We start from the raw sequence: 72,089 nt of genomic DNA, 5'->3' as shown, positions 1-72,089 counted from the left end.
TGATCAAAACAAGAGCTGAAAATTGGGAAGATTAAAAAAAATAAATAATTTGGACTATATAAAACATACATTACAAAGTAACGTGGCAAGAATGATCCCAAACATATTAACAATGACAATACATGGCAAACTAGGTAAATTACTCTATTAAAAGTGGAAAGTCAGGGCGCCTGGGTGGCTCAGTCGGTTAACTGTCCACCTCTGGCTCAGGTCATGATCTTGTGGTTTGTGGTTTCAAGTCCTGTACAGGGCTCTGTGCTGATAGCTCAGAGTCTGGAGCCTGCTTTGGATTCATTGTCTCCCTCTCTCTCTGCCCCTCCCCTGCTCACACTCTGTCTCTCTCTCAAAAATAAATAAACATCAAAAGTAGAAAGTCATATTGCATTATTAAATCCAGCTATAAGTTGTCTGTCCCAGACACACACCAAACCAAATGACTCCGAATAAAAATACATAGATGTTAAATGCTTTTAAAAATTAAAGTGTAGGGGCGCCTGGGTGGCTCGGTCGGTTAATCATCCGACTTCAGCTCAGGTCATGATCTCACAGTCCGTGAGTTCGAGCCCCGCATCGGGCTCTGTGCTCACCGCTCAGAGCATGGAGCCTGTTTCAGATTCTGTGTCTCCCTCTCTCTCTGTCCCTCCCCTGTTCATGCTCTGTCTCTCTCTGTCTCAAAAATAAATAAATGTTAAAATTAAAAAAAAAAAAGAAGCATATTTTAAAAAAAAATTAAAGTGTAATTCTAAAAAGAGATTATGGATTCATAAATATCCTAGAACCAGAAAGGATAACTACCCAAAGGGAAAAGAAAGGCGGCCAGATGCTCTGAACACAAACGTCACCTCCCTCCCAGCTTAAGCTGGCTCCACCATTGGCAAGGGGAAGCCAGGAAATTTTTATGGATAAGAATGGATTTTATTAAAAAAAAAGAAAAGAGGGGCGCCTGGGTGGCTCAGTTGGTTAAGCGTCCGACTTCAGCTCAGGTCACGATCTCACGTCCGTGAGTTCGAGCCCCGCGTCGGGCTCTGGGCTGATGATGGCCCAGAGCCTGGAGCCTGCTTCCGATTCTGTGTCTCCCTCTCTCTCTGACCCTCCCCCGTTCATGCTCTGTCTCTGTCTCAAAAATAAATAAACGTTAAAAAAAATTTTTTTTAAATAAAAAAAAAGAAAAAAAAGAAAAGAAAAAGAAAAACAAGTACAATCTTGCAGCTGTGTAATTGTGAAAATAGATCTGAATAAAAGATTCCAAAGGCAAAAAAAAAAAGTGTACCCAAAAACTAATATATCAATTATACCTCAATTAAAAATTAATTAAAACATTTAAAAACAAAAGTAAAAAGTAATAGTAATCAGACATATTATAATTAAAGGTCAAAATATCAAGTGAGCAGTGTATTTAGGATGCTTCATGTGATATAGCACATAGTCAAGATATATCATGAAATTAGGTAAAGTCTTAAAATATATAAAATCTGATAGAAATGCAAAAATAAATCTATAATCACAGTAGGAAATTATAACATTCCTCCCTCAATTCATGACAAATAAAGTACACAAAAATAAGTAAGGATATAGAAATTTTGAATAAAAGAACTTTGTTTTGAACAAACAAGTTTTGAACAAATTGATATGCAGAAAAGGACTACAGCATGATCTGCTTACCAAGTCATGCTGACCAGAATCTTAACAATGATCTTAAAATTCTTATAATTCTTCTCCCAGTGTATTTCTGGCATTGAGGGCTGTTCCAAATCAATCAGTCATATCACTGTTGGACAAATATTATAAAGCTCCACAGTGTGAGGTCTTGATGATGGCACCTCCTGCAAGTTAACAAGCACATTAGGAAAGAGGAAAGGCTTGGGTTTGAAGGAATGCAATAAAACAGCAGCAGATGGTAAAGCCATCGTTTGACACAGAAAATTGGGAAACCAATCCATTTAAAGTAGGAAGTACAGCACGTACCCTGTATTTATTACTGAGCTTAAAATGTATAACTATAAAATGGTATGACCTTTTAAAGTCGTGGGCTCATTGAAAGCTCTGACATTTGTAACACAGCATCTGTTACAAGCCATTCATTCTTCTTTTCCTTACTACTGCACGCACAAATAACTGTATTATCTTGCTCAGCAAATCTGATTTGGCCCAAAGGAGAGTGAGTTAAAGTGATCGCAATCCATTCTGCAAAATAATTTCTAAAGGAAAAAGTCTGATTTGACCAGTGAAATCCTTGTAATAAAGAAAAAAACTAAAAATAGAACTAGACACGTCAAAATTGCTAGTCTTTCTTCCTTGGCCTCAACAATTCACCTTCCACAATTGTCCTCTACAAAATTATGAGAGCGGCTGAGTCCTACCCAAACATCTCTTAAGAAGAAAGCAGAGCCCCTTCCACACGGTCACACTGAGCTAGTACCTGCGCCTGGATACGGGCCACGACCTTAGGTGCGTCCACCGCCCGCCGCCGCCTCTGGACCATGGACCCCCGCAAAGCGAGCAAGCTTCGGGCCTTCGTGAAAATGTGTAAGCAGGATCCGAGCGTTCTGCACACCGAGGAAATGCGCTTCCTACGGGAGGGGGGGGAGGGGGGGGGGGGGGGGGGGGCAGAATACCACCTGCTACTCATAAAACTAAATCAGAAGACGATATCAAGGAAGAAAAAACAGATAGTAAGAAGACGGAGGAAAACATAAAGATAGACAAACCATCAAGTGAGGAAAGTGATCTAGAAATTGACAATGAAGGTGTGATTGAACCAGATACTGATGCCCCTCAAGAAATGGGAGATGGAAATGTAGAGATAACCGAGGAAATGATGGATCAGGCAAATGATAAAAAAAAAAAAAAAAAAAAGTGGCTGCCATTGATGCCCTAAATGATGGTGAACTACAAAAAGCCATTGACTTGTTCACAGATGCCATCAAGCTGAATCCTCGCTTGGCCATTCTGTATGCCAAGAGAGCCAGTGTCTTCATCAAATTACAGAAGCTAAATGCTGCCATCCGAGGCTGTGACAGAGCTATTGAAATAAATCCTGATTCAGTTCAGCCTTACAAGTGGCGAGGGAAAGCACACTGACTTCTGGGCCATAGGGAAGAAGCAGCACATGATCTTGACTTTGCTTGTAAACTGGATTATGATGAAGATGCTAGTGCAATGTTGAAAGAAGTTCAACCAAGGACCCAGAAAATTGCTGAACATCGGAGAAAGTATAAGCGAAAACATGAAGAGCGAGAGATCAAGAAAGAACAGAAAGGGTTGAGAAGGCTCGGGAAGAACATGAGAGAGCCCAGAGGGAGGAAGGAGCCAGAGACAATCAGGAGCTCAGTATGGCTCTTTTCTAGGTGGCTTTCCTGGGGGAATGCCTGGTAATTTTCCTGGAGGCATGCCTGGAATGGCGGGGAGAATGCCTGGAATGGCAGGAATGCCTGGGTTCAATGAAATTCTTAGTGACCCAGAGGTTCTCACAGCCATGCAGGATCCAGAAGTTATGGTGGCCTTCCAGGATGTGGCCCAGAACCCAGCAAATATGTCAAAATATCAGAGTAACCCAAAGGTTATGAATCTCATCAGTAAATTGTCAGCCAAATTTGGAGGTCAAGCATAATGCCCTTCTGACAAATAAAGCCCTTGCTGAAGGAAAAGAAACCTCGATCACCTATCGGATGTCACAATAATACAAACCACTGTACCTCTGACCTCATGAAGAAAGCTGGCGTGCTGTGAAGATAATCCCTACTCCTCTGCCCCACATGCAACTGAGACATTTTACAGTGGTTTGCTCTTAAGGTTTTCATTCAGATGATGTTTTCCTATTAGAAATTATAAACTTTAAACACTTTTTAAACCTTAAAAATCTTTAAAAACATATTACAAGGGTGTGTTAATCCCTTAAAGAAAGGAGAGAGAAAAGCAGAGATGATGGTGACTCTAAAAGATTTCACACAAAACTATCAATTTGTTCTACCAAATATTGTCCCCAAGATCATAAAAGAAACTTGTGTATCTGCATGCCAACAGTATGACTATTAAAACATTTGAGTGAGGTAAGAGTAGAAAATTTTTGGATTGAAAGGAAGACTCTCAAGCATTGACAAGTGATAACATACATCTACATTACCCCAGGATGCGTTTACGCTGATGGATATAGCACATCTTTGATAATCATTTATAAAGATTTGTTTTTAAATTATGCAACATAAGAGGTTACTGTATTAGTAACCTATAATGAAATACCACAAATTGAGTGGCTTAAACAACAGAAATTTGTGGTCTCAAAGTCTGGTGGCTGGAAGTTCAGTTCAAGATATCAGTAGGGTTGTTGCCACCTGAAGCCTGTAAGGAAGAATGTGTTCCATGCCTGTCTCCTAGCTTCTGGTGATTTCCTGGCAATCTTTGGTGTCCATTGGCTTGTACCACATCACTCCAATGTCTGCCTTAATGTTCACATGATGTCACTGTGTGCATGTCTATCTGTATGTCTAAAATTTCCCTTTTCATAAGGATACCAGTCATATTGGATTAAAACCTACCATAACAACATCGTTCTAACTTAATTACCTCTGTAAATACACTATCTCCACATAAGGTCACAGTCAGAGGTACTTGGGGCTAGGACTCCAATGTAGCTTTTTTGGGAATGACACAATTCAACCCATAAAAGTACCTTAAGGCAAGTAATAAATACACCTTTATTAGCATAATCATACAATGACTCTGACAGTGAGAAACAGTAGCAATCAATAACTACTCGTTAGTTTACTAATTCCAAAAGACCATTCTCTATAATCTGAACTTTTCCCTGCTTTCAGTGTATCCATAAATGAGGCACTAACATAAACATCCTGTTTCTCCCTAGCCTCAAATACAGGTATCCTGCTTCTAATAAGTCTGGAAGAAAGATCCTACTCTTCCTTGGCCTTCTATTTACATATACACATGCATGCATACATACACACACATGCACAAGAATACTTGGTAGCCTATTGTCTGAACACAAATAATCTCTTTTTAAAAAAAAATTTAAGTATACAAAAAATATGATGTTTGTGCTGCGTAGGGAAATAGTTGACTGGTCTTCCCCTAAAATAAACTGATACAGCAAAAGTACAGGTCAGGATAAACTAAACATGAAAATAAATAAATTTCAAAACATGTCATTTCATAGTACAATAGAATAAGAGATCATTATTTATAGATAATAAATCCTATATCCTAAGCAATTATTTTGCTTTACAATGTTACTTCTAAAAATATGGTGAACTGTAAAGCTACTGGCTCTTCTTCTTTCACAGAGACACTGAGTTAACAATACATGTACCAAAGAACTCTAGAGACCAAGAGAAAAGATAACGCACCCAGGCCATTGTAAAACCAAGAAGAGATTCCAGTGAAAGGAGCAGGAAAACCTGTACCATCTGGCACACCATTCCCTCACCCTATATAGCATAGAGCATTTAGGAGGAAACTCCATGCCAGAGCTCCTTCCTCAGCATAGAAATAAGAAGTAGACTATACATCCAAAATTCTGTCTTGTATAAAGGCTTCTGTCTTGGTGTCTGTCTTAGCTAACTATGAGTGCTGAAAGGAGAAGGCCAGAGTTCAGAAGCTGCTGAAAATATTCAAGCTACAGTTCCACAGGAATATGCCAGGGAGAGGAAGAGATCAGAAAAAGTTTCAAACATCCTAAAACATCTAACCAGGATGATTGGCAAAGGCCTTCCCCTGCACAAAGCCAGCATATAAAGACTGAGAGAGGTGGTTGTTTTTTCAAATGCCCAAATCTAGTAAGAAATTACAAGGCCTACAAAGAAACAGAAAATCATAGCCCAATCAAAGGTACAAAATAATATGCCAGAAACCAATCCTAAAGAAATGCAGATCAAGAGTTGCCTGACAGAATTTTAAATATCAAAAAAGATGTTCAATCAACTAAAAAAGAACACATATAACTAAATAAAATCAAGAAAATAATGCATGAACAAAATAAGAATATAAACAAAGAAACAAACTATAAAAAAAGAACCCAACACAAATTCTAGAGCTGAAAAATACAATAACTGAACTGAAAATTTCATTAGAGGACTTCAACAGCATACTTGATCAGGTGAAAGAATCAGAGACAACAAAGAAACCATTTCAGATCAATTCCAAGAAACAAAAAGAATAAAGAATGAAAACAAAAGTGAAGAGAGCCTTAAAAAAAGGAGGAGGTGGGGGAAGAGAGCCTTACAAACTTATAGAACACTAACAGGCAGATAAATATATACATTATGGAAATCTCTGAAAGAGAAAAAAGAAAGAAAGAAATAGTGTATGTGAAAAAATAATGACCCAAATTTTCCCAATTCTGAGGAAAGAAGTGGACATACAAATTTTTAAATCCCAAAAAACTGTAACTAGAATAAATACAAAAAGAAGCACACAAAGACATACTATAATCAAATTGTCTAAAATAAAAGACAAAGAAAGAATCTTGTAAGATGCAAGAAAAAATCAATTCATCATATGCAGGAAAGTTTCCATAAGATTACCAGCAGATTCCTCAGTAGAATATAAGCAGGATAGAAGGCAGGAAAATGATATTCAAAGTGCTGGAAGAAAAAAAGCTGTCTATCAAAATATTATATCCTGCAAAACTGTCATTTAAAAAGGAAGGTGGATTAACTAAATTTATTGTGGTAATCATTTCCCAATATATACAAATATTGGATCATGATGCTGTACACCTGAAACTAATAAAATATTATATGTCAAACACATGTCAGTTTTAAAGAAAGAAGATATTAAGATATTTCTAGATAAACAAAAGCTTAGGGAATTCATTACAAACAAACCTGCTTGATGAAGAAATGCTAAAGGGAGCTATTCAAGTTGAAACATAAGGACAGTAGACAGCAACACACAGCCATGTGAAAATACAAGATTTTCCAGTAAAGGTAAATATGTGTACTAATACAGTAGCCTGACATATTGTCATTTTTGAGCATAGAATTTAAAGGATGAGAAAATTTTTTTAATGTTTATTTATTTTTGGGAGAGACAGAGACAGAATGCAAGTGGGTTAGGGGCAGAGAAAGAGAGGCACAGAATCCAAAGCAGGCTCCAGGCTCCAAGCTGTCAGCACAAAGCCCAACATGGGGCTCGAACCCACGAGCTGTGAGATCATGACCTGAGGTGAAGTTGGACGCTCAACTGACTGAGCCACCCAGGCGCCCCGGATGAAAACATTTTTTTAAACCATAAACTATGTCAATGAGTATATAATATATAAAGATGTAATTTGTGACAATAACATAAAACGGGGGTGGAGCATTAAAGGTTGTTGGTAAGCAACTGAAGTTAGCAGTAAAATAGAAGTCATAACTTTAAGATGTTTTATATCATTGGAATAGTGACCACAAAAAAAATCTATAAAATATACACAAAAGGAAATGAGAAAGGAATCAAATCACACCACTACCAAAGTCAATAAAACACAGGAAGACAGGAAGGAAGAGAAAAAATAGGTACAAGATATACAGAAAACAATTAACAAAATTAGCAATGGTAAATTTTTCCTTATCAGTAAAATTTTCCTTATCCTGTAAGTGGATTAAATTCCCATCAAATGACATAAATTGGCTGAATTGATTTTTTTTAAAGGATCCAATTATATACTGATTACAGGAGACTCATTTTAGATATAAGGAAACATAAGCTGAAAGTGAAAGGATTAAAAAATATCCCATGCAAATGGCAGTCAAAAGAAAGCAGGAGTGGCTATACTAACATCAGCCAAAATAGACATTAAATCAAAAGCTATTACAAAAGATCAAGAACGACACTACACTAAAGTTGACCAAGAAGATAGAACATTCTAAATATTTATGCACCAAACTTCAGAGCTCCTAAATGTGTAAAGTAAAGCTAGATTGAAAGGAGAATACATAGCAATATGATAACGGGAGACTTCATTACCCCACTTTCAATAATGTATAGAACAGACAGAAAATCAATAAGGAAACATTGGACTTAAACTACATGTTGGACCAGATGGATCTAGGACACATACAGGACATTCCATCCAACAGCAGCAGAATACACATTCTTCTCAAGTGAACACAAATCCTTCCCCAGGACAGACCACAGTAGGCCACAGAACAAGTCTTAACAAATTCAAGAATATTGAAATCATACAAGTATCCTTCTAATCATAATTAAACTAGAAACCAGTAGCTCAAGAAAAACTGGAGAATCCACAAATATGGAAATTCTTAAACAAAGGGTCAAATAAGAAATTACAAGAAAATTAAAAATTCCTTTACACAAATGAAAAAGCAAAACATGAGATGCAGTGAAAGCAGTGCTAAGAGTACAGTTTATAAATGTAAATGCATGCATTTAAAAAGAAATAGCTCAAATCAACAACCTAGTTTAACACCTCAAGAAACTAGAAAAAGAAGGGGCACTAGATGGCTTAGTCAGCTGAGCATCCAACTCTTGATTTCAGCTCAGGTCATAATCTCACGGTTTATGAAGTTTGTGAGTTCAAGCCCCACTTCAGGCTCTGCACTAATAGAACAAATAAATAACAAAATAAATAAACAAATAAATAATCTTTAAAAAAGAAACTAGAAAAAGAAGAACATACTAAACACAAAATTAGCAGAAGGAAGAATAGTTTAGAGCATAGATAAAAAAATAATAGAAAAACAAAGGAAAAAATCAACAAAAGAGATGGTTTTTAAAAATAATCAACAAAATTGACAGACCATTAGGTAGATTAACTAAGAAAAAGAGAGAAGACTCAAATGATTAAAATCATAAAGGAAAGAGGAACATTACCAAGGATGCCACAGAACTAAAAAGGATTGTAAGAGAATACTATGAACAATTGTACTCTAAGAAATTTAACAAACCTAGAACAAATTAATAAATCCCTAGAAACACAATCCACAAAACTGAATCATGAAGAAACAGAAAATGTGAACAGACAAATAATGAGTAAGAAGACTGAATTGGTAATTAAAAACTCCCAACAAAGAAAAGTCAAAGACCAAATGAGTTTACTGGAAGATTCTACCTAACATTTAAGAATTAACACCACTTTTATTCAACACAGTACTGAAAGTCCTAACCAGAGCAATTAGGCAAGAAAAAGAAATAAAAGGCATCCAAATCAGAAAGGAAGAAGTAAAACTGTCACTTGCATTTGCAGAGGACACGATATTATATATAGAAAACCCTAAAGATTACACCAAAAAGCTGTTCAAACTAATAAATGAATTCGGTAAAGTTTTTTTAAGTTTTATTTATTTTTTAGAGAGAGACAGAGAGAGTGAGTGGGGGAGGGGCAGAGAGAGAGGGAGAAAGAGAGAATCCCAAGCAGGCTCTGTGCTGTCAGCACGGAGACCGATGCAGGGCTCAAACTCACACACCGTGAGATCATGACCTGAGCCAAAACTGAGAGTCGGACTCTTAACCGACTGCGCCACCCAGTTGCCCCAATTTGGTAGTTTTGAATACTACATTAATATACAAAAAATCTGTGGCATTTCTATACACTAGTAACAAATTATCAGAAGGAAAAAATGAGGGAAAAAAATCCCATTTATGATTGTATCAAGAAGAATAAAATATCTAGAAATAAATTTAACCAAGGAGATAAAAGACTTCTACACTGAAAACTATATAACATTAAGGAAAAAAATCGAAGACACAAACAAATGAAAAGGTATTCTGTGCTCATGAATTGGAAAATTGATATTATTAAAATGTCCATACTACCCAAAGCAATCTACAGATTAAATGCAATCCTTATTAAAATTCCAATGGCATTTTTCACAGATCTAGAACAATCTTAAAATCTGTAAAAAACCATAAAAGATCCCAAACAGCCAAAGCAACCTTGAGAAAGAACAATGCTGAAAGCATTATAGTCACTGATTTCAAATCACATTTCAAAGCCATAGTAATCAAAATATTATGGTATTGGCACAAAAATAGACACATAGATCAACAGAACAGAATAGAGAGCCCAGAAATAAACCCATGTATATATGGTCAATTAATTTATGATAAAAGCCAAGAATACACAATGGAAAAAGAAGTCTCTTTAATAAATGGTATTGGGAAAATTGGACAGTCAAATGCAAAAGAATGAAACTGGACCACTTTCTCAAACCATACACAAAAAGTAACTCAAAATGTATTAAGGACTTCAATGTAAAACCTGAAATCATAAAAGTCATAGAAGAAAATATATGCAGTTGGTAAGCTCCTTGACACTGGTCTTGGCAATGATTTTTTTTTTTTATTTGACACCCAAAGCAAAAGCAAAAATAAGCAAGTGAGACTACATCAAACTAAAAAGCTCCTGCACAGCAAAGGAACCCATCAATTAAATCAAAAGTCAAGATACCAAGTGGGAGGAAATATTTGCAAGTCACATGTTTGATAAGGAGTTAATATCCAGAGGGTCACCTGGGTGGCTCAGTTGGTTAACCATCTGACTTTGGCTCAGGTCATGATCTCAAGGTTCAAGAATTAAAGCCCTGCATCGGGCTCTGTGCTGACAGCTTGGAGCCTGGATCCTGCTTCGGAGTCTGTCTCCATCTCTCTATTCCCCTCCCCTGTGCGCTCTCTCGCTCACTCGCTCTGTCTCTCTCTCTCTCTCAAAAATAAATAAACATTTAAAAATTTTTAAGCGAGTTACTATCCAGAATATATCAAAAACTCATACAACTCAATAGCAAAAAAACAAACAAACCCAACTGAAAATTGGGCAGAGGATCTGAATAGACATTTTTTCATTATAGATATACAGATGGCCAACAGGTACATGAAAAGATGCTTAACACCACTAATCATCAAGGAAATGCAAATCAAAACTAAAATGAATATCACCTCACACCTATTAGAATGGCTAGTATCCAAAAGACAAGAGATAACAAGTATTGGTGAAGATGTAGAAAAAAAGGGAATCCTTGTGCACTGCTGGTGGGAGTTTGTTGGGAAATTGGTACAGTCACTATGGAAAACAGTATGAAGTTTCTTCAAAAATTTAAAACAGAAGTATCATATGATCCTGCAATTCCACTTATGGGTATTTGTCTGAAGAGAATGAAAACATTAACTCAAAGGTTGTCTGCACCCTCATTGTTCACTGTAGCATTATTTACAATAGCCAAAACATGGAAGCAGCCTAAGTATCCACCGAGGGTTGAATGAATAAAGAAAACATGATCTAGGGGTACCCAGGGGGCTCAGTTGGTTAAGCATCTGACTTCAGCTAAGGTCATGATCTTGCAGTTCAGGGGTTCAAGCCCCACGTGGGGAATCTCTCCTGACAGCTCAGAGCCTGCTGGGCTGGAGCCTGCTTCGGATTCTGCATCTCCCTCTCTCTATTCCCCTTCCCTGCTTGCTCTCTCTCTATCTCTCTCTCACTCTTTCTCTTTCTCTCTCAAAAATAAATTTTTTGATGGGTATTGAGGAAGGCACCTTTTGGGATGAGCACTGGATGTTGTATGGAAACCAATTTGACAGTAAATTTCATATATTGAAAAAAAAAAAGAGACCAGTACCCTTCCAACAAAGTTAGCAACATTCACATAACTAAAATATACCAAAAAATGTTTTTTAAAAATGCCAAAAAAATTAAAAAAGAAAAAAAAAAGAAAACATGATCTATATACACAGAGTGGAATATTATTAAGTCATAAAAAAGAAGGAAAACTTGCCATTTATAACAACATGAATTAAAAGTTGAGGCATTATGTTAACTGAAATAAGTCAGAGAGAAAGACAAATACCATATGATGTCACTTATATTCAGAATCTAAAACCAAAAAAGTGAGCTCACAGATACAGAGAACAGACTGGTGATTGCTAGAGGTAGAGGGAGGGAAAGGAATACGTGAAGGAAGTCAAATGGTACAAACTTCCAGTTATAAAATAAATAAATACCACAAATGTACAGCATGGTGACAATAGTTAAAAATACTTTATTGTGTATTTGAGAGTTGCTAAGAAACTAAATCTTAAAAGTTTTCATCACAATAAAAATCTTTGTAACTGTGTTGTGAGGATGTTAACTAGAATGATTGTGGTGATCATTTTGCAATATATACATACATTGAATCATTATGTGATATGCCTGAAACTAATAGAATGCCATCTGGCAATTATATCTCAATTACAGAAAATTCTATAGTTATTCTTACCTAATTCATGACAGTCCTGAGCTAGTTTCTGGGATGAAGCCTCTACATTAAGAAACTTAAAGGCAAATAAGAAAAGAGAGGGGTAAACAAGTAATTATAAAATGGTAGAGTCAGTTCTAAATTAAAAAAACATATGGAAAAGTAACACAATAGAGGGAGTAGTATAGTATTTGTGAAGGCAATACAATAAAAGATGACTCATTCTGCTGGGAGTGTCAGAGAAGGCATCACAGAGGTCTGCCTCAATAAGAGTACGCCAGGGGAACAATGGGGAACATTACAGCAGAAGGAACAGGAAAACACCCAGAGATTTTGAAGAGCAGGAAACTACAATTCAGTGTTCCTGGGACACATGTGGATAGGAGTGGTTGGTAAGAAAGAACACTGTGCAGGAGATATATCACAGAGGACCTTATTATCCTAAGTTCGAGTTTTAATCCACAGTTGAAACAGAATTGCAAAAGGGTTTTAAGCAAGAGAGTTTTGCATTTTAGGACAATAACTCTGGTGGCAATAGGAAAGGTGAATTGAGATGGAAGAAGTTGAGAGTGAAAACTGTTGTGGTTGTCTCCAAAATAGATGATGCAAGTGTGAAATTGGGCCATGGGAAAGGAGACAATGGGATGGTTTACAGAGATATTTATGAGGCAAGAGTTGATGGTTGTGGAAAAAGAGACAGAAAGGAAAATTAAGGATCAGGGTGCCTAGGTGGTTCAGTTGGTTGAGCATCCAACTCTTGACAACAGTTCAGGTTGTGATATCTCAGTTTGTGAGTTTGAACCCAGCCTCGGGCTCAGCACTGAGCGTGAGCCTCATTGAGATTTTCTCTCTCCCTCTCTCTCTCTCTCTCTCTCTCTCTCTCTCTGCCCCAACCCCTGCTCACTCTCTCCCTCTCAAAATAAAGAAACATTTTTTAAAAAGATGAACTTCAATTTTCTCTAAAAAAAAAAAAAAGAAGAAAATGGCTCAAAAGGGAAAAAGGCACAAATGTGAAAGAAACCTGCTAAAGAAGGAATAGATTATCTTGTCCCATCCCCAAAAGAACTTTTTCTTTTCCCTAAAATCATTGAAACAAATTTCTACACTTTATATAAAGACACTTAATTATAAAGATGAAAAACCGGGGCGCCTGGGTGGCGCAGTCGGTTAAGCGTCAGGCTTCAGCCAGGTCACGATTTCGCGGTCCGTGAGTTCGAGCCCCGCGTCAGGGTATGGGCTGATGGCTCAGAGCCTGGAGCCTGTTTCCGATTCTGTGTCTCCCTCTCTCTCTGCCCCTCCCCCGTTCATGCTCTGTCTCTCTCTGTCCCAAAAATAAATAAAAACGTTGAAAAAAAATTAAAAAAAAAGATGAAAAACCTAGAACATTAAAATCTAATCAGATATAGCTGTACTAAGTTTTTACTGATTTTTAAATAAGCACAGTTAGATAAAACTAAGTCTTCCACATCTACGATTATATGTGCCCAGAAGAAGCATACAGGTTTCATTTTTCTTGAGCAATTAGGAAAGTTTTCCATTTTTAAATGGGAAGAAAAATCTAATTTGAGAACATTTTCTTTCCTCAAGTTGCAGTCAAGTACATAATTGTTTTTTTAAATGATGACAGAAAAGTCAATCACATTATCTTCATAGTAACCATTTCTCAGGCTTACAACACAACCACATCCCAACTGGATGTTCACAGTCTCTGAAAGGATGCTGCCCTCTTAAGCATCTACCTTCCTTCCAAAGAAACTTATGCCACTTTTATGTAATTGAGGCAAGAGGATTTTCCTATTGAAGTATCAAGATAATTACCAAATCTCAGCTTTAATTGTCCCAGTGAAGAACTGGTCTGAAAAAAAAAGCTCTTAAAAATTCAGAAAGTGATTTCATGTACATTTTGTAACTTCAAGAGGGGGACTTTGCAATCCAAGTATCAGTTTCTGCAACCCCTAAAACAGCTGTGGAAGAACACTAGGAGGAACAATACAACGAAAACAATAGAGGCATGGTTTCTTGTCAGAGAGCAATCGGGAATAAATGGAATATGTCCCATACTTCATTTAATTGGGTATAGAAAAGAACATAGACAAGACTTATTATGCAGGCACAAGTAAAGAGAAATAATATTTTAATATTAATTAAAATATTAAAAGTTGATTGGACAAGGTGGAGAAACTTTGCAGGCAAGCAGAAACACTGCTAGCTTAGTGAATGAGGACATTGCTTTTCTTAGTCTAGCTTAATGTTTGATGATATCTGTGCTCTCCCCCACATCTTTTCAGTTTAGCCTTTTGCAGCCCTGAAAAGGGCCTAGATTCCCTACAGGCTTACAATTTCTAGACACCATGTGATCCTCAGAATTTTTTTTTTCCACTCTCCAGCATCCATAGGTATCCTTGCCAACAATTCCTCCACTTCCTTTAGGAAATACTTTTTCACAGGGTGCAGTCTTGGTGGAACTGTAATCAAGGAGCCCTGCCCTCAACCATTGGTGAAATTCAAAGTCCCTTAAGAGTCTCTCGGAGCGATGAGATACTTCCTCTACCGACCCTCCAATGGCCTCAGAGTGGGGTCTTCCAGATTCCCTATCCTAGTTCTTCAATTTCCCACACATTTACTTTAGTTCTAGCACCACATTTCTGAGCCTGTTTCTCCACACTTTCCATCAGTCCCAGGGACTCTCTGAGATCCTTCCCAACCAAAAAATCTCTTTTGCTTAAGGTGACTATAAGTGGTTTCTTCTACTTGCAACTCAAATACAGTGACAGGTTCATAACACTGAAAATACTGTTTATCATTTTTAAACTTTTCTAATCAATCTAAACTAAACCCAGAACACAATTTTGGTTATAGAAGAGACTCTTAATGGTAATAACCTGAAACGCATAGAAGGTAGTGTTGCAAGACATTATTACCACACTTCCAAAGATCTCCATAAAATACATCTTCCTCAACAGCAAAGGATTCAAGCAGATTGAAGAGTATCAGGAAACCCAATGATGCTGGAGGTTCCCAATTAGATGAAACTTGTTTACCTTCCCAGCATTAAATTATATCTCACTAAATCTCTCAATATCAGATAAACTTAAATTATCCTTTAGCCTCCTAGGCAGAGTTCCTACACTTAACTTAATTTCCCTTAGCCTTTCCCTAGCAGCTTTTACTTGTCTTCCCTGGGCATGTCAAGGGATGGTTTCAATAGGCAGGGCAGAGCATCCCTGAGAAACCCAGAAGAGTTTTATCAATTGGCAACAGCATATACCCTGTTTCAATTAACTCACACTCCTTATATATTAGTAATAATTCACTCTGAGCAGGTGCACTGTGTTTTTATTACACAGTATTTCCATCACTGCGCAGCTGCGTGTCCTTAGATGCGCCAGACTGAAATCAGCTTTCTCCTACCAGCAGGCTTCACCATGTCTCACTCTAGGTGAAAGGTAGAAATCAGGAGTAAAAAAAGAGTACAAATGGGATGCCTGGGTGGCTCAAACAGTTAAGCATCCAACTTCAGCCCAGGTCATGATCTCGCAGTTTGTGAATTTGAGCCCCACGTTGGGCTCTGTGCTGACAGCTCAGAGCCTGGAGTCTCTTTGAATTCTGTCTCCCTCTCTCTCTTCTCCTCTCCTGCTCTCACTCTATCTCTCTGTCTTTCTCTCAAAAATAAATAAATATTAAAAAAAATTTTTAAGTACAAATGTTAATATCCTTCTTTCACATTAAAAGGAATCAAATGTCTAACTAAAATTTAAAAGAATAAGAAATAGCAGTGAAAAAATTAAACAAAATAAACCATTTGAAGAACTAAAGTTATTATAACACTTAAAGAATGAGAAGGGAAATGAAGAAGAGATAAAGTAAATAAATTATGTCTTTTTATTTGGAGTTAAAGCTATATTAGTTTTCTATTTCTGCATGACAACGCCTTACAAATTTATCAGTTTAAAACCACACAAAATTATTATCTCACTGTTTTCTGTGGATCAGGAGTCTGGGCACAGGTCAGCTGGCTCCTCTGCCCTGGATCTCACTAAGCTGAACTCAAGGTGTCAGCCAGGGCTACAATCACATCTGAGGCATAGAGCCCTTTTCCAAACTCACTAATTGTTAGCAGAATTCATAATCTTGCAGTGTGACTGAAGTCTTCGATTTCTTGCTGCTGTCAGCCAGGGACCGTTCTCCACTCCTAGGTCCTAGCCAGTTGGCTCTCTCTTCTCTCAAAATATGACAGCTTTCTTCTTCAAGTCTGGTAGGGGAATTTTTTTTCATTTTTTTGGAAAGGCCTGGTCCCTTTTTTAAGGGCTCATCTGAATAGGTCAGGTCCACCCAGGATAATCTTTGCATTAACTAAAAGTCAACAGATTAATAATCTAATCATTAGAGTGATAGCCCATAATATTCACAGGACTCACAAACTCTCAAGAAGAAGGGACTATCCAGGGCATGCCTGCCATGGAGAAAGAATCTTTGGAGCCAATTTAGAATTCTGCCTACCACAACAGTCACGATCTAAAGTGGGTAAATCAAAATACAGAGGAACAAGCATACTAATCAAACTTATATTTAGACGTTTTACAGCTAAAAAAAAAAAACAGAGTTAAAGATAGGTTGCTTTTGAGAAATGGATCTGGGCAGGAAGGAAAATTGTTGCTTTTTATCAAATGCTTTTATGTGCTATTTGATTTTTTTAATCCTGTACATACATTATCCCAATTAAAGCAAAGGAAAAGGAAAAGCAAGTTCATTAACAAATTATATGGTTTATTTTTACTTCATGTGTCATCTAAAGCTGTGAACATCCCTAACTTCTTGATATAACTCTCTCCTGTTTTTCCTATCTTTCATACTAGTTGTTTCTTTTCATTTTATTTATTTTGCATGACACAAAAAAATAATGCTATTGTTGAAAATTAGAAACCACAGATAGGAGCAGTGGAAAAATCTCACATCACAGGCTCATTTTCCTATACTCCTCTTAGGTGTTCAAGTTAGTCTGCATTGACTTATTGTCTTAATCCTCCATTTACTCTCCCTGGATGACTTCATCCATTTCTGTGGCTTCAACTATCTTCTCTGTGCTGGTGATTCTCAAATATATACTTAAAGCCTTGACTTCCCTCTTGAGTTCCACACACATATTTTTAATTTTCCTAAATGTCTCTAACTACATAATGCACAAACATCTCAAATCCAGTTAAGTCCAAAATGTAATTTATTATTTGCTACTGCCAAGCCTTCTCTTTCTCATAGTTTCTCTACCAGTTGATAGTATAACCATTCACTCATTCTTTCAAACTATAAATTTTGAAGTCATCTGTCACAACTGTCACATCTGTCACAACTGAAGTCATCTGTCACAACTGTCATGAACTGCCATTCATGGTCACCAAGTCCTCTTGACTATACATCAGACTAATTCCACATCTGACACTATCTCACTATCACTGACACCACCACTTGGTCAATACTCATTTCTCTTATTTCCATCTACCAATCTCCTACCTTGCAATCTATCTTCCATGCCCCCAGAGGACATCTTCCTAAAACTAAAGTTTATCATACCACTCACTGGTTGGAAACTTTCTTTCTCCCTAATTTCCTCCAAATTAAAGCCCAACCCCAAGGCACCTGGGTGCCTCAGTCAATTAAGCGTCCAACTCTTGATTTTGGCTCAGGTTATAATCTCATGGTTCATGAGATCAAGCCCCACATTGGACTCTACACTGACAGCACAGAGCCTGCTTGGGATTCTCTCTCTGCCCCTTCCCTGCTCTTTCTTTCTCAAAATAAATAAATAAACATTGAAAAAATAAAAATAAAGCCCAGTCCAATTCTCATCCTCATCTCTATTAGCTCCTCATCCCTCCCCTGATGCTCCTTCTCACCTTGCTCCCATGCAAACACAATCTATCTTCTAGCCATATTGAATTTCTCACCATTTTATAAATATGTCATGTTCCTTTATAATTACTCAATTCTACACATGTAATCCCCTCTGCCTAAAATGTTCCAGCCTCCTATCCAGCCACTCTTGTTCCTCCCCTGTCCTTCTCCCTCTCACCTTCTTGCACACTGCTTCCTATAGCAAACTTCTCACCATTTTATGAACACACCTGCCCTTTAATAATCTTGTGTCTCTTCACATGCTTTTCTCTTTACATGGGATGTATTTATCCAACTCCTCATTTTTCAAGACCGAACTTGAATTCCTCCTCCTCTACCAGAGATTTCCTCACCTCCTCACAAAAAAACTCATTCCCTTAATTCACAACATACAATTTGTAATATGATTACTGTATTTCTCATTATTATTTCACTTATTATCTTCCTCATGCAACCAAGATCACCTTCAGGACAGGTAAACTCTATTACTTGTATCTATATCATTAGTACCATATACAATTCCTGGCACATACATAATTTTATATAACAAAATTAATTTGCACATATATGGTCCGTTAATTTATGAAAAAGGAGACACTATGGTGCAGATCCATCTGGAAAAGTGAATCTTTTCCTTACCGCACACCATATACAAAAATTGATTCCAGATGAATTATAAAGCTAAATGTGACTTAAAACATAAAGCTTCCAGGGGTGCCTTCATGGCTCAGTCACTTAAGCATCAGATTCCTGATTTCAGCTCAGGTAATAATCTCACACTTTGTGAGATTGAGCCCAATGCTGGGCTTTGTGCCAACAGTGCAGAACCTGCTAGGGATTCTCTCTCTCCCTTTCTCACCCTGCCCCTCTCTTTCTCACGCTCTCTCTCTCTCTTAAAATAAATAAACATTTAAATATATATATATATAGCTTCTGGAAGATAAATTTAGAATATATCTCTATGACTCTAGAGCAAGCAGAGATTTCTTAAACAGGATACAGTATGTGTTAATAATACAAGAAAAGATTGCTAAATTGAACTACATAAAAATTAGGACCTTCTGGTCATCAGAAAACACGGCTAAGAAAATGAAAAAGCACATCACAGAGTAGAAAAGATATTGGCAAAATATCCATCTAACAGAGAACTTGCACAAACTATAAACCAATTTTTTATAAAAAGAAAAAACAGACACAAATAGGAATAAATATGAGCAAATGACTCAGAGAAGAACATAATAACCTATATAAATATGAACAGTTTTCAATTTCATTAGTCATCAGAGAAATACAAATCAAATTCACAAATGAGATATCAACATCTACTCGCAGATTGGCTAAATTTAAAGACTGCCAATATTTAATGTTGGTGAGATTGTGAAACAACAGGAATGCTCATGCTAAGACACTGATAAATTCAGAAACAAAATGTTGAACAAAAGAAGTCAGACACAAAAGAGTACATACTACATGATTTTATTTACATAAATTTCAAGAAAGAGGCAAAATGCATCTGTGGCAACAGAAATCAGAGATGGGTATAACAGTTGGGCAGGGACAGAAGGCAGACTTCTGGGGATGCTAGTAATATATTCCTACCTGGATGCTGTTTACATGGGTTCATTCATTTTGTGAAAACTCATCAAGCTGTACATTTATGACTTCTGAAGTTTTCAGTATATATGTTATACTTCAATAAAAAGTTTACTTAAGGGGCGCCTGGGAGGCTCAGTCGGTTGAGTGTCCAACTCTTGATTTTGGTTCAGGTCAGGTCATGATCCCAAGTTTGTGGGATCAATCCCCACATTTGAGCTCTGCACTGAACGTGGAGCCTGCTTGAGATTCTCCCTTTCTCCCTGCCCCTCTCCCCTACTTGCTCTCAAAGAAAAACAAAAACAAAAACAAAAAACACAAACCTTAACTAGCACTGGTCTTACATTCTGCAGTATTAATCATTTGCTGTTTGGATTGTGATTTCTACAACCAATAAAAAGCTAAATAGCAAGTGACCATGTTTCTATTTCCTGGACTCAACTTCTGAGCTGAGATCATTACCCCAGCATGTCCAATCATTTGAAAACATTATAAGAGGCTATTATACTTGAATGTCTCTCTAACCTGTTAATTTTTCAAAGGACAAAAGTGTGAACAGGTGATTTCAATGTGTTTACAGCTAATTGTCTAATAACATTCAAAAACAGCTTCAAAGTGTTAATAAGGCATTCTGTCCATTACTGAGAGGTTTCACCAGGAAGATTTCAAGTGAAAATTTTGACTGTTATTGTCAAAAATCAAGTTACTCTTTATCTTCCTTTAGAAAGCCATGTTAGGTTACTGTGGTAGGCTAAAAATGGCCCCCAAGGATATCAGATCCTAATCCCTGAAACCTGTGAATGTTACCTTATAAGCAAAAAAAGATCATTGCAGATGTGATGAAGGAGCTTGAGATGGAGAGATCATCCTGGATTATTCAGGTGGCCCCTAAATGCCATTACACATTTCCTTAGAAGAGGGAGACTTGACTATACACAGAAGAGAAGGTAATATAAAGACAGAGCAGAGAGACATTTGAAGATGCTGGCCTTAAAGACTGAAGTGACATGGTTGCAAGCCAAAGAATCCTGACAGCCACCAGGAGATGGAAGAGGTTAAGGATGGATTCTCTCCTAGAGGACACTTCCAGAGGGAGGGTCACCCTGCCAACATCTTAATTTCAGCCCAGTGATAAAGATTTTGGACTTCATGCTTCCAGAATTGTTAAGAGAATAAATTTCTGATGTTTCAAGCCACATAGCTTATGGTAATTTGTTATAGCAGCCCCAAGAAAATAATACAGGTATTAAACATCAACCCCATCTCTACTTAGTAACACTGATAAACATGAAAATTGTGTAATAGCTCTAGAAATAATACCTTTTTTTAAAACTTGTCTAGTAAGGGCATTTTCACAATTTCCCTATTGATTATTATAGATGGTGGCATCCTATATAACACAGAAATATTCACAGCAAGTGTCAAGATATGAAAAATACTAGAATATAATGTTTTATGGTACATCACGGGAATCTTAAAAAATATGAATGTTGCAATGTGTCTACTCTCAAATTATCTTTTGTCTGCTAAGGGCTAGGCCTTATTACTACTTAAAACTTCAAATGATGTTAAATACAGAATGTAAGTCTTCTAGCTAAAAAACTCAGAGTATAAAAGGCACTTATTAATTCATTAAGGATTATTTAAAATGCAAGTACATCAGGACATACTGAGATTTCAGAAGGTTCTCAAACAAAACTTAAGTGCCACATAGTAATTCATTAATCCACTTATCTTCATATGAATGCTTCAGCTAATTATAGCATATTGTATTCTTGATGAATATTTCAATGTATACCTCAATTACCTCAAAATATTAATGTTTTATTCAATGCATACTTATGAGGTACTAATATATACAAAGCAATGTGCCAGTTGCTGATGTTGGGAGATAGAGGAGTGGGCCATAGCTAACAAAAACTTTTCTGTGTTGATTTCTGCTGTATAAAAAGTATAAGCAATAAGACAGACCTACAGGAAGATAAATATGGATAACTACATTTACTACAAGATTGCTTTTTTAAGTGCTATAAGAGAGTTTTAGGTTAAAAGGTTAGAGTAGAGGAAAAAAATAAATTTCTATACAGCTAGGGTGGAAGAGGGAGAAGGAATGAAAATCGTTCACAGAAAAGGTAGCCCTTGAATAATCTATCATGCCAAGATGAACAGTCCCAGTGGTGAGAACAGCATACACAAGTACAGACGTGACAAATGCCATGTGTCCCATTACTGTACAGAGATCACTTTGGTTAGGACATAATTTTGCAGGAAAAAAAAAAGATAAATTGGAAACAAATAGTAAAATCATTAAATGCCAGGCTAAGGTTGCTGGACTTTGTCTACTAGCCATGAAAACCCACAAGAAGTTCTAAAGCAAAGGAGTGATAAGATCAGGAAGAAAAGATGGGGAAAGCGATTCAGGTTCTAGCTCTGCCACTTACACTAATCTGAGGCAAAGTTACTTGTCTTCCTGGAGCTGTTTTTTTCTATAAATGAAGATAACTTAAATAATGACCTCATAGGATGGATGTGAAGGTCAGAAATAAATAAGGAATGTAACAATACTGTATAAACTTTAAAACAGGGTAAAAGGCATAAAATACAAAGTTTGAGGAACAGCTGGGTGGCTCAGTTGGTTAAATGTCCGACTCTAGGTTTTGGCTCAGGTCATGATCTCACAGTTCTTGAGTTCAAGCCCTACATCAGGCACTCCACTGTCGCTTGGGATTCTCTCTCTCTGTCTCTGTCTCTCTGTCTCTGTCTCTCTCTCTTTCTTTCTCTCTCTCTCACTGCCCTTCCCATGCTCGCTCTCTCTGTCAAAAATAAATAAACAAACAAACTTTAGGGGCGCCTGGGTGGCGCAGTCGGTTAAGCGTCCGACTTCAGCCAGGTCGCGATCTCGTGGTCCATGGGTTCGAGCCCCGCGTCAGGCTCTGGGCTGATGGCTGGGAGCCTGAGCCTGTTTCCGATTCTGTGTCTCCCTCTCTCTCTGCCCCTCCCCCGTTCATGCTCTGTCTCTCTCTGTCCCAAAAATAAATAAAAAACGTTGAAAAAAAAATTTTAAAAAAAAAATAAATAAACTTTAAAAGTAAATAAAATAGTTATTAAAAAATAAAAATAAATAAAATAAAATAAAATAAAACACAAAGTTTGTGCTTGCACTGATAATCCACGCAGGAGTTAATGGGCCTGAAGTATCAGTTGGGAATTCACAACTGATTCACAACTTTTTTGCTTTGAAGATCTGAAGCTGAAGAAATGGAAAACCAGTATAATGGGGTACATGTGGAATTTGTACAAACTTTAATCAACTTTTTTTGTATAGGCACAATACAAATGTTTCTTTAATGGTTCACATTTAAAAAAATCCAGAGTGAAAAATCCTTCCTTTTGTCCTTCGCTTCAACCACGAGTTCCCTTACCTGGAATCAACTTGGAGTCTCTGGTATGAGTCACCAGTACCTTTTGTCTGGATTACTGCAAAAGCATCCTAATGGATACCCTGCTTCCTCCTTTGCCCATATATTCTCCACACAGCAGCCAGAGTGGTGCTTTTAAATATTTATTTTTTAAATGTTTATTTTTGAGAGAAAGTGCAAGCAGGGGAGGGGCAGAGAGAATGGGAGACAGAGAATCTGAGGCAGTCTCTGTACTGACAGCAGAGAGCCCCACACAAGGCTTGAACTCATGAACCATGAGATCATGACCTGTGTGGAAGTTCGTTGCTTAACCACCTGAGCCACTGGGTGCCCCCAGAGTGGTGCTTTTAAGCATGATCACATCATGCCACTTTTCTCTGAAATACCTTAGTAATTTCCTCTCTTATTCAGAGTAAAAGACAAAATCTTTGCTAATGTTGATAGAGGCCTACAGGATTTGCTCCCTCCCCCATTACCTGTTTGACACTGTTCCCTCCTTCCTCCTAGCATTCCAACATTCTGACTACCCTGTTTTCCCCTGTTCCTTAGCACTTGTTTCTTCTACCTGAAAAGTGTTTACCACCATATCCTTAGGCCTGCTCAGGCTTCTGAGCAGATAGCTCCTTATCAGAAAGGCCTTTCTTGATCATCCTGACCACCCAACATTCCCTAACCCCGTTCCCTGATTATTTTTCTCCATTCAACTTCCATGACTGTTTACAAATATACCCAGGCTTTTTTATTCAAATGTGGTAAGGCCAACAGATGAGAAGATTGCTACTGAAAAAATAGTTTGTTACAGCTTGCAAGGGGAAGAGGAATTCAGTGCTATGCAGGGCCATATAAGGAGGGATGGCAGTAGGGGGCTGCTGTCAGGGTGCAGAAGGAGTGAGGAGGAAGCATAGGCCAGAGCCATTATTGTGGCTTTTGTGGGGAGGAATAGGAAAGACAGAGCAAGCAGCTGAGCAAGTTTAGGATTGGATAGTTTGATTTTGGCAGGCTGAGATATGCAGATGGTCCTTAGATTCCCATATATTAAGGCATAAGCTTTCATCAACAAGTGAAAAGAATACCCTATCATGGCAGTTAACTGAGGTTTTATTTAATATAGTCAGATTAATCTTTAGAGTACTAACTGGCTTTTCTTATGTCCTCCAACATACAAAAATGGTTTCATACTTGGAAATATTTCTGTGACATAGTTTCACTATAGTCTTTTAATAATAATTTGAAAATTTATATAATTGAATATTTTAAATTTACAATAATCTTCTTCCCCCAAAGTACTCTTTTCCCTTATCTATACTGCCTATCTAAAAAGAGGATTCATATAATTCATTATTTCAAGTTTTTCAAGCATATAATCTAGTTCAATATTCTTAGACCAAAAAAATTTTATAACTGATCCATGAATTCAGCAAAGTCACAGGATATAAAATCAATGCACAGAAATCAGTTGCATTTCTATACACCAATAATGAAGCAACAGAAAGAGAAGTCAAGGAATCAATCCCATTTACAACTGCACCAAAAACCATAAAATACCTAAGAATAAGCCTAACCAAAGAGGTGAAAAATCTATACACTGAAAACTATAAAAAGCTTATGAAAGAAATTGAAGAAGACACAAAAAAAATGGGAAAATGTTCCATGCTCATGGATTGGAAGAAAAAATATTGTTAAAATGTCAATACTACCCAAAGCAATCTACATATTCAATGCAATACCTATTAAAATAACATCAGCATTCTTCACAGAGCTAGAGCAAACAATTCTAAAATTTGTATGGAACCAGAAAAGACCCTGAATAGCCAAAGCAATCCTGAAAAAGAAAACCAAAGCTGGAAGCATCACAATCCCATACTTCAAGCTGTATTACAAAGTTGTACTCATCAAGACTGTATGGTACTGGCACAAAAACAGACATTCATATCAGTGGAACAGAATAGAGAACCCAGAAATGGACCCACAAACGTATGGGCAACTAATCTTTGACAAAGCAGGAAAGTATATCCAATGGAATAAAGACAGTCTCTTCAGCAAGTGGTGCTGGGAAAACTGGACAGCGACATGCAGAAAAATGAACTTGGACCATTTTCTTACACCATACACAAAAATAAACTCAAAATGGATGAAAGACCTAAACGTAAGACAGGAAGCCACCAAAACCCTAAAGACGAAAGCAGGCAAAAACCTCTGTGATCTCTGCCACAGCAACTTCTTACTCAACACGTCTCCAGAGGCAAGGAAAACAAAAGCAAAAATGAACTATTGGGACCTCATCAAGATAAAAAGCTTCCGCGCAGGGAAGGAAACAATCAGCAAAACTAAAAGACAACTGACAGAATGGAAGAATATATTTGCAAATGACATATCAGATAAAGGGTTAGTATCCAAAATCTATAATGAACTTATCAAAGTCAACACCCAAAAAACAAATAATCCAGTGAAGAAATGACAAAAGATATGAATAGACACTTCTCCAAAGAAGACATCCAGATGGCAGACACATGAAAAACTGCACATCATTCATCATCAGGGAAATACAAATCAAAACCACAATGAGATACCACTTTACACCTGCAGAATGGCTAACATTAACAACTCAGGCAACAACAGATGTTGGCAAGGATGTGGAGAAAGAGGATCTCTTTTGCATTGTTGGCGGGAATGCAAGCTGGTGCAGCCACTCTGGAAAACAGTATGGAGGTTCCTCAAAAAATTAAAAATAGAACTACCCTACAACCCAGCAATTGCACTAGTAGGTATCTATACAAGGGATACAGGTGTGCTGTTTCAAAGGGGCACATGCACCCCAATGTTTATAGCAACACTATCAACAATAGCCAAATTATGGAAAGAGCCTAAATGCCCATCAACAGATGAATGGATAAAGAACACATGGTATATACATACAATGGGACATTACTCAGTAATCAAAAAAAATGAAATCTTGCCATTTGCAACCATATAGATGGAACTAGAGGGCATTATGCTAAGCGAAATTAGTCAGAGAAAGACAAATATCATATGACTTCACTCATGTGGAATTTAAGATACAAAACAGATGAACATAAGGGAAGGGAAGCAAAAATAATATAAAAACAGGGAAGGGGACAAAACATAAAAGACTCTTAAATACGGAGAACAGAGGGTTACTGGAAGGGTTGTGAGAGGGGGGATGGGCTAAATGGGTAAGGGGCATTAAGGAATCTGCTCCTGAATCATTGTTGCACTATATGCTAACCAACTTGGATGTAAAGTAAAAAACAATAAGTAAATTAAAAAATATATATATTCTTACTATGCTATTTATATTCTATATATTTATATTCTATAATCAAAATATATATGAATTTCCACCATTATATACAATTATTTCAAATTGTCACTTGAGATAAACAGCACCATTATTATTCAAATCCTAAGTCTTGATGTAAATATTGGAAATACTGAAAATGTGAAGAACTTTTAAACCTTGAGATTATATTCATAAAAGAGATTTTACATGTTGCTATCTTCATTACCTTAAACTTAAGTGACTTTTACCAGCATGTTTTGAAGAATCTTACTCATTTTTGCAAAGATTCCCTAAGTGAGGTAAATATAACTATTAATTTGGAAAGATAAGCAATCTACAAATTATTACAATCCAAATGAACCAAGATAAATGTCTAAACTTCAGAAAAGGTTTGTGATAATTTTAAGACCTGAAAGCTTATTTATTATTAATTGTTTAGGAATGATTCACAGCTATTTATCATAAGGTAAAATTCAATTTGCAATGAAGAATCCACAATTATTTAAAACCTCAAGTTAGCAAATCAATTATCTCATAATGATAGCAAGGGATACCAATTTTAGTATCTACTATTTTAAGTCTACTATTTTAATAGAGATACTTGAAAAATAAAACTCTTGAACAGTAGGCATTAACATGCTAAGGCAGCACAAGTTTGTGGCAACTATATAATAGGACCCAGTAAATAATGTCTAAATATCCACAAGTGGATATAGAATATAATTCTATGAACACTAATTTCTTCAAGTAATTGTTTTATATTACTCCAAATCAGCAATATTTGAATTTTTTGGTCCAAGAATCCGTGTGCCCTCCTAAAGACTATGAAAGCCCACCAAAGAGCTTTTATGTCAATCAATTATTACCATGTTAGAAATTAAAACTGAGAAAATATTGGAATATGTATCAATTTACTTATTGAAAAACCATAATAAACTCATCATATGTTAACATCAGAGCAGCTATGCCATCACATCATGTAGCCTCTGGAAAGGGGGAAAGAATAGTCTAAGTATTATGGAAACAGTTTTGACCTTGCAGACTCCCTGAAGAAAAGAACTACTTTGAAACTGCTGCTCTGAATCTTTTGCTTATTGGCAGGAAAAGTTGAATTTGTCTATTAAATCAAGAAGAAAATGCAGTTTTCAGAAGAATGAACAGTAACCAAGCCAGTTCTTAAGAGTTTTCACAAAGAGCCCAGGTCCAATGACTAAAGCAAGGGCTGCAGCTTCCATCTTGACACACGGTTCAAGTCCACAGACTGAACCAACAACAACATAAAATTAATATGCTCACAAACAGATGTAATGTTTGTGAAATGAAAATGGCCATCAGCAAATAGTTAACTGTGACAATGCTCTTAGTTATATTTAGCGATTTATGACTGTCAAATTCATTAGTTAATTACACATCAGTACTGTAATTAACTTATAATAGTGATAAACTATGCTTCTGTTCATCTTGTGTTGTTTAAAATCTCTATGTGCTAAAATTCCTAAGGATAGTTAAATAAGCTCTTGAACTAGATTTGGTAAAATAGCTACACACACACACACACACACACACACACACACGCACACACACGGCAAATGCATATTTATTTGGCATACATAAATATGCATATATATTCACAAACTTCCTAGTCTCCTTAATTTGCCATATTAATTTCCTCCTTTTAACCCAAATCAAAATATGAATATTGTTCTATTACTCAGTGAATTCTAACACAAACTAATAGACTTCAAATAATTTTTGATGTCTATATAGTGGACATTTGTCCACCATCAGTCTCTTGCCTGATTAACAGTACCCTAAATAATCCTGATTGATGCAATCTGAATAGGCTTCAAACTGGTTGAAAGCCAAGAGAAAAAAAGCTGAATTAGTAACACCAAAAAGTAAATCCATTCTAAAACTAGAATGTAAGCATCTCAAGAGCAGAGATCTTTGTCTATTTTTTAACTGATGAATCTCAGACACTAGTACGGAGCCTAACACATAATAAGCATGCAATAAATGGTTGTAGAATAAATGAATGAATGAATAAAGGTAACTAATTATCTTAGCAATATATACAACCAAAATTTACCAATGTGAGTCATTTTTCCACATTTTCTGATTGAGACAATACACCAGTGTTCAGGTTTAACTGTTTGGAAAGTTAGGTGTCATATGGGTCAAATATAGAAAACGATTTCCTTTAAGTAAGAACCATCTCCCTAAATGTAGACTGATATTAGTCTGAAATACAGAAAGTTACTAAAGTTATTCATCTCTCCCCTGGGAGACTGTAGATTGTTTATAATTCAGCTGCCAAATAAAGTAGGTTTCTCCTATTTCTCAACAGTTCTAATAATCATGAGTTGGCCTAAAAGATATTTTTTAGGTTAATGATATGCTGTCATTATAGGAATGAGCTGCCTTAAATCAAAGCAAAATAGCATTTACTATTTACAAAAGAGTTTGTTAAAGGTAATATTTAAAGAATAAATTCCCTCAAGCCTTAACAACCTAAGATTTTATTCTCAACCTAGCTTTAATCAGTATATTTTGACTTTCTTATTTCCAGTAATTTTAAAACATCCTTTTTCATTCAATGTTCTTCTTCTTTTTCTTCCACTGGGGTATTTTTGTTGTAAGAAACTAGAGTCAATCCTGATTAGTCCAAACCAAAAGATAACCTTAATAATTGGATACTAGGATAGCTCACAGAATTCAAGAATAACTTGAAAACATACACCCAGAAAGGGCAAGAGCAAGGGCAACTGAAGATATCAAACATGGAAGTTCACAGACTGCGTTTAAGAATGTTGCCATTGGGGTGCCTGAGTGGTTCAGTCTGTTGGGCATTGGACTTTGGCTCAAGTCATGATCTCACAGTTCCTGAGTTCCAGCCCCGCGTCTAGCTCTGTGCTGACAGCTCAGAGCCTGGAGGCTGCTTAGGATTCTGTGTCTCCTTTCTCTGCCCCTTGCCCACCTCATACTCTGTGTCTCTCTCAAAAAAGTAAATAAACACTAAAAAAAAAAAAAAAAAATAAAAAAAAAAAAGAATGTTGCTATTGATCTGATCCAGTGCCTAAAACCTCTACTCTTTATGTCTCAATTCTAAGTTTTAAATTCTTTTTTTTTTTTATTTTTTTTTCAACGTTTATTTATTTTTGGGACAGAGAGAGACAGAGCATGAACGGGGGAGGGGCAGAGAGAGAGGGAGACACAGAATCGGAAACAGGCTCCAGGCTCCGAGCCATCAGCCCAGAGCCCGACGCGGGGCTCGAACTCATGGACCGCGAGATCGTGACCTGGCTGAAGCCAGACGCTTAACCGACTGCGCCACCCAGGCGCCCCTAAGTTTTAAATTCTTGAGAGAAAGAATGTGATTGAGCAAGGTTAAATCAGGTTAACCATCCTGGATAATTCAGTTACAGACAGAAAGTCAGTATATAAATGTAGTTACTGGGTACCCATTGCATGTGTTGAAGATCATTTCACCTCTTCTGAGTTGGCCATTAAACAGTAATCACATGAGGTGTCTACTACAAGTATCATCATAGACCTACCTACCTTTGCTCATTTATTTGTTGTAAATTGATGGAACTTTCTAATTTTTGTTGACTTTTTTCATCATTAAGGATCATTCGTGATTTTTTTCTGGCATTCAAAAAATTTTATAAATGAGTAAAAGAAAATAGCTTAAAAGATCATATCGATCTGAGACAACCAATATATGTCATGTTTTAGAATTAAACTAAAAGTGAGATTGAACAAAGTTCAAAGAAAATTAGTTATCTTTGGTTGAAATAAATGTGATTTAAAGTGACATGTTCCAACAAAGAAAATGGTAATAAAAATTTTTAAATACTATTTGTCATTTCCAAATAAAGGAGAGCCAATATAATTATGGTTTAATAAAATAACACATCCCAGGGGGGTGCCTGGGTGGCTCAGTTAACCATCAGACTTCGACTCAGGTCATGAAATCACGGCTCATGGGTTTGAACCCCACATCAGGCTCTGCACAGAGAGTATAGAGCCTGCTTTGGATTCTCTCTCTCTCTCTCTCTCTCTCTCTCTCTCTCTCTCTCTCTCTCAAAATAAATAAATAAACTTAAATAAAAACACATCCCAGAAATTGGAAGGATGAATAGGACAATTTGAAATAGTTTGGCTCAAATATGTTTTAGGACCATTTTCATTCCCCATACTTAAATCTACATTCATCAAAACAACTTTATGATCAATGAAGTATTCCCACCTGGCCAGAAAAGAGGTACTCTATAGAACAAAAAATAATAATAATAAGGGCACCTGGGTGGCTCAGTTGGTTAAGCATCTGACTCTAGATCTCAGCTCAGGTCATGATCTCACAGTTCATGAGTTTGAGCCCCACACTGGACTCTGTGCTGGCACCATATAGCCTGCTTGGGATTCCCTCTCTCTCCCTTTCTCTCTGCCCCTCCCCTGATCATTCTCTCTCTCTCTCTCTCTCTCTCTCTCTCTCTCTCTCTCTCTCTCTCTTTCTCTCTCAAAAAACAAATACAGAAAATTAAAATAATAATAATAATAAAATTTGGAAAGAAAAAATAAAATCATCACTGGCTCTCTCACCATTACCACATTCACATAAATTTAAATATTGGTATTAATCAGAACAATACTCCCTGTCCAATAAATTAGGTTATTGCAGGACACACCCAGACTAGATCAATCCTTGAAACCATATAATTTAGCTTTTCTGAGTTAAAGATTGTTATTTTGGAAGCTTAGGGACCAAAGCAAAATTTTTATGGATATAGAATACAGAAGATAAGGTGCTCTAGATCACAAAGATGTGTGGTGAGAGAAAACAGGAAAAGAACGTGTGAGTGTGAATAATGGAAATAAACTGGGTTGTGCTCTGAAAGGAGTTAAGCAAGTAGAATGGAAAGATTGGGATAGATTTTTTAATTCATTATTTTACTCGTTCCTACATTCTTTCAATCAATTGATAGATAGAGGTGGACTAATGAGTGACGTCCTTGGCTACCAAGAACTGATCTATTTTGATTTCATAGCTAAAACCAGAACCCCCAACACAGGTTCAACCCCAAGAAGGAGTAACAATTCAAAACCTCCTCCCTACAAGTATTTTACATGTAATAACTTATTTATCTTTAACTTTATGGGTTTGTAAATAATAAAGGGAGAAAGTACATTAATGAGACCAAACTGAAGATTTTTATCTTAAGAGTTCCATACGGATGAAAGATACCAAAGGAGCAATGCTGATCTTAGAGATTTTCAAATTAACCACCTCAAATCAAATTTTTATGATGGGCATTTATATCCTATCTTTCAAAAGTAAATTTAGAACTTAATCTGTTTTATTTGGAGCTCAGAAATGTCAATTATATCACCTAAATTTGTGAGTCTGGGCCAGAGTGAAACATTTTAATTTCAAACCTAATCTTTTACACTAAGTAGGTAGTTCCCACATGGCTGTCCACAGTGAGGCTCTGATGAAATATTCATTAGTCTGCAGTAAAATGGGAAAAAATAAGAGCAATGCAGCAAGTTTTTCATAAAATTAAACTTACTTAATTTTTATTTCTGTCTATAATATTTGTTATAATTAATTTTTTGGAAAAATGTTATCGTACACTAAATAACATTATATAATAAATGCAGGTTACATACAACTAAGATATAACCTTATCTGGGGTTATACCTGGGTGGCTCAGTTGGTTAAACATCTGACTCATGATCTCAGCTCAGGTCTTGATCTTAGAGTCATGAGTTCAAGCCCCATGCTGTTCTCTGCACTGGGCATGAAGACTATTTAAAGAAAACAAAAAATAAAAGCAAACAAACAGAAGACATAACCCTAAATTAGCCACAACTTAAAAAATCATTAAGACAATTTTATCAGTCTGAGTACAGTCAAGAGGTAGAAACCACACCAGCTATTTAAACAGAGTGATTTTAAAATGAAGAACTGGCAACTGGAAGAGTAAAAAAAGGACACAGATATCACAGAAATAGCAACTGCAGGAAGCAGCTAGCACCACCTTTATAGGGTTAGGTGAACAAGGAAAGTGGTTGTTAAAATTTAGAAATGTAGAAGAGGGCCGTTGCAGAGACTCCCAACCTCTGGGAAGGGGAGTTGCTTGCCTGGTGCTTACATTGGGGGCTGGAGAGGTGGCTAGTGTTGGAAAGCCTGCAAACCATCTCAGTTGACGCTGTAGAAGGGAAATGCAGCTGCTTGGTGAAAGGGTCACTGGACCAATGCTCACAGGATTAGAAAGAAAAGAAGAAAACTAGAAGCCAACAGGATGGCTCAAGTCCCTTCTCTCTCCTTCAATCTCCCATTCTCCCTCTAATGCCACCTACTGGCAGAGCCTAACAGGGAGCCAGGTGACAGCAGAAATGGAGTTTACAGAGTCCAAGCCCCAGCATCACAAAGCAGAATACAGAAGGGCTTAAGAATTTAGGGACTTAATAACTAGCACAGCAACGTTGATCTTTGTTTATTAAAATTTTACTTATCTATAAAATACAATTTAGTGACTTCATTTGCAGAAACTATGAGAATGTCAGTTCTCATCCTACTTTTAATGTGATTTTTAAGGATAAAGACATTTGGAACCCTTTATCCTCTTCAAAACATTCCTAAATACATGGTCTCATTTGTTTGGTTTTGTTTCATTTTTTAGTCTTTTTTTTTTTTAAGTTTGTTTATTTTTGAGAGAGAGCACATGCATGAACAAGCAAGGGGCAGAGAGAGAGAGAGAGAGAGAGAGAGAGAGAGAGAGAGAATCCCAAGTAGGCTCCACACTGTCAGCACAGAGCCTGATGTGGGGCTCAATCCCATGACCCTGAGATCATGACCTGAGCTGAAATCAAGAGTCACTTAACCGACTGAGCCACCCAGGCACATCTGCAGTCACGTTTGATTCTCACAAAGCAGATAACCTAAAATATTCCAAGATTTCTGTTATGTCAATAATTCTGCTTCTCAAAAAACAGAGTAACCAATAAAGAAACTGCTTTTCTGAACCTCATTTAACAAAAAAGAGACTGACTAGAGAAGTGAAGTGACCGAGACCCTGGGAGAAAGCAAATATGCAATCTCTCACCTTTTTATCCATGTGGTCAGAGAGAAGACTGCTTGGGCACTCTTAAGAGTCAGGTTACTTACTCTCCAAGCTCCATGCAAGCACTTCATAACTCCTTTTTCTTTTTCTTTTAACATCCTTCAACAACACCCTCTCATTTGAAGCCCCCACCATTATATATAGCTACTGTTCTCATTCCATTCAAAGCACTCCCCAATGTTCATGAAGATCTCTAGCATCTGGCGCAGGATGCTCCTTGACACCCGAAGTCCTGTCACATTCCACCTGATTTAGTCACTCACACGGAGGATCCACTAAATAGTAACTGCACAGTTGTCTGACCTGGACTGCTACAACAAACTCAGCCTCTACTTGAAATCTCTCAGGAAATACTCAAAACATTGCCATCATTCAGAATCACTGCATTTCTGGAATTCTGAACTGTGAAACTAAACAACACCTAATTTCTCTAATCATCTCAAGGCTTACCTCTCAGTGAGCCTACCTCTCTAATCACTTTCCCAAACTATTGGCCTCTTTCCTTTAATTATGTCTTTCCAACTTAACCAGGAGTTATCCTTAACGTTGATTGAGTGCTTACTCTACCAGGCACTATTCTAAATGCTGTATGAGTATTACCTCATGTAATTCTCACAACACCATCATAAAAGAGATACTGCTACAATCTCATAGCCAGTTATTTCTACCATTTTATAGCCATGCCTTCAATGTGTATATATGTATAAGTGTGTCTCTATGTGTGTGTACATATGTATGTGTCTCTATGTGTGTATATATGTGTATGTGTCTCTATGTGTGTGTCTATCTATGTATATAGATAGACACACACATAAACATATACACACACATAGAGACACACACATATATAGACACACACAGAGAGAGACAGAGAGAGAGGAGAGGGGCAAAGGGAGAAAGAGAATCTTAACCAAGCTCCACATTCAGTACAGAGCCCAATGCAGGGCTCAATCCACGATCCTGGGATCAGGACCTGAACCAAAATCAAGAGTTAGACACTCAACTAACTGAGCCACCCAGGTGCCCCAACACAATTTTAAATAAGGATTTCCCACCTGTCATTTTAGTAAAGATTAAAAAGAGTAATGATCTTGTGATGGAGAGAATAGAGGTAAAATATTACACTATACACCATTGGTTGACAGGCATTATATATTAAAAGAAAGAATAAAAAATAACTTGGGCTAGCTTAAGCAAAAATTGTGGCATTTATTAAAATGGGGGTGTCATATAAAGATAAATGGCTGCAATGGATCCAGGAATCACAAGAAGTTAGAACAAGGAATTGGGGAGCTATCAGAAACACAGGTGATATTAAGTATTTCCATAGTCTCTCCATCAGATCTAAATATATATATATACCTGTATCTGCACTCAAATTCTGTGCAAACCATGAGTAAAAAAGATTAAAAATAGGATGTGCAGTACAGTATCACTTTTGCTCAATATTAAACAAAAGTCTTTTTAAGGTATGTATTTATACTAGAAAAAATCCAGAAAAAAATTAATATTTGGGGTCTCTGATGGTAGAGCAGGTTTTAGGCATTTTTTAGATTTTTCTTTTGGCTTCTCTGTATTTTTTAGTTTTTCACCTGTACTGATATTTACTCTATTTTACCATTCAAAAAAAAAAAAAAAAAAACCATTCCCAGTGAAGATCCTTCCTTCTCCCATTTTCTTATGGAGTTCATGGGGCAAAGAGGACATGTTTGCATTCCCCTTATTCCCCCCTGCCTAGAAGCAGGTATTGATCTAATACCAATTCTTGGCAACTGAATCTCATTGAAATTCTATACCAATCACTTCAGATCATCCTATGTCCACTATTATGTACTATCTGGCAAGATAGTGTTTTTTTTTTCTACTATCTTACCATGGTTATTCAATCTTCTACTCCATCTTCACGTACTACACCTTCCATGGTAAACACTCCCAACATGGTTCCTCAGCCAATACAATTCTGATATCCTTCTCCATCTCTTGAATCACCTGCCTGCACCACTGTATCTTTGACCTTACCATTTCTTTATTTTGCCTTGCTGAATACAAGTTCCCTCCTTTCACCTGTTATACTCTTCACTCTTAATTGTTCTTATTCTATACTCTAATTATAACCATGCCCTTCTATCCCTTAATATTCTTTTAGTCAATCACCCTTTTGACACAAGTACTTCATTTACTAAGTGCTCACTGTGTATCAGGCAATACTATGTGTTGAGGACAGAGATATGTATAAGACTGAACTGAAAAAAAATCTAGTAATCAAAACAAAAACAAATTGCTCAGCACATGCAAAAAAGAGAAAAATATATACAGTAATAAAATGGTCAGGAAGATAAAAATAACTATCCTGGAAGGGAGAGAGTAGTCATAAGCCTCATGAGAAAGTGGAGCTATCTCTGATAGTTTGTTGTTAGGGTCCCGAAAAGCAACTAATTTTTGTATTTTGATTTTGTATCATGCAACTTTACCGAATTCATTTATTACTTCTAACAGTTTCAGTGTGAGGTCTTTATATGTCATCTGCAAAAAAAAAAAAAAAAAAAAAAAAAAAAAAAAAAATTATTTCATTTGTTCCTTTTCAATTTGGATTATTTTATTTCTTTTTCTTGTCTAATTGTTCGGGCTACAAATTCCAGTACTATTTTGAATAAAAGCAGCAAGAGTGGTTACCCTTGTCTTGCCCCCAATCTTAGAGGAAAGGTTCAGTTTTTTACTATTGAGTATAAGGTTAACTGTAAGCTTGACATATATGACCTTTGTTACATTGAGGTACCTCCCCATACCCAGTTTGTCGAATTTTTATAATGAAAGGATATTGAATTTTATCAAACAATATTTCTGCCTCTATTGAAATGATCAGAATAGGGGCGCCTGGGTGGCTCAGTCACTTAAGTGTCTGACTTCATCTCAGGCCATGGTCTCGCGGTTCATGAGTTTGTGCTCTCATCAGGCTCTGTGCTGACAGCTTGGAGTCTGGAGCCTGCTTTGGATTCTGTGTCTCCCTCTCTCTCTGCTCCTCCACAGCTCGCATTCACGCTCTCAAAAATAAATATTTTTTTAAAAATTAAAAAAAAATGTTTTATCCTTTATTTTTAAAGTGTTGTATGTCAATTAATTTGTGGATGTGGAACCATCATTGCTTCCATAGAATAAGTCCCATTGATCACAGTATATAATCCTTTGAATGCATTGTTGAATTTGGTTTGCTAACTTTTGAGGATTTTTTCATCTACATTTATCAGAGATAATAGACTGTAATATTCTTTTATTGTAGTGTCCTCATCTGGCTTTGATATAAGGATAATGCTGACCTATTAAAATGAGTTTGGAACTGTTCCTTCCTCTTCTATTTTTGGAAGAGCTTGAGAAGGATGGGTATTAATTCTTTAAATGTTTGGTAGAATTCACCAATGAAACCATCCAGTCCTGAACTTTTGTTTGTTGAGAGGTTTTGATTACTGCCTCAATTTCCTTTCTAGTAATTGGTCTATTCAGATTTTGTTTTATCATGATTCAGTATTGGTAGGCTGTATGTTTCTAGAAATTTGTCTATTTCTTTTATCTGTTTCTTTCAATTTGTTGGGGTATAACTACTTGTAGTGTTCTCTTATGATCCTTTGTATTTCTGTAATATCAGTTGTAATGTCTCTTTTATTTCTGATTTTGAGGGTTTTTTTCCTGATGAGTCTAGCTAAAGGTTTGTCTATTTTATCTTTTCAAAAACCGGCTCTTAGTTACGCTGATCTTTTTTATTGTGTTTTCAGTCTCTATTTCATGTATTTCCACTCTATTTGCTATTTCCATCCTTCTATCTTTGGACTTAGTTTGTTCTTCTTTTTCTAGTTCCTTGGTGTAAAGTAAGTTGTTTATTTGAAACCTTTCTTCTTCCTTAATGTAGGCATTTATCACTATAAGTTTCTCTCTTAGAGCTACTTTTGTGGCATCCCATAAGTTCTGGTATGTTGTGTTTCCTTTTTTTTTTCCTTGCGTTAATTTTTTTAATATAACTTATTGTCAAATCAGCTTCCATACAACACCCAGTGCTCATATATGTCTCAAGATACTTCCTTTGATTTCTTTTACCCATCTTTTCTTCAGAATCATGCTGTAATATCCAAATATTTGTGAATTTTCCAATCTCATTGTAATTGATTTTTACTTTCATAATACTGTGGCCAAAAAAGATGCTTGATATGATTTCAATCTTCTGGAATTTACTAAGAGTTGTTTTGTAGCCTAACGTGACCTATCACAGAGAATGTTCCACATGTACTTGAGAAGAATGTGTATTCTGTTGCTTTGGATAAAATGTTCTGTATATGTCTATTAGATCCATCTGGTCTAACATGTCATTTAAATCCAAGTTTCATTATTGATTCTCTGTCTGGACAATCTATCTATTGTTGAAACTGGGATACTGAAGTTCCCCTCTATTTTATTGCTATTTCTCCCTTCAGAACTGTTAGTGTTTGCTTTACATATTTAGGTACTCAGTGCATAGTATTTACAGATGTTATATCCTCTTAATGAACTGACTCCTTTATTATTATAATCAACTTTTCTCTGCCAGTTTGACAGCATGGTCTCGTGTAGGAGATGAAGTTTGTCAATCAGCTCCTAATTGTCTCTCAAACCTTTATGACTGTCCAAGTCACCATCTTTGTTCTTGTGGCTCCCAGTAGGTAAGGGTATGTAAGACCCCCAACTCTTATCACAAAGGGGAGGATTACAGTCAGCACTTGTGATGCGGTTTAGAGTGGAGTTCTGGAGTCAATGGCCAAAAAACAATTCTTGAAACATTTTTGTTGCAAAAAAGGTGTTTTTATTTTAGCATGGAAACAGGACCCATTGGTAGAAAGAACTGCATTATAAGTGTGAGGAGTGACTGAATATGTAAGATTTCATATCCTATGGAGGGGGGTGATATTAGGGCTCCAGAAAATTGACTCTGTAAGTTTCCGGAGGTCTAATTATTGAGATTTTTTTTTCTTGTAAATCATTAAGACAATTGCAAACTGATGGAGACTCAGGTCCTGCATGACTGTGATCTCTATAACAATTTGTTTTTCCCTTTCATTAGTTCTTGGGCAGCCAGGAGTGTCTAAGGAATGTCACACATATCCCACCTTGAAGGGGGTAGGGGGCTTGGCGGTGTTAGCTTGTACTCTGCCATCAGCTTTCCTCTTGCTCCCTCATCACTTGGATGCAGGCTAATTACAACCTGTACCCTCATGCAGCAACTATAAAAGTATGTAGTTCAGTCCCTTGCAGGGAGAACCTGGGTAATGAGTATTTTTGCCTACTCCCTTTGTGTCAAGCCTAGGTATATAGTCAGAGAGGGGTATTTCTGCACCCATTTAAAAATTACTTAAGGGAAAAAAAAATAGTTACAAAAGTCAAACCATAAAAGACTCTTAAATACAGAGAAAAAACTGAGGGTTGAATAGGGAAGTTGGGGGTGGGGAGATGGGTGACAGGCATTGAGGAGGATACTTGCTGGGATGAGCACTGGGTGTTGTTCTATGTAAGTGATGAATCATGGGAATCTACTCCTGAAGCCAAGAGCATACTGTATATTCTGTATGTTAACTAATTTGACAATAAAATATATTTTAGATAAATAAATAAATAGGGGCACCTGGGTGGCTTAGTCAGTTGGGCATCCAACTTCAGCTCAGGTGATGATCTCATGGTCTGTGAGTTTGAGCCCCGTCGTCAGGCTCTGTGCTGACAGCTCAGAGCCCAGAGCCTGCTTCAGATTCTATGCCTCCCTCTCTCTGCCCCTCCCCTGCTCACACCTGTGTCTCTCTCTCAAAAGTAAATAAACATTTAAAAAATTAAAAAAACAAACAATAAATCAATAATTTCCTGTTTGCTATAGCCCTATGGGACTCATGCATGCAAGCCCTGTTGGCTATTAGAGCTAGGTAGTTTGGGGGCCCATCCTTCAAACTATAGCCACAAAAGCTGGGGGCCCATACATGTGTACAAGCTCCTTCCAGGGAAATCTTGGCAATTAAGTTTTATTGTTGTATTTAGCTGAATGGAAAAGGCCATGAAAATTTCCAAGCTTCCCCCGTCTTTAGAGGATATCACAGCCAACCACTAGATACATGCTAAATTAAAAGTCAGACCCTCAGACAATAGCATGTAAAGTATGCAGTCAGACCCCTTTTAGGGAAAGACTACAACATGGGCATTTTTGTCCTATCCCTCAGTGCTGAGCCTTGGGGGCATAGCTGTGGCAAGTGTTTACTTGCTCCCACCTATTAGGAACTGCTTCTTTCTTTGCTACAATCCTGTGAGACTCTGCATTGGCTACCAGAGCTAGATGACCTGGGGGCCTCTCCCTCAGGCAAAAGCTGCAAAATGAGGTGTCAGCTGTGTGTAGAAGCTGCTTTCAGGGAAATACTGGTGATTTGGTTTTATTGTTGAAGCAAGCCAGAGAGATGAGGCAGGGGAAGAGCCCATTGTCTCTTTTGGACTCAGGGAAGTATTGCAGAGAGCCCCTAATGCATGTTAAAATTAAAAACTGGAGCCTCAGACAGCAACTTGTAAAGTATGCAGTTGGATCCCTTTCAGTGAAAGACTGAAAGATGGGCGCTTTTTTGCCTCCTCCCTCTACTCTGATCCTGGGGAGACAGTTGTGTCAAGTGCTTTCACACCTGTTGCGAACTGCTTCTTTGTATGCAACAGTCTGGTGGGTCTTGTAGATGGAAAACCCTGTTGGCTTTCCAATCTAGATGTCTTTATTCTGCTGATTTCTGCACATTAGATATAAAAGCCACCTCTCCCAGCTTGGCAGAGTAGTCTCATGTAGATGAATTTCATCAATCAGTTCCACCCAAGCTCCTGGTCATCACTCAAAACTTTTATGATCGTTCAAGCCACCGCCTTTGTTCTTAATGGCCCCCAGTAGGCAAGGGTGTGTGAGATCCATCTGTGTCACAGAAAGGATTGCAGTACCTCAGTTGGAAGTCATAAGCTGGTGTGCTAGATGTGCAGTCCAAATTCTTTGTTCCCCAGAGAAGCTGAGTTAGGAGTTTCCTTTTAATTTTATGACACTGTACAAGGGAAGGGTTTATAGCATGTCTCAGCGTTTCCTACCCATTTGGTATTATGTCTTCTGCCCAATGTGTGGAGTTGCTCAGCTAGTTTTTTGATTTGTTTCAGAGGGTACTTTTCTCAGTATAGCTGTACATCTGGTGCATCCACAGAAGAAGGAATGTTCAGGAGCCTCCTATATTGCCATCTTGGTCAGATCTCCAAATGCTAGATATTTCTACTAGACATTGAGAAAATGGCTCACTCGGTACATGCCCTAACCTCTTCTACAATGCCAGGGCTAAAAAGCTTAAAAATGATTTCCCAATCTCTTTCACCCAGGTTTCCAGATTTTATTGGACTCTGGCATCCACTTGTGTTGGTGACTTGGAACAGCAGTGGCATAGTCTGGGATAGCAGCTGGAAGAGCAACTTCCTAAATTGGCAGATTATTTTTTGTTCATAGCAGAAGCTCTGGAACTGATAGTTGTGGTGATGGCGTCTTTCTGATATTACAGCATCCTAACTGTGGCAAAGGAAACAATCCCCTGACAGCCAGTATCAGTCTGGGAACCATTCCTGGAAGCTCAACCTACAATCTGTAAGCTGTTTAATACTCTGTTATGAACCTGTTTCTGCTTAAACTAGTTAGAGTGAATTTTTATTCCCCTTACCTAACAATGACAAAAATACTATTTCTTCTGGAGAAAATTTCCATCTTGGAAGAAGATAATTTGTAACCAAGATGGCAATTCAGAGACAGATTTCACTCCACATATTTGACTTTAAGTCAGTAAAGTGGGAAACACACTCATAAACAAAGAATGGCAAGCAATGGTTTGTAATGGGCTTCAGTGGGCATTTGGGGTATTGAAATTTGGTGTAGCATTTAAAAGTATATCTGAATTCCTTGACTATAACTTAGTTTAATAAAATAACATGCTACTGTTTTCTGCTATATATTCCTTCCTCTAAGGAATGTATCAGGCATTTTCCATATAAACACATTCAGGGAGCAGTAACTACTCATCTACATGTACTGCAGGCCCTGGAAAGGTCAAGCACTGGGTTTGAACTCTAATAGGAACCAGAGGAGTACTCAGAATCCAGGTCTCTTTATGGCTGGGCCGTCAACACTCTTCTGCTGAATTTAGCTGCCCTTCTTTCCTCACCTCTGTGTCCTTGAAAGGCTCTTAGTATCACATCCTCTACCTTTAACCCTATTTCAAGTAGTGACTGATGAACAGCTGAGGAAGATGTGTGACACTTTCTGTGGCTTTGACTTCTATGATCCCATGATTATTTTCTAGGTGAACAAATAATAGCTATAAAATAGACCCAGTAAGTTTTTGTAGCAGATAGTCTACAGACAAGATATTTATTGAATGCCAAAGGTATAAAGCATTCCAAGTAGTTGAGATACATTAAAAAAATAAATAAACCAAGTTCTTGCTCTTAATTCACAGGCACTGACCATTTCACTTCTGACTGTTCCTGCTTACTTCTATCACAGAGATCAAACTGAAACAAAAAAAGGCACAGATGCAGACCTTAATCTAAGATGTGTTTCTACACCTACAAAATAAAACTCAGTAAAAATCCCTTTGACTACAATAAGTAATTCCCTCCCAACAGTTTATGCAGACCTAAAAAAGTCTAGAATTTAACCATTTTATACTCCCTCTGTGTGGAAAAACAAACAAATAATTCCTCTATGGAAATTTTCTGTATCTTGATAGGGCTTTGGGTAACCCTGGCTTTTGTATCAGTCAAAACTTATCTAATGGTACACTTGAGATTTGGATATCGCTGTGACAGGGCCAAGAAGGGAGAAAGAGGAACCAACTAGATAAAAGCTGAAACAAAAGAATTCAATAAAACCCCATGGTGGTGGGTGGCCAAAGGACGTTTTGAGACCTGAGAGGCTGCCTGATTCATTTGAGGTTTGCATTGCTGTTATAGAAACTCAGCTTGCTATCCTTTCTCCAAATCTTCACTAAAGGCTCTTAAAGTCATGAATGTTTAATGTGAATGGGCTTTTAGGCAGGGAGCTCCGTTTTGTTTCTGGGTCAATGGAGTGCAGAAATCCTGAGGAGGGCTTTAGACTCCCACAGGCCTTGGAATGAGAGGTGTCCAAGTCAATTTTATGGAAATCTCTAGGGCTCAGGATGAATGGGAAGTGGAGAGGGCAGACATTGACTTATTCAAGATAAAACTTGCCTGCAGAGGAAAAAAAATTTCAAACTCACTTTTTTTCTCATCCATTTTTAACCCAGAAAACCCTCATTGTCAGGTTTGGAAACTGAAGAGTCATCTTCAACTTTTGGGGAGTAGTCTCTTTTCATGGGGTAACACTGCCACCTACTGGTAATTGTAAAAAATACCTTTTATAATAGTTTTAAACTTGCAAACCTTAGAGAATTGGGTAACTTTAGAGTCTTTCATTTACTGGCAAATTCTTCCTTTGTGCTCAAACACAAACTTGTAGGAGATTCCTAGTCCTCAAAGACTTTATATTATCTAATGGCAAACTTAACAAAAGCACCTTCTTACCTTTCAGGATTCAGGCATCATTTCATCAGTATAATCTTTCTTGACAGTAGATTCCCATCCTTCTGAGACAGAAATTGACTACTCCCTCCCTTGGGCTCTACTCCACCCTGTACACATTTCTTTCTTAGCACATACTACTGTACTTACTTTATTACAACTGTCTGTCTCCCATAACCTTAAAATTTAAATACTGTATATCTTCCACAATGATATCCCCAGTATCTGGAACAGAATCTGCACATTACAGCTAATATATGATAAATGAAAAAATTAATGACAATTAAAAAGCACAAGAAAGGCAAGCACCACTCTACAAAATTTTTATTAATTCAAAACAATTTTAAATACACATTTTAACTCTAAAAGTGCACATTATGTACTTCTTTGTGTAACTTTTACCTTGTCCAAAAAAACACATTTTTACAAAATCCATATATATGAAATCAGTAAAGAACAACTAGGAAGTTATGTTACCACATAATTTTCCCATCAGCGTATAAATGCATTAACTCTTGGTTATCATAGGATAATCTAAAATAGGATATTAGTGGACTCTGTCACCAGCTCTTAAGAAAATCAAGTAAAAGGAAACACTCAGAGTAAATACATTTTATTTGATAATGAGTCAGCATTGCTAAGGTACAAAGGAATCTGAAGCTTGTATTACTTGAATTATCCATATTAGTTACATAACCCAGGATCAGAGAGTTGAGTTTGGGATCTATTGAGATCCTCGTATCAATTCTAGGGAACCCGAGAGCACCCAGATATCTCCTTGGAAATTAATTTCCCTATGGGGAAAGATAATTGGCTCTCAACTAAGCCTGAGTATGAACAAAAACTAAAGAACTCCTGCCTTCAAAATTCTCTGGGAAGGCATTTCCAGGGAATATGGCCACTCACCTTCAGTCAAGATAGGGTCGAAGAATGTGCAAAAGAAGTGTCAGCCTTATGACCTGGCCCTGTTTCACAATGTTTCACAGGGCTCTGCGCACATGCACTGTTAGCAGATAACCTGGACACCTTACCTAAGCAAAATCTGATGTAAATTCCTTTATGTTCTTCCCATTTGCATCAGATGTTCCATTTACCATTCATTCTTCTTTCTTTCTTGTCTTCCTTTCTAAGGTTGATCTCATCCTTTCCCAGTTAAGTTCTGAGACCTTAATTCATAAACCACCTTTCTTTAGTCTTTCTCCTTTTCCTGCAGCAGTTCCTCCTTATATATTAAAAAACTCTTCATGAGTCCTGTTTCTGAAGATCCCAGTGACGTATCTTAATCTCTTCTTACTTTCACTGTTAACCTTCACAAAAGATTTTACTTACTGCTACAATTCTCTTCTCCTTTTATGGCACAATTCCTTGAAATCTGAGTTCTCCCAGATTCATGTGTTTGCAGTTTCCCCAAAATGACCAATAACCCCCCAGTTGTCAAACTCAGTTACTCCTACTCTATTTCTGAAGCCTTTGACAAAAGTGATTATTGTTCTTTACCAACACACGGTTCTCCCACTCTTCTGCACTCCATCCTCTTCATACTTCTGATCAGTTATCAGTTTCCTTCCCTGGAACCTCGTCTGCCATCTACCTCTAAAATAGAAGGTAGAAGATGTACTAAACAGATTAGTCCTCATCTCGGTCTCATGTGACATACACTTCCTTAGGGATTTCATCCATTATGTATGTCCTCATTGACTTGGCAAAGACCTATTAACGGTCAACCATGTGACGAGTACTTCATTCCTTGGAGCTTGTGATTTAGCAATGAACAAGAACTGACAAGATCCCCATTATCATTTATTGATATTCTAGTGTGCATGTGTGTTGGAAGGGAAGGGTGGATAGTGACAGATACTAAATAAATTAAAAGGGCAAATGGACAAGAAAGTATCAAAATAAATTTCTGAGCTTTGTCAGAAAAAGCCTCTGAGTTCAGCTTTCCCAAGGTTGGCATAGGTCAGCCCCAAAGCATCTAGCTACGGAGCTTGCCAGTTGAGGTTTCTGAGTCTGGGTGATGATCATGTCTCAGAGTAAGCTACCTAAGCTGAGTTGTCTCTAACTTCTGGCCAGATCTCTAACACCAACAGCCATGTCAGCCAAGAAACATCACTAGGCTCTGACCAAACTGCAGGAGAAGAGTCCACATGCTGACAGGGAGAGCAGCAGGAACAACAAAGGACATCACCACAGCAACCAGAGGAGCCTTGAGACAGTACATGAATCTAAAAATTCTGACTTCTTCAAGCAATGAGATCATAGAAGCCACCTCTCCATCACAAACCCAGATGCTATCTTAAAGTGAAAAGCTAACAGAGACCCTGAGCAGTTATATTAAAACATTAAGCACTGTTGAAAGGAAATTTTTTAATTCTTACATGAGCCTAAGTTTTAAACCTGATTAAAACAATTTCCTTGTAATTTTTGCTGCTGTTATTTGTTTGCTCCCTCATACACTCATTCCCCCAGAGAACAGGTTGAGGACCACAAATGGTATATCAGAGCTGTTGATAGCAAATAAACTCTTCACTGTAGTTATGAGTTATGAAATGGGTAGACTTATGACATGGCCACATTTATGTCTCTAATTCTGACTTCTTGCTTGAGTTCCAGATCAGGATTGCTTTTTTTTTCTTTTTGTTTTTTAGGACTTTTTAAAAAATATGTGTTTGTTTATTTTTGAGAGAGAGAGGGGGAAGGGCAGAGACAGGGAGACAGAGAATCCCAAACAGGCCTGTGCTGTCACCACAGAGCCTGAACTCATGAATGGTGAGATCATGACCTGAGCCAAAATTAAGAGTTGTACACTCAAACAATTGAGTCAGCTGGGCACCCCCAGACCAGGATTTCTAAGTCTGGTGGCCAGAAACAAAATGTATCTCTCCCACCTACAGACCAACTTTTTCCTGAATCCTTTGAATCATTAAAATGAATTTCTGATTCTCCTAATCAATCACATTGAAAACTTTGGAGTCTCCAAACTGTCAGAAACCTAACCTGAAACACTGCTCAGATATGTTTATTTATATTCTCACTGCCATTCTACTAACTCAGGACCTCTTTAACTCCCATCTAAAACATTACAAAGTCTCGGGGCACTTGGGTGGCTCAGTAGGGTAAATGCTGACTTTGGCTCAGATCATGATCTCACGGTTCTTGAGTTCAAGCCCCGCAACAGGCTCTGTGCTGACAGCTCAGAGCCTGGAGCCTGCTTCAGATTCTGTGTGTGTGTGTGTGTGTGTCTGTGTGTGTGTGTCAAAAATACAATAAACATTTTAAAAGTTTTTTAAATAAAATATTACAAAGTCTCTTAACTGGTTTTCCTGGGGACAGGGCATGAGGATGGGCTTGTGGGAGTAAACACAAAGGGTACAGATGTTTGTATCACATATTAATACCCACAGAGAACACCTACCACAAAGAGGCACAAAACAACCAAGTATACAGAATACTGACCAACTGATATCTCGTAGCTTCTGCCACTGTCCCCTTAGTGCTGGCATAATGGACAAAGTAGCCATGGTGGCAGGGATGAACATTACACAAGGACCCAACAATATGGGCTCCTTCTCACCCAGGCTGATCCAATTACTACCGCAGATTATCCAACCTTCCAATAACAGAGACCAAAGCTGTGCCCCCCAATATGGCACATTCCCTCAAAGAGATCAACCAGGCACTTAGTATCAATTGATTACATTGGACCCTTTGCACTCTGGAAGGCACAGTGATTGACCTTGGTAAGAATCAACACATATTGGTAGTATGTGCCTTTCCTGACCAGTAGGATTTGCCCTTCCTGACCATAAGGCCTTAGCACCACTTTCTGAGAGCTAACAATATTTCAGGTCCATTCTAACTACATCCAATATAATATTACTTCAGACCAAGGGATCCTCTTTATAGTAAAGGATATAAGCAAAGACCATGGGATCTACTGGTCCTATCACATACTGCAACATTCAGAAGCTGCCAGCCTAAAAGCAAAGCCATTCTAAAGGCATGGCTGAAGCACCCCTTTGGAGGTGATATCATGAGGATAGTATCCACCCTCCTCCAAGATGCAGTTACACTCTAAATCAATAACCATTATATGGGGCCACACCTGTTATAAAATACATGCAGCAAGGAAACAAAGTGGGGGAAGCAGAAATGGCCTCACTTCCTATCATTCCCAGTGACCCATTTAGCAATTTAGATTTCCTTTCCCAGCAATGCTAGGTTCTAAGAACCTAGAGGTCCTGTTCTTATCAAGGGACACAGTCCATTAAACTTTAAGTTACAACCTCCACCTGGTCACTTCAAACACCTTGGGCCAAGAGACCAGAGGGCAAGGAAAGGAGTCACCAATGTGTCAGGAGTGATAGATTTTGGTCATCAGGAAGAGGTAGGACTTCTATTACTAAAGTGCAAGGAAATATATTTTTATCACCAAGATGACAAACATGTTTGTCATATTAAAGTATATATGAAAGGTATCTCTTCACACTCTTTTGCCCAGTTTTCACAACAAATGGACAGATACAACAGCCACAGTCTGGAGACTATAGTGAGCATGGTGACTAGGCCTCAGAACCTCTCAGGTATAAGGGACTCAATGACCTCAGGTTATCTGCCTAGACCAGCAGAGGTATTGGCCAAAAGTAAGGGGAGATTTAGAATTGGTAGCAGAAGGATATAATGAATTATTAGTTGTGGCCCCAAGACCAGCTGTACCAAGAAAGCCTGGAGTTAAAGAGTTAAGTCCTACTTACCTACCACTACTATTTCCAGAAAGAGACCAACCATCCTAGAGAAGCTATTCCCAGATGAGGCAAACTTGTCATATGAAGCAAACAGATGATAGTAGAAATTACCAGCATGCACTGTCCTGGATTTTCATAAGGAGCAGGGCACTCACCCCCAATGTATACAGTGAGAATACTGTATGCAGCAGCTCACAAATGGCATCTCCCCAGAAACTGTCCTCAATTGAAGGGAGCTTTCTCACGTCAAATAGAAGCTCACATCAAATAAATGGACCATGAGAGGTATAAGGGCCAACCCCATTGCCTCAATTCAGGACAACTCTAAAGAGCCATCTCAGGTCCAGAGCTCCCCATTTAGAAGATGAACTGCATCACAGTTCAACAACTCTCTCTTGCAATCCTGCTTTATTTACTCCCTTATGGGTGTTTTTCTCAAAAGTACCCCCAAATAGATCTTCTGCATGCACTCTCTGCCCTTTTGACATGTTCCCGTTCATCTTTGAGCAACTCCTTGCTTTCTGGCATGTTAAAACAAAGCAGGTTCACATTACATGTTCCCTGCCCTGGAATTAGCCATTTCTAAAGTAGTATTCCTGAATTAGAAGAGAAATACTATAAAAGAAATTGTTGAACCTAGGTAAAAGCCTTTCAAATTTTTATTTTGAAAATCTTCAAGTTGACAGCTGGAGAAATCAGAATACTTCTTTAGAACTTACAGTAAGCATTTTCCAAGTCTGTCATTACCCAATGAGATTGAACCATGTGTGTATACTGTCAACTTTACCATTTACCACTATTTCCTCTCTTTTTTATCTTCTCATATCGTACAGTTCCTATTCACTTTTGCTAGTATATTTCCTTAAGACTTCTCTACTCTCTGAATCCTCACACATCTGCAACTATCTTTCTCCCTGAGAAGTAACTGACAGTTTAGCCTACTATAGGATTCATGGGGTATAATTCCCTCACTAGTCCATTCACATTATCCTACCAGCATCTAGTCTCCAAAGTTGCACACAGGAAACTCAATCTCAGTCTGATTTTTTTTTTTCCTTTGCAAGTAACTTCTTTTTTCTGCATAGAATCCAGTAAGATTTTATCATTATCCTTAGAGTTTGAAAATTTTATAGGGATAAACATAATACCAGTTTTTCTTATCAACCTTAATTAAAATTTGGGTTGGTGTGAGGGATTAGGGTATCCTTCAAGATGCAAACTTAGATCTTTCTCCTGACATGAGGTCTTACTATTTTCTCTTTCTCCCTTTCCCCACTTGCACTTTCTCTCTCCAAATAAGTAAATAAATAAATTTTAGAACTTTATAAGACTTTTTATGAAAAACATTAGGGCCCACACATTTCAAATTGCTCACTCCAGAAGCAATTGCTTTCAACTCTTTCTGCTCTTTAGTATTTATCCTCAGTCTCTAAATAAATTCTTATAATCTTACATTCTTAGTGACTTTTAATTATAAGCTAATACCTACTAATAACATTTATTACAAAAGATGAGAATGTAGTTCTCTTTTACATACAACCACCATTGCATGCACGCACATGCAAAGATGATAGTAGAAATTATCAGCATGCACTGTCCTGGATTTTCATAAGGACCAGGGCACTCTCCCCCAATGTATACAGTGAGAAATATATTTTTATCTCACACACACACACACACACACACACACACACACACACACAGGCTCCTTGGTTTTCTGAAACCTTATCATAATGATAGATCAAAATCCATTATTTTTCCCTACCCAATCTTTCTCCTCCATGCTGCCCCCACCCACTAACCAGATCTTTTCAAGGGCTGTAATATCAATACCACAGGATCGATGCAATAGGACACATATTCATTGTTTAGATTAATATCCATTGTTTATATTGACTATGTAAATACTACTGATATAGTATTTATCAATAGTTTACTACATAAAATTTACTACAATTATGTTCCCTAGTTAAAAGTTATCTTTTTTCGTTTTTTGCTTTCCTGTATATTTTATATATATACATATATATATCCATCCCATATTCTCCAGAACTTGTGTAAATCTTTTCTCAATACATTCAAACCTATTAGGTATTTCATTAATTTCATCTTCTTGAAGAAGTCTCTTTGAGCCTTCTGACCTATTTCAACCTAAACTCATTTATTTCCAGGCCTGATGCACAGCTGTCATTTAGAATCTCTCTCCACCAATATTAGGTAAATTTTTTTGCCTCTCTTTTGTGTTAAGATTCTATTTGCTCAATTTTGTTTTCTTCTCCCTTGGTTTACGTCATTATTTTGATAATGCACAAGTTCCAGTAATTTCCATAGGAATACTATGTGAAAAATGAGTCTTTAAGTGAATGCCTCTGTCCCAATGTATCTTTTTGCATGTATTTGTTTTTAGTTTTTAGGTATTTCTTCCTCTTGATTTTTCCAACCCACTAATTCAGGGAGATCCCCAGGGTAAGTCTCCTTAAATTCATCTACTGAAGTTTTATTTCAAAGATTTTCGTGTGTGTGTGTGCGTGTGTGTGTGTGTGTGTGTGTGTGTATTGGTTAATTTTATGTGTAAACTTGACTGGCCATAGGGTACCCACAGAAAACATTATTTCTGAGTGCAGCCGTTTCCAGAGATTAGCATTTGAACTGGCAGACTCAGTGGACTGCCTTTCTCAATGTGGGTGGGTATTATCTAATCTATGGAGAGTCTACATAGAATAAAAGGTGGAGGAAGGAGGAATTTCCCCCTTTTTTCCTGCTTCATCTTTTGAGCTGAGACATCTCATCTTGCCTTCTCCTCATCTTAGACTGGGATTTACACCACTATCTCCTCTGGTTCTCAGGCTTTCAAATTTAGAATGGATTACTCCACTGGCTTTCTTGAGTCTCCAGCTTCAGGCAGCAGATCGTGGGAATTCTCAACCTCCACAGGTTCTGTTTCTCTGGAGAACCTGGACTACTACAGATTTTGGAACTGAGAGTGGGGTGCTGCTACAACAAATGCCTAATAATGTGCAAGTGGCTTTGGTACCGGTTAATGGATAGAGGCTGAAAAAGTTGAGAGATGCATACTCAAAATAGGAGCATTAAAGGGTAATTCTGGTGAGGGCGCAGAAAGAGAAGAGCTGAAGAGAAAACCTCAGTCTTCTTAGAAAATAAATAATTCTGGGGCACCTGGGTGGCTCAGTGGTTGAGGGTCTGATTTCAGCTCGGTTCATGATGTCATGGTTCACAAGTTCGAGCCCCGCATCAGGCTCTGTGCTAACAGCACGGAGCTTGCTTAGGATTCTCTCCCTCTCTCTGTCCCTTCCCCCACTCACACTGTCTCTCAAAAATTAATAAAGATTTAAAAATATACATTTAAATAATTCTGAGCAGAATGCTAGTAGAAATATGAACCATAAAGCCCACTATGATTAGGTTTCAGACAGAAATGAGGAACATGTTATTGGAAACTAAAGAAAAGATGATCCTTACTATATAAAGTAGCAAAGAACTTGGCTGAATTGTGTTACTGTTTTAGTGTTTTGTGGAAGGCAGAACTTGAAAGCAATGAAACTGGGTATTTCTCTGAGGAGATCTTAAGCAAAGTGTTGATGGAGTGGCCTGGTTCCTCCTCACCACTTATGGTTAAATGCGAGGAGAGAGAAATAATAATAAGACAGAATTGTCAAGCCAAAAAAAAAAGGAAGTAGAACTTAAAGGTTTGGAAAATGAGAAACTGTTTTTGGAAGAGGACACTAAAGGTATACCAAAGTGACCATTTGATAAGGAGATTAATACAAGTAGGAACCACAGACCTAAAACATCCATCTCAACAGAAGCCAGGTGCTGTTCTTCCAGATAAGGAAAGAATAACACCACCACCACCCACTGCCAAGGTAAATCAAAGATCATCAGAGCTGCCACTTCCATCACAAGCACAGAGTGAAAGAGCCCAGGGGACAGAACGGTTTCAAAAGGTGAGGCTGCGTCTTAGAAGAGTCTAAACTAAGACAATATGGAATCTTACTTCTCTCAGTGAGAGAATTTACATTTTAATGTGTTCACAGTTTTATAGAAATTTCCACAGAGCAAACTATAACAAACATTTAAAAGTAAATATGTTACAATCCAGTCACTGATAATAATACTAAAAATAATTGTTAAATGATTTGAAACATCTTAATGACTTAAAAATTCTTGAACAAAGAGAAAAATCACAAACTCCCTAGAAATTAATGAAAAGGTAAATACATAAAAATTTATGGAACACAGCAAAAGCCATATTTTATGCATATTTTATGCAAAAGCATAAAAAGTTATATCCCTAAACCCTTTCATTATGAAGACAAATGACTATAATAGCAGGAATGCTATATTTATCTTAAGGATTAAAAAAAAAAAAAAAAGGCACAGGGGCACCTGGGTGGCTCAGTCAGTTGGGTGTCCAACTTTGGCTCAGGTCATGATTTCATAATTCGTGGGTTCAAGCCCCGCATCGGGCTCTGTGCTGACAGCTCAGAGCCTGCAGCCTGCCTCAGATTCTCTCTCCGGCTCTCTCTGCCCCTCCCCCTCTTGTGCTCTGTCTCCAAAATAAATAAACATTAAATTTTTTTTTAAAGCAGAAAAAAAGGAAAATTGATAATTTCAAAATATGTTTTTTTAATTGCTTAAGAATATAAAGCAAAACAAACGTTAGCAAGATTAGAAGAAATGTATGATTTCCAAGAAAACACAAACCAAATAGAAACCAAATAGAAACCCCAAACTAATAACCAAAAAAGAGACTGGAAAGGTGACTATTATTTTAAATAACACACCCAAAATACCTTTAAATGTGAATTCTAACAATTAAGGAATAATTATAATGTTATTTAAATTTTTCCATATTGAAAAGGAAACCCTCATGTAATGCTGGTGGGAATGCAAACAGGTGCATGGAGAACACTATGGAGATTCCTGAAAAAGCTAAAAATATAACTACCTTATAATCCAGCAATTGCACTATTAGGTATTTACCCAAAGGATATAAAAATACAGATGCAAAGGGGAACATGGACCCCAATATTTATAGCAACATTATCAACAATAGCCAAATAGCCAAACTATGGAAAGAGTCCAAATGCCCATCAACTGATGAGTGGATAAAGAAGATGTGGTATATGTATATACACACATACACATACAATGGAATATTAGTCATCAAAAAGAATGAAACCTTGCCATTTGCAACAACGTGGATAGAGCTAGAATGTATCATGCTAAGCGAAATAAGTCAATCAGAAAAAGACAAATATCATATAATACCACTTATATTTGGAAGTTAAGAAACAAAACAGATGTACATACAGGAAGAGGGGGAGAGAAGAAAGAAATGAAACACAAGAGACTCTTAACGACAGAGAACAAACTGAAGGTCGATGGAGGGAGGTGGGTGGGAGATGGGCTAGATGGGTGATGGGTATTAAGGAGGGCATTTATTGTGATGAACACAGGGTGTTGTATGTAAATGATGAATCACTGAATTCTACCACTGAAATCTATTAACTAAAATTAAAACATTTTTTGAAAAAAAAAATAAATTATTCCATACCAAATAAAAGATGAAATGTTTCCAATTCATTTCATAAAGCCAGCAAAACTTTATTACCAAAACTTAATTAAAAAAAAAAAAACCCAAAACTATTACCTTTCTAATTATTTAAGTTTCTAGGACTACATAAAAAATAATAACCCTAATACTTACTGACCAAGAAACTACTTACTTTGCTCATGAATCTGCAATTTAAACAGGACACAAAGGATATAGCTTGTCTATACACCACTCAACATCAACTGGGGTGGCTCAAAGGCTAGGGACTGAATTTAAATAAAGCCTCATTTACTAACACGTTTGGTGGCTGATGTTGTCAGATGAAACCTTGGCTGGTGCCAGAGTATCTCCATATAGCTTCTCTATGTGGCCTAGGCTTCCTTACTCTATGGTGGCTAGGTTCCAAAGGTAAGATCCTGACAGCCAGACAGAAACAGTATCACCTTTTATGACCTAGGCTTCCTTGAAAGTCATAAGGTATTACCTCTTCCACATTCTATTAATCAGTTCAAAGTCCAGCCCAGGTTCAAGAGCAAGGGAAATAAACTCAGTGGCATGGTTCTAGAAAAGCATGTGGGACCACAAATATTGTCGAAACCAATCTTCAAAAATACCGTATGCCACAGTCCACCTTCTGGCCACAGCAGTTCTCATCCTTCCAACATGCAAAAAATATACTCATTCCTTTCCCCAATATCCACATTATCAGGCTCAGGCTGGAAGTCCAGCCTGAACAGTTCCTTAAATATAGCCCCTGAGTACAGTTCCTCTTGATGTGAAGAGCTATACACAAAAAAAGAGAAGTTATCTGTCTCCACAAACATGAATACACAATGGTGGAGCAGGCATAAGTCCATTACAAGTTTGAAACTCAGTTGGGCATATGCTGCTAGTTCCTCAACTAGGGGTCAATTGTACTGATGGGAATGGTTTACTGTGGTTCATCTCTCCCCACTCTGGGCTATAGGTTTCATGGTAAATAGCCATGTTCTTGGCATGCTTCTTGTCTGTAGAAGTTTGAGATCCAAAGCCTCTTTTCATTTTGTACTATCTCTGTGCCTTCCAGTATAAATTAATATAAGACTTTTAAAGACTTGTGGATCAAGAGAATGAGAAAGCAAGCCACAGACTCAGAGAAGATATTTGCAAAAGACATATCTAATAAAGGACTGTTACCTAAAATATATGAAGAATTCTTAAAACTCAACAGTCAGAAAATGAATGACCAGATTAAAAAATGAGCAAGAGATATCAATAAACATCTAAAAAAGAAGATATACAGATGGCAAATAACCATATAAAAAGACACTGAACATCATGTTATTAGGAAAGTACATATTAAAATAAAATACTACTACACACCTACTAGAATGGCTAAAATCCAGAAAACTGACAATACTGAATGCTGGTGAGGATATGGAATAACAGGAAATCTGATTCATTGTGGGTGAAAATGGAAAATGGTACAGACCCTTTAAAAGACAATTTGACAGTTTCTTACAAAATTAAACATATTCTTTTATAATACAATACAGCTATCACACTCCTTGGTATTAACCCAAAAGAGTTAAAAACTTAGGTCCACACAAAAACCTGCACACGGTTTATAGCAGCTTTATTCGTAACTGCCAAACCTTAGAAACAACTAAGATGTCCTTCAGTAGGTGAATGGATAAACCAAGCAGACAACAGAATATTATTCAATGTTAAAAAGAAATGAGCTACCAAACCATGTAAAGACAGGGAAGAAATTTAAATGCATATTAATAACTGAAAGAAGCAAATCTAACAAGGCTACGTACTGTATGACTCCAACTATATGACACTCTGGAAGAGGCAGAACTATGTAAAGAGTTAAGATTAGTTTGTCAGTTGGGAAAGCAAGCTGGTGCAGCCAGTCTGGAAAACAGTATGGAGGTTCCTCAAAAAACTAAAAATAGAACTACCCTACGACCTAGCAATTGCCTACTAGGTATTTATCCAAGGGATACAGGTGTGCACCCCAATGTTTATAGCAGCACTATCGACAATAGCCAAAGTATGGAAACAGCCCAAATGTCCATCGATGGACGAATGGATAAAGATGTGGTGTATACACACACACGCGCGCGCGCGCACACACACACACACACACACACACACACACACACACAATGGAGTATTACTCGGCAATCAAAAAGAATGAAATCTTGCCATTTGCAACTTCGTAGATGGAACTGGAGGGTATTATGCTAAGTGAGATTAGTCAGAGAAAGACAATATATGACTTCACTCATATGAGGACTTTAAGAGACAAAACAGATGAACATAAAGGAAGGGAAATAAAAATAATATAAAAACAGGGAGGGGGACAAAACATAAGAGGCTCATAAATATGGAGAACAGAGGGTTACTGGAGGGGTTGTGGGAGGGGGGACGGGCTAAATGGGTAAGGGGCACTAAGGAATCTACTCCTGAAATCATTGCTTCACTATATGCTAATTTGGATGTAAATTTAAAAAAAAAGATTAGTTTGTCAGGGGTTGGTGGGGAGGGCTGGATGAAACAGGCAGAGCATAGAGGATTTTTAGGGCAGGAAGAATATTCTGTATGATACTCTAATGATGGAGGTGTCATTATACATTTGTCCAAACCCATAGAAAATACACCAAGAATGAATCCTAATGTAAACTATGGACTACGAGGAATAATGATGTGTCAATGCAGGCTCACTGATTTTTAACAAATGTACCACGCCAGTGCACAAGAGGGGCAGAGAGTATTTGGGAACTCTGCTTTCTGCTCGATTTTGTCCTGAACCTAAAACTTCTCTAAAAGCCTTTTTTTTTTTTTTTTTTAACTGAGTGGGCTTCCTGTGAAGCATTGTATAATCCATTCTGTTACACAAAAGCCACACCCATAAATTTCAAAATAAATCCTTGAGCTTCCTATAAGGTCCTGAGGGACAGTGCTCTTAAAATTCTTAGAGAACCTTTTGTTTAATAAAGATCTGAGGTATTGCAGGTCCTCAGATCCTTAAAGAGACTTTTGTTTTTGTGAGGCATGACATTAAAATCTCCAGAGGACTCAAAGAGTTTTATAATCATTCCCTTTGGCTTCATTGTTAAACTTAATTTTCTGACAACACCCTAGAATCTCTTTCCATTAGACGTTTTTTTCCAAGTTTTTTTTTAAGCTTTTTTTCCATTAGGCTTTTCTTAAGAATTATCTGCCATCTGGAGAAACTAGAAAAGAGAGTTTTATTTTTGAACTCAGTAAATTCTAGTTCCTTTATATTTAACAATTCTTTCCTTAGCTTATCTCTCTTAGCCCAATCAGACTACTTTACATGCCAGAGTGGCTTATGAACAACAAAAACTTATTTCTCATAGTTCTAGAAGCTAGAAGCCCAAGATCAGGGTGCCAGCATGGTTGGGTTCTGCTGAAGACTCCCTTCTACGTTGCAAACTGACAACTTGTCACTGTTTTCTTTCATGGTGGAAGAGGCTAGTCAGCTCTGTGGGGTCTCTTTTATAAAAACATATTATAAAATCCCATTTATGAGGGTTCCACACTCATGACCTAAGCACCACCCAAAGGTCCCAACTGTTAATATCATCGCACTGGGCACCAGGATTTAATCTAAGAATTTTGGAGGACACCCATATTCATACCATAGCACTCTCTCCTATCATATTTGACTACTAACAGCAAGAAACAGCCGGAAAATATCCCTGAAAATACCTTTATCATGCAACTCATTATCATCATGCAAAACATTTCCTATTTTCCACATTACTATAAGTGACATTATTGCTAAGCTTTCTGCTTATCACATATCAATAATCTTTTCATTATATATCACCTAATGAGATATATATATATATATATATATATATATATTTTTTTTTTTTTCAATTATTTCATTACTTTTTACTTTCCTTTAAATCTTCACTGACTTCCAGAGCACCTGGGTGGCTCAGTCAGTTGGGCATCCGACTCGATTTCGGCTCAGGTGATGATCTCATTGTTTGTGAGTTCAAGCCCTATGTCGGGAATCTGTGCTGATGGTATGGAGCTTGCTTGGGATTCTCTGCCTCTCTCTCTCTCTCTCTCTCCCTGCCCCTCCCCTACTTGCTCTCTCTCTCTCTCTCTCTCTCTCTCTCTCTCTCTCTCAAAATAAACAAATAAATATTTTTAAAAATAAATAAATAAATAAATAAATAAATAAATAAACCTTCACTGACTTCCTCCTTAAGGGCTATCCCAGGCTTCCACCAATAGTCTCTTCAAAGTCCTCCCATCATCTGCCCACTGTCTAGTTTAGCTTCAGCTACTGCTACATTTTTCGGTTTCTGTTATATGGCTCTCCATTTCCAAATACCAAAATCTATTTCAGTTTCTATGGCTGCATAACAAATTATCCCAAAATTTAGTGGCTTAAAAGACTATTTTGTTCAAGAATCTGCAATTTGGGCAGGGCTTTCTTCTGCCCCACTCAAAGGAGACATAAACAACAAAGAATTATATATACTATAACAGATTTAGAGTATATATGAGGGGCACAAATGAGGTAGCAGCTAATTAGCTCTGGAATATCATAGAAAAAGTAACACCTGAGCCCAAGTTGGGTGCTGACATGAAGAGGAGCAGGAATATCAAACAGGGAATCATATTTGAAAAACTGCAAGCATATTGGTATGAATATGTTCACTGAGGAAGGAGAACAGAAAGGTAAGAACTAGTAAGAGTTGAGGCTAGAAAGGAAGGCTGAGAACACTGTTTCTATAGGAGTTACTAATAAGAGGCCTGGGATCAAATCAGCTGTTAACACTACCAGAAGCTACAGGGGAGCAGCTGCTACTGGGAACTATTGGAGACTGAAGAATTGCAACCACTAAAGAAAGGCCCCTAAGATGAGAGTCAGTTATAAGAAAGAATGCTAAGAAGTGCTGTCATGGAGAGAGGTTGTCAAAAGGTACTTCAGATACCTGACAGAAAAACTACCAGGAAGAAAAGCAAGAAATGTCCTCAACTAGAACAGCCAGAATGTCAGACTGGGGTTCCTTGAGCATTCTGTACCTCTAACTCAAACGCTCAACCTTTTTCTTGGAGAGAGAGAAGGCCATTCCCACTATCTACTAACTAGGCAGAGGTAATAGTGACTATGAGAATTTCAATACAATTTCTCTCTGGAAAATCAAAAGAAACTCAGTGAGGCCTGCCGTTACTTATGCAGGCTGAATTATTCTCTCAGGTTCATGATGGAAAGCATAAACCTGGAAAGGAAGGCGGTATTTCTCTCTCTCTCCTTCCATCTCTCCCTCCTTCTCTGTGTATGTGTGTATATGTGCATGTGGACATGCCTTTCTCTCTTTAACCTATTAGATTTCTATATAACCACACATTAATAGCTTACATCAAAGCCACCAGAAGGCAATAGCATTAACCCTATACTAAATCCCGATTGTCTAGTACACGTTTTCTCCTTAAAAGTGAAGATTTTATTTGGCAGTGGCACTTTTTAGAATAGAAGTATGAACAACATTTAAGAAAAGATTATTACTCTATAAAATAAACACTATCTTAGTGAAACTTCCTTTCCTGAGAGAAAATCTAACTGCACTTTGTGCCTAAAGGAGTCATGATAGCAACAGAAGATGCTGTCAGTTCCAATAGCTCAAGTGGACAAGAATTACAGCGGAAACTTCAAACAGAATCACTGGTGCAACAACTGTAACCACTCAGATAAGGATTTCAAATAGATATGTATGAAGAATGGAAGCAGAAAAAATGGTCTCCCGTTAAACTGACAAACCATGTGCACTACTCCCAGTAGTTTAAACTTCACTTATACTTAAAAACATGTTTATATAAAACTTAAATAGAAACTAATCAGATGAAAAAGGGGTTTGGGGGGGGGGGGGGTTGTTTGTTTAAGACTTGGATTCAGGGAGCTCTACCAGAAATTGGTAGATCACCATTTTACAATTTCAACACGGATATGACTCGGTTAGTTATCTGTGTTTTTCTGATTTCTGCCCCTGTAACCAACAGCCAATATATTGCTATGGCTTCTGTTAAGAAAGAAAAAAAAATCGAAAAGAGAAAGAAGCTCACTGACCAGAGACTGGTCATGGCCCCTATGTGGGCAGTGCCTTTGTGGCAGCATCTTATAGGCTTCTGACCTGGCTGCAGCTAGAGTGAGAGAACACTGGATCCAACAATCTCCAATTAGCTGTAAATGAGTTGGCAGAATTATATGGAACTGCACAGAACCACCATATCCAAGGAACTGCCTAGAACTGCTTTGTTGGCAGGGGCGGTGACCATAACAAGTTCTACACAGGCAAAGCTGTATCCCACTTTGGAATCTCGACATTAATATATTCTGTTCTCAGCTCTCAGACCTCAGCCCCATAACAGAGCGAACAGGAAAAGTCCCACTTGCCAACTTGCTACATTAGTCTATTCTGAAATTTACATTATTGTTTAATTATTGTTAATAATTATTGTTAATTATTTAAATTATTGTTTATTTATTTAGTAGTTATATTTAAAAGCCTTTTTAAAATGAAAATCTTTAGATAAAATCTTGACTGTAGGGCAGAAAAAAATCCTTACATGCTTTCATGTATGCAGCAGTTTCTTTATCCCAAAATCATCCCTAGAGAAATCCTAATAAACCTAAAAGGACTCACATTCCACTCCAAAATAAATAAATAAATAAATAAATAAACATAAAGTTCCCCACTCTATCCAAAAGAAAATAAAACAAGATGTTTTTCCTCAGTTTAACTAAAAACCTTTGAAGGTCTTCTAGCTACAACATTACCATTTGGACTAGCTGAGTAGAATCTTGTGTAATCTATTCTCAGTAGTAAACAAATATATTTTGGAGGATAGACAAGCAGGAAAATAAAAGTAATTGTGTTTGGGGATGTCTCGATGGCTCAGTCAGTTGGGTGTCCAACTTCGACTCGGGCCATGATATCACAGTTAATGCGTTTGAGCTCCGGGTAGGGCTCTGTGCTGACAGCTCAGAGCCTGGAGCCTGCTTTGGATTTTGTGTCTCCCTCTCTCTCTGCCCCTCCCCCACTCATGCTCTATCTCAAAAATAAATAAACAATAAAAGATTTTTTTAAAAAGTAATTGTGTTTGGACAGTGATCTGGGTAGGAGGAGATTGGAAAAAAAAGGAGAACATTGCAAACTACAGCATTAGACACATACTACAAAGTACACTCTATCATACAGCTTAAAGATTCTCAAAAACAAATCTATTTTCTGCAAAATCTCCCTAAGACACCTCACAAACTGCAAATTCATTTTGGAGGCAAGTGGTCTAACAATACAGAAACAAGAAAAGGGATAACTGCACAACTAGAACAAAACATAGGGGAAAAGCTCCTTGCTATTGCTGGTCTTGGAAAGGACTTTATAGACATTAAAAGCACAAGCAACAAAAGTAAAAATAAATAAGTTGGACAATATCAAACTAAAAACCTCACAGCAAAAAAAAAAATTAACAAAATAAAAAGGTAACCTAAAGAATGCAAGAAAATGTCTGCAAACCACATTTTGGTAATGGGTTAATATCCAAAATATACAAGGAACTCACACAACTCAATAGGGGAAAAAAAAAAAAAGCCAATTAAAAGAGTGGGCAGAGGACCTGAACAGAAATTTTTCCAAGGAAGACATAACAAATGGCCAAGAGGTATATGAAAAGATGCTCAATATCACTAATCATCAGGGAAATGCAAATCAAAACCACAATAAGATATCACCACACCTGTTAGAATGGCTAGTAACAAAATGACAACCATTGTGGCAAGGATGTGCACACTGTTCGTGATAATGTAAATTGGTATGGCCACCCTGGAAAACTGTATGGAGGTTCCTCAAAAAATTAAAAATAGAAATATCATATAATCCGGCAACTCCACTTCTGGGTATTTATCTGAAGAAAACAAAAACACTAATTTGAAAAGATATATACACCCCTATGTTTACTGTGGTATTGTTTACAATAGTCAAGATAATGGAAGCAACCTAAGTGTCCATCAAAAGATGAATCGATAGGGGTGCCTGAGTGGCTCAGTCAGTTAAACATCTGACTTCAGTCCAAGTCATAATCTCACAGTTCCTGAGTTTGAGCCCTGCATCAGGTTCTCTGCTATCAGTGCAGAGCCTGCTTTGGATCCTGTCTCCCTCTTTCTTTGCCCCTCCCCTGCTCTGTCTCTTTCTTCCTTTCTCTCTCTCTCTCTCTCTCTCTCTCTCTCTCTCTCTCTCTCTCAAAAATAAATAAACATTGGGGTGCCCTCAGTCGGTTAAGCGTCCGACTTTGGCTCAGGTCATGATCTCTCAGTTTGTGAGTTTGAGACCCACATCGGGCTCTGTGCTGACAGCTCAGAGCCTGGAGCCTGCTTCAGATTCTGTGTCTCTCTGTCTCTCAATAATAAATAAACGTTAAAAAAAATTTTTAATAAAAAATAAATAAGCATTGAGCAATCCCTATCAAATAACACCAGCATTCTTCACAGAGCTAGAACAAACAATCCTAAAGTTTGAATGGAACCAGAAAAAATCCCGAATAGCCAAAGCAATCCTGAAAAAGAAAACCAAAGCTAGAGACATCACAATCCCAGACTTCAAGCTGTATTACAAAGCTATAATCAAGACAGTATGGTATTGGCACAAAAACAGGCACTCAGATCAAGGGAACAGAACAGAGAACCCAGAAATGGACCCACAAACGTATGGGCAACTAATCTTTGACAAAGCAGGAAAGTATATCCAATGGAATAAAGACAGTCTCTTCAGCAAGTGGTGCTGGGAAAACTGGACAGCGACATGCAGAAAAATGAACCTGGACCACTTTCTTATACCGTACACAAAAATAAACTCAAAATGGATGAAAGATCTAAACGTAAGACAGGAAGCATCAAAATCCTTAAGGAGAAAGCACGCAAAAACTCTCTTTGACCTTGGCCGCAGAAACTTCTTACTCAACACGTCTCTAGAGGCAAAGGAAACAAAAGCAAAAATGAACTATTGGGGCCTCATCAAAATAAAACACTTCTGCACAGTGAAGGAAACAATTAGCAAAACTAAAAGGCAACCGATGGAATGGGAGAAGATATTTGCAAATGACATATCAAATAAAGGGTTAGTATACAAAATCTATAAAGAACTTATCAAACTCAACACCCCCCCCCCAAAAAAAAAACAAATAATCCAGTGAAGACATGGGCAGAAGACATGAACAGGCACTTCTCTAAAGAAGACATCCATATGGTAACAGACACATGAAAAAATGCTCAACATCACTCATCATCAGGGAAATACAAATCAAAACCACAATGAGATACCACTTCACACCTGTCAGAATGGCTAACATTAACAACTCAGGCAACAACAGATGTTGGCAAGAATGCAGAGAAAGAGGATCTCTTTTGCATTGTTGGTGGGAATGCAAACTGGTGCAGCCACTCTGGAAAACAGTATGGAGGTTCTTCAAAGAATTAAAAATAGAACTACCCAACGACCCAGCAATTGCACTACTAGGTATTTATCCCAGGGATCCAGGTGTGCTGTTTCAAAGGGGCACATGCACCCCAATGTTGATAGCAGCACAACTGACAACAAAGTACGGAAAGAACCCAAATGTCCACTGGTGGACGAATGGATAAAGAAGATGTGGTGTGTGTGTGTGTGTGTGTGTGTGTGTGTGTGTGTGTATTACTCAGCAATCAGAAAGAATGAAATCTTGCCATTTGCAACTACGTGGATGAACTAGAGAGTATTATGCTAAGCGAATTAGAGAAAGACAAGTACCATAGGACTTCACTCATATGAGGACTTTAAGATACAAAACGGATTAATATAAGGGAAGGGAAGCAAAAATAATATAAAAACTGGGAGGGGACAAAGCATAAAACACTCTTAAATATGGAGAACAAACAAAGTTGCTGGAGGGGTTGTGGGAGGGGGAATGGGCTAAATGGGTAAGGGGCATTAAGGAATCTACTCCTGAAATCATTGTTGCATTATATGCTAACTTAGATGTAAATTAAAAAAATAATTAAAAATAAATAACAAATAAACATTGAAACAAATTTTTAAAAAGATGGATAAAATGTATATACACACATACATACATACACACACATACATACAAATATTACTCAACATAAGAATGAAATCTTTTTTTTAATGTTTATTTTTGAGAGAGAGAGACAGAGAGAGACAGAGTGTGAGCAGGGGAAGGGCAGAAAGAGAGGGAGACAGAATCTGAAGCAGGCTCCAGACTCCGAGCTGTCAGCTCAGAGCCCGACGCAGGGATCGAACCCACGAACTGTGAGATCATGACCTGAGACGAAGTTTGACACATAACCGACGGAGCCACCCAGGCACCCCTGGGAAAGAATGAAATCTTGCCATTTGTGACAACATGGATGGACCTAGAGGGTCCTACACTAAGTGAACTAAGTCAGACACAGAAAGGCAAATAACATACAATTTCATTCATATGTGTAATCTTAAAAAATAGGGGAAAAAGGGAACAAACAGAAACAGATTCATAAATACAGAGAACTAGTGGCTGCCAGAGTGGAGGGGTGGGAGAGGTGGGCAAATAGGTGAAGGTACAAACTTCCAGTTATAAAATAAGTAAGTCACAGAGATGAAAAGTACAGCATAGGGAATATAGTCAATAATATTAAAATAATGTATGGTGACATATGGGGACTACACTTATCATGAGCACTGAGTAATGTATATAAATGTCAAATCACGGTGTATGTGAAACTAATATTGTATGTCAACTACACCTCAATAAAAATTTTTTAAAGAAAATAAAAGTACATCACAATTTTAAAAAAACAAGAGACAAGGTAAGGATGTAGAGCAAAGGAAATCTTTGTGCACCATTGGTGGGAATGTAAACTGGTATACCCACCATGGAAAACAGTGTGTAGGTTCCTCAAAAACTAAAAATAGAACTACCATATGATCTAGCATTCCCACTTCTGGGTATACACCCAAAGGAAATAAAATCAGGAACTTGAAGAAATATCTGCATCCCCATGTTCACTGCAGCATTATTCCTAATAGCCAAGATATGGAAACAACCTAAGTATCCATGGACAAATGAATACATAAAGAAAATATGGTATGTATATGTGTATACACATACATATACACACACGCGCGCACAATAGAATATTAGCCATTAGAAGGAAATCCTGCCATTTGCAACAACATGGATGGACCTTGAGGGCATTATGCGAAATGATGTAAGTCAGACAAAGACAAATACTATATAATCCCACTTATATATGGAATATGAAAAAAGCCAAGTTAAAAAAAAAAAAAAAAGCCAAGTTAATAGAAACAGAATAGAGGGGCGCCTGGATGGCGCAGTCGGTTAAGCGTCCGACTTCAGCCAGGTCACGATCTCGCGGTCCGTGAGTTCGAGCCCCGCGTCGGGCTCTGGGCTGATGGCTCAGAGCCTGGAGCCTGTTTCCGATTCTGTGTCTCCCTCTCTCTCTGCCCCTCCCCCGTTCATGCTCTGTCTCTCTCTGTCCCAAAAATAAATAAACGTTGAAAAAAAAAAAAAAAAAAGAAACAGAATAGAATGGTGGTTCGAGGGGCTGGGGTGGGGGGGGAATGGTAAGATGTTGGTCAAAAGTACAAACCTCAGTTATAAGATGAATAAGTTCTAAGGATCTGATGTATAGTAAGGTGACTACAGTTAAAAATAGTTTATATATTTGAAAATCACTAGATCTTAAATGTTCTCACTACACATACACAAAAACAATAATTATGTGAGGTGATAAAGGTGTTAACTAACCCTATTGTGGTGGTCATTTCACAAAATGTATCTGTAACAAATCATCACATTGTATACCTTAACCCTACACAATGTTATATATTAACTGTATCTCAATAAAGTGGGTAAAAAAAGAAAATGACTAACATAGAAAAAAATGATTAAGATATAACACACAAATAATGAGCAATTAGGGGCACCTGGGTGGTTCAGTTGGTTAAGTGTCTGACTCTTGATTTCAGCTCAAGTCATGATCTCATGGTTCATGAGTTCAAGCCCTGCACTGGGCTCTGCACTGACAGTGTAGAGCCTGTTTGATATTCTCTCTCTTCTTCTCTTTCTGCTCCTCCCCTGCTTGTGTTCTGTCCCCCTCTCTCCTTCTCTCTCTCTCTCTCTCTCTCAAAATAGATAAATTAACTTAAAAAATAAAAAATGATTTTAAAAGAGCAATGAAAAATGTCTACTAATTTTACAAATTTATCCACCTGTGTTAATGTTTGCCTTCACTGACTAAACATTAATTTGGGAGAATATCAACTTGACTATAGGTACTTAAATATATAAATTCAAAACCATGCCATATTAGAAAGTGTCTGGCTATCCTTCACATTCATACATTTCTCAGGTCTCAATAATAGCATTTCCTTGTAGGCTACAGTAAGAACTATGATCTTCACCTGAAGGGTCACAGAAAGTTATTGATACTTTTTAATTTTTTTTAATGTTTATTCATTTTTGAAAGATAGAGACAGAGCACAAGTAGGAGTGGGGCGGAGAGAGGGGGACACAGAATCTGAAGCAGGCTCCAGGCTGTCAGCACAGAGCCCGACACGGGGCTCGAACTCACAAACCACGAGATCATGCCCTGAGCCAAAGTCGGACACTTAGCCAATTGAGCCACTTTTTAAGCACAAGAGGATACAACCAGATTTGCATTATAAAAGGAAGACCTCAATTGCAGTGTGGAGAATGAATTTCTGATGTGGGGGGGGGGGGGACGGGTCGGGGGGGCTAGAAGGGGTAGACGAATGATCCTATTGTAAAAATTGGATAAAATAATATTGCAATGGTACATATTGAGTAGAATCTTGGATAATAATCTATGCCTAGATTATGGACTAGTGTGGTAGTAGCAGAAAAAATTAAAAGAATGAATTCCAGAGTATTTAGAATGTAAAACTGACAGGACTTGACTTTGCATAGCATTCAGGAAATGAGGGTGAGGGAGCTCTCAAAGACAGATAGACGGCTGACCCTTAACACAGTGTGAACTGCACAAGTCCACTTACATGTGGATTTTGTACAGTAATGTAAATGTATGTTTCTTTTTTAATGTTTCTTTATTTTTGAAAGAGAGCTCGTACATGCAAGCAGGCGAAGAAGGACAAAGGGAGGGAGAGAATCCCAAGCAGGCTCCATGCTGGGGGCGGGGAGGGCCGATGTGGTGCTCAATCTCACAACCATAAAATCATGACCTGAACTCAAATCAAGAGTCAGATGCTTAACCAATTGAGCCACCCAGGCACCCACTCTCCCTTATTATTTTCTTAATAACATTCTCTTTTCTCTACCTCACTGTATTATAATAATACAGTATATAATACATATGACATACAAAATATGTGTTAATCAAACATTTATGTTACTGGTAAGGTTTTCAGTGAAGAGTAGGCTATTAGTAAAGTTTAGGGAGAGTCAAGTTATATGCAGATTTCCAAGTATGCAGGAGTCAGCACCCCTAACCCTCACATTCTTCAAGGGTCAAGTGTATACAGTTTATATAGATACATACACACACACACACGCACACACGCAACCATAAAACTTTGTTTTCAAAGGTAAAAAATATTTAAATATACAGTGTAATATATTAATTCCCTACAATGGATGGCTGAACATAATTCTCTACCTCTCTTTGAATTAATACCCTTTGCAATATGACTTCATAGCTCTTCCCAACAAAAGATATAGTCTATTCCTTTATTTCTTGAATCTGAGCTGGCTTCTTCACTTGTTTTGCCAAGAGTCCAACAGAATCACATTATAAATTCTAAGCCAATTCCAAGTCTCTACTTCAGAAGTCCTTGCAATTCTGCTACCTTGCTTAGATCCCCGAAACTCTCATGTAAATAATTCTAGGTTAGCCTGCTGCAGGATGAGAGAGACACAATTGCCTCCAATGCCTCATCCAGGATCTCACCACTCTCATAAACACAGCTATCGAGTTAAACTACAGCTGAACACAAATGTGAGGGAGCTGAGCTGAGACCATAACCACCCAGCTGATCCCAGCCTAACCTGCTGACCCACAAGATGGTGAGCTAAATAAATGATTGCTGTTTTAAGCCACTAAACTTTGTTAAACCTTAGGAAATTTCCTATACAACAAAGGACAACCAATAAATCTACCTAAGCTTTTGAGAGATTTATAATAGCTAGATAGCTAGATTTAATGATTAAGTGAGTGATGACAACCAGAATGAAACCAAATGGCAATGAAGGAACATCACTAGCAGCCAAGCCTCTGCCTATACATCCTAAACTAAAGCTTTCCAGTAGATTAACCCACCCACATAGAACTCTCAGTCAGGCTCCCACTCAGGAAAGAAATCTATCAGAAGTATATCTACTTATTCAATAGTAAAGAAAACTCATGTCAGCTTCCAATAAACATCAATGTATCCTTTATTCTTAAATAAAAATAAGCTTGAAGAATTGCCAAACATATGAGGAAAACTGAGAGCAGGAAAGGAAATAAACTATTTTCAGAGATTAGTCCCAAAGATTATTAGTCCCAAAGAATATTCAGGGAGAAACAATGTAAAAAAAATAAATTCTAACCAGTACCTTTACAGAATTTTAAGATAATGTATCTATAAAACATGAACAGGATGCCATAGAAACAAACAGCACTTGGGGCGCCTGGGTGGCGCAGTCGGTTAAGCGTCCGACTTCAGCCAGGTCACGATCTCGCGGTCCGGGAGTTCGAGCCCCGCGTAGGGCTCTGGGCTGATGGCTCAGAGCCTGGAGCCTGTTTCCGATTCTGTGTCTCCCTCTCTCTCTGCCCCTCCCCCATTCATGCTCTGTCTCTCTCTGTCCCAAAAATAAATAAAACGTTGAAAAAAAAATTTTTTTAAAGAAACAAACAGCACTAAAGGAACAGAGTTCTTTGAAAACAAATGACTCCTGAAAACATTTTTAAACAGAAGAACTGAAAAATAAAGGACATTTCCTGAACATACAGCAAAATGAAAGAAAAATACAAGGAAACAAAAGATACAAGAAATAGAGAACAAATCTAAGAGATTCAACATGAGAGTAACTTCCAGTGAGAGAAAATCAAGAAAATACAGAGCAAATAAATAATAAAAGAAAATCTCAGAAAGCTGAAGAAAAATACAAGCCTTCACATTGAAAAGGCTATATGAAATACCAATCAGATTAATAAAAATAAAATCAATATTTAAACATATTCTTTAGATTTCTGAGATGAATTATATAAGGAAAATATCTTAAAAGCTTCCAGAAAGGCAAGAAATAAGCAAGCATCCGGCTTCTCAGTAACAGCACAAAATTCTAGAAGGCAATGTGCCACGTCTTCAAAATTCTGAAGGAAAAATGTTTTGAACTTAAAGTTCTATACCCACAGGTACATCAAGTATAAGAATCAAACAAAAACATTTTCAGGCACTTAAGAACCCTAAAATTTGTTACTAAGCAATGTTCTGAAGACACTGAAAACGTTATTCAGTAAAACAAAGTGAGAAACAAAGAAAACATTGGATCTAAGACACAGAAGATCTAACCCAGGAACACAGAGAAGGGAAGATCCAGAATGACAACTATGTAGCCAATCCCGAGAGTAACAGATCCCAAGTGGAACAGAAAGACAAAAGTCTCTAAAAGAACTGTCACCAAGAAGAAAATGGATTTTATTTTTTTATTCTTCTTAAGTTTATTTACTTAGAGAGAGCGTGTGTGCATGAGCAGGGCTGGGGGGAGTGTGGGGGAGGGGGGGTTGAAGCCGAGAGGGAGAGCAAGAATCCCAAGCAGGCTCCACGCTATCAGCATAGGGCCGAATGCAGGGCTCAATCTCAAGAACCGTGAGATCATGATCTGAGCCAAGAGTTGGACACGTAACCGACTGAGCCAACCATGTACCCCAGAAAGTGGATTTTATAACCCAGTATGTCAGAGAAGCCAGATAATTTTCAGAATGAAGATAGCTTATTCTTTTGTCAATCAGAAGAAAAAACAGTAAGTCTTAACTCTAGAGGAAAAAACAATACATAAGAAAGTCAAGGTTCAATTATAAAGAAAATTAAAATATTACATAATTTTGAGGAATTTATGCAGAAGAAAAATAATCCATTTGACAGGGATCCCAGAAGCATTCTCCTTAGGGTGACGACTTTGGACATAAACAAAGAAATGTAATCACAACATACTATTTGGTTCTGTTTTATACAATCATAATAAGTTGAATAGTTAAATGCTGTTCATTGGTTTTAACTTTTAGAATAAACTGAAAACATAAAAGTTAACTATGATTACAGAAAAATTAGAACATTAACAGCAATTATTCACATAGTACTTATTTGGTACCAGGCCCTGTTTTAAATGCTTCGCATATATTAAATCACTTAAGTAAGCATCATAATAATCTTGTGAAATAAGTACCATTATTATCCCCATTTTACAGTTGAGGAAAGTGAGGCACAGAAAGATTAATTAACTTGCCAGTTCATACAGCTAGGATGTCAGAGCTTGGGTAAAAACCAGGCAGCCTAGCTCTAATGTACATTCTAATCTACATTCTTAACAATGTCATACTTCTTTCTTTTAATAGAGTATAGACATTATCAACTGATAACTTTAGAGAAAATAGATATTTGGCAGGAGTTAAAAGGCAGAAAGGAGGTAAAAGAGATAAAGTAAAGGATATGAGTGATAATATCCTCACTTTATAGAATGAGAACTAAGAGATACCACTAAAAGTTAATGGAACAGGAAATGGAGTTTAGGTATATTGGAATTGCAAAGACAGAGGAAATAACATCAATAATATATAACTGTATAAAATCTGAAGTAGCACAAGAGTAGCATAAATGAACTAAATCCTCATCTTTTACGGCAAGTCATCAACAGCTATTGCCTTAGTTGATGAATCAAGAAATAATGATATAAGTACATTATTTTAAGTTATAGAGGCAACCATTAGGGGACAAAAATAATTAGAATTTTTTGCAGCATTTTAGATAGGCTAGTACAGTACAGCAGTTAAAAGTAAAGTATAAGCTCTGGATCAAAACTTCCTGGAATCAAAACCCCACCTCTCCACTTAGTGTTAATAGCATTACTGAAGGTTACTCAATCTTCTCTGAGATTTCCTTATCTGAAAATAGCTAATTCATTTGGATATTATGAAGATTAAAAGAGTTAACAGATGTAGAGCATTAGAACTGTGACTAACCCATGTAAGTCAGCCTGAAATAAAGGTTAGGTATCAGCTATGAATTAAAGGAAAGAACATAAACACATGAAGGAACACACACACACACACACACATACACACACACACACACACACACACACACACACACACACACACACTTACATGCAGTTCCTACTTAGCCAGTATCAAAAATCTCATCGGCAATAAGACTGCCACTACAAGCAGGAATAGATGTAGACTATCTCAGCACTGCTTCCGCTGGCCTGTAGAGTCATGCACTCTAGGGCAAGGTAGGGTCTAGCAATATTTGACAAGCTCAACTGTTAAGGTTCCACTTCTCTTTTATGTTGAGGGCTTACACCACCGATTTGGGGAAGAACAGGCCTTAACAAGCTATACGCTTTAATGGGAAGAAATTATAAAAAATCTGGGTTCCAGGATCCTGGTTCTTGAGCCAAACCTAGTGCCAAGAAGGCTACAACTTCACCTAAGAGGTGAAAACAGAATCAATATCCAGGTGTCCCGAACAGCTTTACTTTCTCTATGTTTCTAGTGATTAGAAAGACTGCTTCCCCATAGATTGCCTATGAGGAGTAGAACTGGGGTTCTGATTTCTGTAGAAGACATTAAAAATCATGGTCCCTGCCATATATCTCATTAGCTCACTAGGAAAAAAGGACACATATAAAAATATGATGAACTTTACAATACAGACAAGATAAAGTGAGTGGAATAAAGATCAGAACTTTGCAAAATGAAATTGAGTAGAGAGAAGTCAAAGCATTTCAAATAAAAGGAATACAAAGAGCAAAAACAGTAAGGCAGCAACGCAAAAGGAAAGCTTAAGCAATGTAAGTACTTCAGTTTGACTGGAAAAAAATAGATTTATATGAAACTATACTGTAGAAGGCCACAGAGATGCTGCAGCCTTTGGGGATATGTACCAAGCAGAGCCTTTGGGGGTATGTACCAAGCAGAGATATGAAGGAGTAAGATATTTCAAAAGTTTAATCTCTTTCTTTCTACACTTACTCTCCAGATGACTCAATTGGTCTCATAATTTTAAATATCATCTCTATGCTGATGACTCTCAGACCTCCTTCCTGAACTTCAGTCTAGTATACCCACATGAACCTGGACAGTCTTGCTCAACATGGATGTCAAGCAGACATCACAAACTTAGCACATGTGAAGCTTAACTCCTCAAAATCCCCTGCCAAATCTGCCCCTCTCAGAGCTACCTACATCTCAATTAATGGCAATTCCATCCTTTAGCTGCTCAGGCCAAAGACCTTCAAATAATCCTTGACTCTTCTTTTCCTTTCATACCTTACATCCAAATCCATCAGAAAATTCTGTTAGCTCTACTTCAAATATTCT

The 72,089-nt window shown here is 37.4% G+C and overlaps 1 long non-coding RNA gene and 1 pseudogene across 1 annotated transcript; one reads left to right on the top strand and one right to left on the bottom strand.

The window, feature by feature from the left end:
- Window positions 1-2,465: 2,465 nt before the first annotated feature.
- Window positions 2,466-3,648, top strand: LOC121031690 (hsc70-interacting protein-like; annotated as a pseudogene).
- A 36,337-nt stretch (window positions 3,649-39,985) lies between these two features.
- On the bottom strand, window positions 39,986-60,279 carry LOC121031691 (uncharacterized). Its single transcript, XR_005790849.1, has 3 exons — window positions 57,732-60,279; window positions 54,929-54,933; window positions 39,986-39,996 (listed from the first exon to the last, which is right to left on the bottom strand). It is a non-coding gene; the product is annotated as an uncharacterized LOC121031691 (long non-coding RNA).
- Window positions 60,280-72,089: the final 11,810 nt, after the last annotated feature.

Source organism: Herpailurus yagouaroundi, unplaced genomic scaffold, assembly GCF_014898765.1.
Source record: "Herpailurus yagouaroundi ecotype Mexico unplaced genomic scaffold, PumYag 141, whole genome shotgun sequence".
NCBI lineage: Eukaryota > Metazoa > Chordata > Mammalia > Carnivora > Felidae > Herpailurus > Herpailurus yagouaroundi.
This window is presented reverse-complemented; position numbering and strand designations above follow the sequence as displayed.